The sequence below is a fragment of the Physcomitrium patens genome, chromosome 23, assembly GCF_059467195.1.
Source record: "Physcomitrium patens ecotype Gransden chromosome 23, ASM5946719v1, whole genome shotgun sequence".
NCBI lineage: Eukaryota > Viridiplantae > Streptophyta > Bryopsida > Funariales > Funariaceae > Physcomitrium > Physcomitrium patens.
Window position 1 is genome coordinate 4,686,381 of NC_143432.1, and position 72,089 is coordinate 4,758,469.

General features: G+C 30.9%; 5 protein-coding genes, 1 long non-coding RNA gene and 1 pseudogene across 18 annotated transcripts; 5 read left to right on the forward strand and 2 right to left on the reverse strand.

Moving 5' to 3' along the window:
* The first annotated feature begins 3,019 nt into the window (after positions 1-3,019).
* LOC112275508 (E3 SUMO-protein ligase SIZ1) lies at positions 3,020-10,376 on the forward strand. Of its 4 annotated transcripts, XM_024505911.3 has the most exons (16): positions 3,020-3,370; positions 4,340-4,489; positions 4,670-4,750; positions 5,175-5,232; positions 5,458-5,524; positions 5,793-5,952; positions 6,186-6,319; positions 6,438-6,506; positions 6,794-6,881; positions 7,266-7,341; positions 7,733-7,806; positions 7,958-8,065; positions 8,203-8,373; positions 8,591-8,695; positions 8,865-8,945; positions 9,176-10,376. In XM_024505911.3, the coding sequence occupies exons 2-16, from the start codon at positions 4,463-4,465 to the stop codon at positions 10,346-10,348; spliced, it is 2,472 nt and encodes an 823-aa protein (XP_024361679.1). In that variant the 5' UTR covers positions 3,020-3,370; positions 4,340-4,462; the 3' UTR covers positions 10,349-10,376. The 4 variants fall into 4 exon arrangements, with proteins under 4 accessions (XP_024361679.1, XP_024361680.1, XP_024361683.1 ...); XM_024505912.3 differs by lacking the exon at positions 3,020-3,370 and having other exon boundaries at positions 4,328-4,489; XM_024505915.3 differs by lacking the exon at positions 3,020-3,370 and having other exon boundaries at positions 4,448-4,489; positions 5,082-5,232.
* Positions 10,377-42,202: 31,826 nt separating this feature from the next.
* Positions 42,203-45,082, forward strand: LOC112276125 (uncharacterized). Of its 5 annotated transcripts, none has more exons than XM_090246463.1 (6): positions 42,203-42,750; positions 42,841-42,959; positions 43,235-43,438; positions 43,737-43,819; positions 43,933-44,051; positions 44,275-45,082. In XM_090246463.1, the coding sequence occupies exons 2-6, from the start codon at positions 42,852-42,854 to the stop codon at positions 44,673-44,675; spliced, it is 915 nt and encodes a 304-aa protein (XP_090102589.1). In that variant the 5' UTR covers positions 42,203-42,750; positions 42,841-42,851; the 3' UTR covers positions 44,676-45,082. The 5 variants fall into 5 exon arrangements, with proteins under 5 accessions (XP_090102589.1, XP_073386772.1, XP_024362936.1 ...); XM_073530671.2 differs by having other exon boundaries at positions 42,214-42,750; positions 43,245-43,438; XM_024507168.3 differs by having other exon boundaries at positions 42,216-42,750; positions 43,218-43,438.
* LOC112276123 (putative apyrase 2) lies at positions 44,903-48,219 on the reverse strand. 4 transcript variants are annotated; one of them, XM_024507165.3, is made up of 3 exons: positions 48,063-48,214; positions 47,735-47,826; positions 44,903-46,834 (listed from the first exon to the last, which is right to left on the reverse strand). In XM_024507165.3, the coding sequence occupies exon 3, from the start codon at positions 46,666-46,668 to the stop codon at positions 45,253-45,255; it is 1,416 nt and encodes a 471-aa protein (XP_024362933.1). In that variant the 5' UTR covers positions 46,669-46,834; positions 47,735-47,826; positions 48,063-48,214; the 3' UTR covers positions 44,903-45,252. The 4 variants fall into 4 exon arrangements, with proteins under 4 accessions (XP_024362933.1, XP_024362931.1, XP_024362930.1 ...); XM_024507163.3 differs by having other exon boundaries at positions 47,727-47,826; XM_024507162.2 differs by lacking the exon at positions 47,735-47,826 and having other exon boundaries at positions 48,063-48,219.
* A 171-nt stretch (positions 48,220-48,390) lies between these two features.
* On the forward strand, positions 48,391-49,926 carry LOC112275714 (uncharacterized). The gene is made up of 2 exons (XR_002967826.3): positions 48,391-48,678; positions 49,098-49,926. It is a non-coding gene; the product is annotated as an uncharacterized LOC112275714 (long non-coding RNA).
* A 309-nt stretch (positions 49,927-50,235) lies between these two features.
* Positions 50,236-51,493, reverse strand: LOC112276200 (GDP-mannose 3,5-epimerase 2 pseudogene; annotated as a pseudogene).
* Positions 51,494-56,154: 4,661 nt separating this feature from the next.
* Positions 56,155-58,151, forward strand: LOC112276148 (nascent polypeptide-associated complex subunit alpha-like protein 1). The gene is made up of 4 exons (XM_024507213.3): positions 56,155-56,327; positions 56,928-57,030; positions 57,166-57,299; positions 57,595-58,151. Exons 1-4 carry the CDS (start codon positions 56,271-56,273, stop codon positions 57,931-57,933), a joined length of 633 nt encoding a protein of 210 aa, XP_024362981.1. The 5' UTR covers positions 56,155-56,270; the 3' UTR covers positions 57,934-58,151.
* A 10,410-nt stretch (positions 58,152-68,561) lies between these two features.
* On the forward strand, positions 68,562-71,863 carry LOC112275633 (uncharacterized). 3 transcript variants are annotated; one of them, XM_024506170.3, is made up of 6 exons: positions 68,562-68,789; positions 69,963-70,483; positions 70,656-70,727; positions 70,848-71,003; positions 71,133-71,241; positions 71,382-71,863. In XM_024506170.3, exons 2-6 carry the CDS (start codon positions 69,992-69,994, stop codon positions 71,546-71,548), a joined length of 996 nt encoding a protein of 331 aa, XP_024361938.1. In that variant the 5' UTR covers positions 68,562-68,789; positions 69,963-69,991; the 3' UTR covers positions 71,549-71,863. The 3 variants fall into 3 exon arrangements, with proteins under 3 accessions (XP_024361938.1, XP_024361940.1, XP_024361939.1); XM_024506172.3 differs by having other exon boundaries at positions 68,563-68,789; positions 70,863-71,003; XM_024506171.3 differs by lacking the exon at positions 68,562-68,789 and adding an exon at positions 68,834-69,638.
* The last annotated feature ends 226 nt before the right edge of the window (positions 71,864-72,089 follow it).

Below are 72,089 nucleotides of genomic sequence, written 5' to 3' on the forward strand. Positions count from 1 at the left end.
TTACCAAGATGGCACATTTGGTCTAATATATAAAATCTATCACAAGCAAAAAAATAGGAAATGGTCCAAGTCTATCTTTGGCATTCTATCCTCAAACTAATGGACAAACAGAGCATATTAATCAAGTTTTGGAGTAATATTTAAAATGTACCATCAACTATCAATAAGATGATTGGATAACTCTTTTGCCATTGACAGAATTTGCTTACAATAACATGAAATATTCTTCTACAAAACAAACATATTTTTTTGTCAATTATGGTTATCATCCATGACTTGATACTTTTTACTTTTCAAAAGCTGATAATCTTATGGCCGAAGGTTTGGCATATCATTTATGAGAGCTACATACAACAATGAAGGTGTAGTTAAAAGAAGTTCAAGAACAACAAAAGATCAATGTAGATGTCTATCAAAAGGAACAACCACCATTCCACACAGGTGACAAGATATGGTTACTTCATCATGATATCAAGACTACTCGTTCTTTTGATAAGTTGGACTATCGTAGATTTAGACCATTTCCTATTTTTATACAAATCAATCCAATTGCATATTATTTATACCTATTGAAATCAATAAAAATCCATCCAATATTCCGCATATTTCTTTTTAAAGCATACAAGAAAGTGTACATATCAAGAAGAAGACAAGTTCCACCTCTTCCTATAGAACTGGACAATAATGAAGAATTTGAAGTGGAAGAAGTCATAGATTCAAGGCGGTGCTGAAATAAATTAAAATATCTTTTCCATTGGCGTAGATATGATATTAGTTAATGTACATAGGAGCTAGTAAAGAATCTTACAAATGCAGCAAAGGCGGTGGAGGCTTTTCATCAACAATATCCATCAAAATCAAGATGAAGGTTTTCTTTATAAAAGAAACAAGATCTAAGTAAGATAACATTCTACTTTCAATCATTTTTTGTAGCTTCTTTGTAATTGTGATGCGAAGGAGATGGAGAATCAACAACCAGCAAATTCAACTAAAGAGTCTTTATTTGATGACTTACTGGATGAGGCATTGCAATTGTGACAACCTTCAAAACGATACAATTGAGATGAAGATCCTCAAGAATGACATGTTTTTCCTCGAATAGATGGTAAGATACAGCACGTTTTGTATCACGACCTTGGAAGAGACTCTCGATGTTTGGTAATTTTATTAGAGGTAAGAACAACTCATGACGGTGTTCCAAATATTTTATTTGAAGGAAATTATGAAGGCCTCAACAATGATTAGATAACATGGTATTCTTTTTGCCTTGGTATATGACACTATTGATGGTTGGGAGGCCCTATCAACCATCTTTGAAGAGAACAAAGTTCTAAGTATGTGACAAATACAATTTGTCGTATCATATTTTTTCTCAACATATGATGACTACTCCTAGAAGGAGGGGTAATATCACAAATATACGCATGTAAGCCATAAATTATCTATATAAATAAGTAGAAGTAAGTAGAAGTAGATAAAAGTAAGTTAATTCTATAATATCTTCTATGGAAGTTTTTTAGAAGCTTTATAGGTGTTACTTTGACTTTATAAGTGTCTTTAATTGACTTTTTGGGTTAAAAATATAGTCAACAAGTTGGCCATGTGCCATACATATTGTTAGCTTGAAGACCAAGGTAACTATGTGGCCTACATATAGAAAAACTTGCTTTGTAAGTCAAGACATGTATCCTACAAAGTCAACTTATATTGGAGGTCATATAGAATATCATCACATAGCCCCTAGTTAGATAATATATATAGAGACAAAAGTGAAGCCCTCTTCACTCTTGTCCATTCCTTTCTTACTTCTAATCTAGTTTCAAGAGTCCCAAGTTTTCTTGTCTTTTGGTAATAAGCCATTCCAATTTCTTTTCAATATACGTACTTCCTTAATTTTATTTTGTTATTCTTTCTTTGACATGGATTTTATTGATTTATGCATCATCTTTTAGTTCATGTCCTTGACAGTTACCATATAAAATCAAAATCAAAATACATTAAATTTGATTTATCAATAAATATATAGACATATGATATTTTTATAATTATAGGTTTAATATAAATATGAATAAGTATTTTATGAATAAAATATAAGAATTAACAAGATAATGTTATTGTATAAGATGGAGTGAAAAAATAAACACAAAGATCCCTCTTTAATACCCTTAACAGTTGGTTTATGAACTTGAGCATTTAAATATAAGACAACGTTGTATTTCAAAAAATAGTAATTCTACTAATAATATAATTGGTATAAAAATTATGTTTATTATTATTATTATTATTATTATTTTGATTTTATATTTTGCAAAATTTTTTCTCAACTTTTGATAATTAAAGACAGTGTCAACATAATCCAAAAGATATAAAAGGTAGAAAGTTGGTAATCAACTTTCTTTTTCATTATATAACAAAAATTTGGTTTTATTTTTTCTTACAAAAAAATTAAATTTTATACTCTATGGGCACAAGGTTTTTGAATAGTACATTTTAAATTCAGAGTAACCAATTGTATAGAAAATAAATGAAACTTTATATTGTATTGTTTAAATCAATTTCCTTTTACAACCAATTGCACCTGTAGTAATTGCAAATCACTATAGACTCAATGCTAAAAATAATCCATTTTGAAAAAAATAATGACCATTAACTTAGTTTATGTAGATAACTCAATAAAAAATATTCTGAGATTAGTTTTATCAAACATCCACAAATATTTCATGAGCTCATGTAAGGAGATTGGTCATTATGATTGGAATTGATTATAAACTAGAAAAGATATGTGAGAGCCATTCAATACTTAGCATGAAGTCTATTCAAACTTGATGCCAACATGAGATTTTTTAAATTTTATGCTTGAGACCATAATATTAACTATTTCCAATAAAAAAACCGATTTCCATCCATTCAGCAAGTCTATTAAGGCTCCCGGACGAGTAGGTATAGTGGGTTATGTCCATGGGACCCGATCACCCGGCCCAGCCCATCCTGACATGGGAAGTGGATCGGTTGAAGCTGCAACAGTTGCAGCAGGTCGGCGATCAGTGGTCTCTAGGGTTTCATCATGCCCCTGCAGCCATCTCCATTGTTATGGTGGTGTTAACAATGGACAAGACCACCCGCAAGAGCATTGAAGAGCGTTAATTTTGAATTGTGATCGGAGAACCGTCGATTGATTTGATTTCGCAACGGCTTTTATGAGCCATTTCATATCGATACTCGTTTGAAGCTCCGCGTAGGATGAGATTTGTCCTGGTCCCTCTTCGAAGGCACACTACATTGTCAACTTCTAATGCTGCGAGTCTCGTGTCGAGTGTCGCTGGAACAGCGCAATCAGGCTTCGTGTCAGCACCTGAGCATGAGAGTGGAGGTGCTGAGACTACTCGTATAATCACTGGAGCGTTGATTGTGCTGGAGGAATTAGCTAAAAAGACTTGTTGGCATTTGTATTGGTTCCTTGATGGAGTGAGTGAGGCTTGATCGTGACGAGCATCGGTTGAGGATTCTTTTTTGTCCCGAGTTCTAGACCTGGTGCATTTACGTCCTCCGCACTGTAATGTTGTCCTTGTCATGGGAAATAGGTGATGTCAGTCGCAGCTTGCAATTAGTTGATTGTGGCGTTTGCTAGGATCGGCAGGTGATCTTTTGTTGTCTTAAATTTTTGGGCATTCGTTTATTGTTCCTCGACGTTATTGCTGTTTTGGATCTCATTCGAGGAAATTATGATTTCCTTGCCTGTAATTGTGCTGGTGGGACGTCAGTTTTAGTCTTGTGAGCGTGATTGTGGTGAATACCATCTCTATGCCCAGATTGTTCATTCGAAGAGGCAACTGATCTCCGAAATAATCTACAGTTTTTTTTTTTTTTTTTTTTTTTTTTTTTGTTAATTTTTTTTGGTTTCAATGGATTATCTTGTTGCCTGCGCGGAGAAATTTTCTTGCATCGAAGTTTCAAACTGTGATTCTAGATTGCTCTTTGATCTTGGGTTGATGGATAGATTATTTCCACCTCGCTTCAAGTAAATGTGCACTTGCAGCAGTGCTATAATAAAGTTTCATTTCATGCAGTACCTTTCGAGTGATCTGTATGTACTGTCTTCAGACTCCCGTGAAGTCGCTAGTCCTCGGGAGTATTGGCTTCTCATTATGTGCTAATTTCGTGGGGTTGGAGTCAGTGGATTATGTCCTGTTTTGAGGTGCCAACAGTAAAGTGCTGGCGATCTTGCCAGTGCCTATTTTGCTCCAGTTTCAGTAAGTCAAATATGTGGCTGTAATGCTTGTTGGTTAGCTGATTGGCCGATTTCTGCCTCCATTCCGGGGCTTTATGATTGGTGTAGCAGATTGCTCAAGTTATGAGAATTGCTTTTGAAGCGGCTAGCTACGGAGGGTGTAATTATCTACTTGAAACCGTTGCATCACCAATTTAGAACTAAAACAGAATTGGGACTTCATCGCTGGTAGCAATGGCAGATATTGCTACTCGCTGTCGGGTATGTCTTCTCTTCATACTCAGCTTTCGAAACAATAAAATATGCCTGTGTCTACTGTGTTTCAGTGATGAAATCTAATTACTGTTTATGCCTGAACGTGCTGCGTCCTTGTTGAGTGGGAGTTTAAAGAATGGATTGTCCTCCTAATTATCTAGTAATTTTGGAATGTTGTGGTTGTAGATCCAGTTAAGTTCCTTTCAAATTAAGCATCTCAAGGACACTCTCACACGATTAGGCCTTTCTAAACGAGGGACCAAGCCGGTACGTACCAAATCCGGTGACCAATGTGCTAACAATATGTGATTTATTTCTCCTGAATTTCAATGCGAAGCTTGGCACTGTGAGTAGAGAAAATACTTGATTCTCGTTGTGTTTGAATAGCTCATTATGCCTCATTTCTGCAATGTGAAATGGTTAAAAATTCACGTGGTAGCACTTCGACCTCTGTACTCATCTCTCCACCTTGATGTAAGCAAGTTTGATGGGGTCGTAAGCTGGTGAAAGTCTTTACGTATTCACTAATATTTAATCTTTACTAGTCCATGAACTGTTTACCGGAATTAGAGCTCAAATGAAGGGTAGTTCTGCTCAGATGGAGATTTTTGTAGGATAAATTGCGTGAATGTTTTGTGAGAGGGTTATCATCTCAGAACATCGAATCGCATTATGTTTTCCAATTGTGAAGATGTTGATGGACAAGATCATGGGTTTGATTAACCCTGCAGAGAAGCAACCAACTAAAGGTGGGTAGTTATCTGGACCAGTGATTAGTTTCTGTGCCGCTGTAATGAGTGCGTAATCGACGTTCAGTGAAATTCACAGCATCATTTGATTTTTCATGAAGTCATGATTTTGTTTCTATGAAGTAGGTGATGACGATGACTTGCGAACTTGAGGTAGTGATAGGAATATTGAATTTGGTACGAGATTGTCGGTAACTGAACCCGAATATGATGTTAATTTTACAGGCTTGAAATACAGCAAGCAAATTGTTTCAAGGGAAGAAGCCATTGCTATCATCGAAGAGGAATACAGGTGCGTGCTCCTCTGCCTGTTTATCCCTCTCTACCTATTGGATGGATATCCTTGATTTATAATGGGCCGTTGGGGAGCCTGTCGTGCGTACAAATATTAATAGCGTAGTATTTGAACGAAAAGATGTTACGAATGGAACATGCTGGTACCTATAATCAGGAAACAGATGTCTAGAAACTCCCCGAATCTTTGGAAATAAACCCCATTCATAAGGTTGACTATGATTTTCATATCGTTGTGCTCACGGCTGAGATGTGAGTTCTGACAGGAAGCTTAGACATTCTAGAAGCGAATCTAAGCGTAAAGCTGCTAAGTCTGGCTTCGGCAGCAAGCATCCATCAGCAGGACTTGAAGAGCTTACATGTGTGGAAGAGGCTAAAACTCGGTGTCCTTGTGGGAACAACACAGAGACTGGAACAATGATCCAGGTTTTCCTTCACTTTTTCTTTAAATTGGTCTCTCTATTTCTGATTTGTGTTTTTGCTGAACTTAACTCCTCTGATGTATAGCACTGCAACGTCTTAGTAAAGTTGTAGCATTGGTAGTTGATGAAACTTATTTTGATATCTACTAATGTATTTGTGTCACCATCCTTCTAATTAGATATTTTCTTCTTATTCTGTAGACTTCAGTCTTATTGCATTTAATGCTATTTTTGCAGTGTGTTAATCTTAAATGTCGGGTTTGGCAACACATGAGTTGTGTTGTCATTCCTGAAAAGTCAGGAGATGGAACTCAGACAGGAATTCCTTCAAACTTTTACTGCGAACTGTGCCGCATATCGCGTAGCGATCCGTAAGTTCTGCTTAGATGCGTATTTTTTGGACGTAGAACTCTTCATACTCATGGTCAAATGGCCCTGTATTTTGTTGATAAAGCTGCTATACGTAACTAGGTTTCTTGGTCTGGACAGCTTCTGCGAAGCACAGTTACAGACGCTAATGCCTTCAAAGCTGATTCCTTCTGGAGCCAATACAGAAGGGTATGTTTCACATGTAAATGTATATTTGGGTTTTTCTGTGAAATCTTCAGTTTACTTTGATGCAGGACATCATGCATGTCATAGAGTTTTTATACCATATTTTCATGGTGATTTACTTCCTTATATAGTAGTCATTTTTGTTTCAATGGAACCACTGGTTGTAGTTCTTTGTGTCCTCTGGTTGATTTATAAACGGACCTTTATTAACCATTTTATGTTTGGTTGTTATCTTTCTAGAAATGCATATCCTGAAATGACTTGTTGTGGTTGGTACTTATGATTTGCAGATCTAATATTGTACAGACGTTAGAGAAATCATTTTATTTAAGTCGATCTGACCGAGAACTTCTCCAAAAACCAAATCATGATCTGCAGGTATTTCACTTAGATTTTCTCCTTCAGAGTGCTGGTTTATGGACTGCTATGTGTATTTGACTTCCCCACTTCTGTTCCTTCAAGCACCTACGATTGCTTCGAAGTTAGGAATGCCTTGGGGTTGTTGAGCATTCAAGCATTCCTTTGCTCTTGAGGTCTTAGTTGTCCGATCTCCTAACGTCCTTATAGAATATTGTGTTTTGAATTATTTATACAATAGATGCTAAGCCATTAGAGTACACCAGTCGCATAGTTGTGATCTTTTGTTTTGATTTTAGCAGAAGCATGACCTAAATTTTCAGATGTACTCGTTGACAATCTCGTGAACATTTCATTTCATGTTCAAAATTATGTACCCATCGAGCTTGATCATTTTTCTTTCAGGTCTGGTGTGTACTCTTGAGTGATAATGTCTCCTTTCGCATGCACTGGCCTTCCTTTGCTGATTTACGAGTAAATGGTACCTTACATCCCTTTGCCTTCTTTTGTTCCAATTACCTCCTGTAGCATTCGAAGGCCGAGTATTAGGCCATGCATTCAACAAATCAAATTATTCTTGTATGCACGTCCTCTGTTTACAGTGGCCCTCGGCAATCTAGAGTAAGCAGGTTTACATCTAGCCGATTTGTATCACATGATGAAATAATTATCTCCTTTAAGATCTTGTATTAAATAGTCCAGTCTTCCTTTCAAGCAAGGACGCGTAATAATGATATGCTTCCACCAAGTCGAGAGTTTTGTGAATATTTTTAAGTGCTTGTCCCTCTGGAGCAAATTGCAGAAACTGTGTTTCTTGCATGTCGTGGATTATTTCTATCAATTATTTGGTGACTTATTTTTCGTTATGACAGGAATAGGCGTGCGTGTTACTAATCGCACTGGCCAGCAACTCCTAGGAGCAAATGGTCGGGACGAGGGAACTAGTGTAAGTGATTGAGGATTTATTGAAGTTGTGTTCACTCTGGTTTTCTCACATCTTAACTTTTAGACCTACAGTTTGAGCTTTATCTATGCCAATGTGGATACTGATATTAAGTGAATTATTTCTTACAGGATTTAACTCTTCTGCGTTTCAGGTCACTGTGTGTGCTAGGGAGGGGCTTAACAGGCTGAATATTTCAACTTATGATGCCCGCTCCTTTTGTTTAGGTGTGCGAATTATCCGCCGCCTTTCTCTGGAGCAGGTGTGCGCTGCAAGTATCTTTTATGTTAATACTAATGCACAAACAGAGTATATGATCTAATCACTAGCTGCCTGGCTAAGTTGTATAATTACTAATTTTATTCTCTGATTGTCTTTGTGGGGTTTTCTGGCCTTTAGATTATGGAATCGATTCCGAATGAGAAGGATGGGGAGAAGCTAGAAGAAGCAATGGCTCGAGTTCGGCGTTGCATCAATGGAGGGGGTAGTCAAGGGTTGGGGGCCGATGATGACAGTGACAGTGATTTGGAAGTTGTGGCAGATTTTATTACTGTCAACCTACGATGCCCGGTGAGAGGCGTTTTATTATGTGATCCATCTCTAACGCTACTCTCGTTTGCTACATTATTCTCCCATGATAGTGTTCTCTTGTTCCATCTGTTGACTTTGAGCTTTCGCTGTACTGGTAAACTTCATCTAAAGTCGGAAATCAGCCGGATTGAAGTTTGAGGTAGCATTCAGTTCTGAAACGCAGTAGCACTGCTGTGTTTGGATTTGCGATACACAGATGAGTGGTTCTCGTATTAAGGTTGCCGGCCGTTTTAAACCATGCCTTCACATGGGCTGCTTCGATCTTGATACCTTTGTGGAACTCAACCAGCAAGCACGGAAGGTATTTTCTACGTATCATTATGTATATGCCAATTTAAGGTACTGCTTAGTAGTTTTTTTAATATATCAGATTACTCTGTGTATTTTCTGTGTTTAGTAGCTCGAACTGTGAGGGTGAGTTGAATTACCTGCGTACTAATATTTTCCTGCGGAAATTGTGGCTTTTGCAGTGGCAATGTCCAATTTGTCTGAAGAACTATTGCATAGATAACCTGATAATTGACCCTTTTTTTAATCGGATTACTAATGCGGTATGATTCAAGGTCCACTGTACTGCAAACTGTATATTCCGTATCTTGTGCTCTTTTTCCTGTCTCTGGGAGTTAGAAAATGCAAGTGATATTTGTGTAAATATTTTTGTCCTTATTTACACACCTACTAGAAGGATATTGTTGTTATTTTCTGAGACGAAATCGTGACGTAGGTTGTGTAGTATTACTGTCATCTGCTCTTCCGCTTACGTTTGTAAAAATTCTACCAGGTAAATTGTTTGCATGAGGACATTGCTGCAGTGGAGCTCAAGTCTGATGGTTTTTGGCGGCCCAAACTAGAAGGCAGAGTCAGAAGTAGAGAACCATGGCGTCCGTCTCCAGTCGTAACAAACGTTGTGAATGAAACCACATCTGTACCTGTTTTATTTTCTGAGAATGTCAGAACAGAAGAAAAGTTGTCTTCCCATGACAACGGCTCTTCGTGCTTCAATCGAAATCCTTGTGGCGTTTTGGTGCTGCATTGCACTGAGAATTTGAATGGTGGTCATAGTCAAGAAGTTATCAACGTTTCTAGACTTTCAAGAAGTAATAGTATCACAGACGGCAATCTTAGAGGAGATGAGGATGAACACAGTGCAAACCAAGATCGAGGTGCTGTTTCTACTGTTGACGGTGACAATGTTGGGTTGTCTTCAAGATCTCCGCAGCCAACTAGCAAAACGCTGCAAACTTGTGCTGATCTTGCAAATGGAGCTCAAGTAATTGTACTCAGCGATAGTGAGGATGAAGGAGAAGACGAAGAGACTATTGTTGTGTCATCTTGTGCATCAATTTATGTGGAATCCAACGTTGTTGGCAATTGGAGAATGCGTTCCAGGAAGAGCTATCAAACAAATGGTGATTCATCAGGGCTCGCTGTTGGTCTAGAATATGCCGATGTCACTCCTGCCAGCCACTCAGTTTGTCATCCATCTGATCCTGCGACGAGCAGGAGAATTGACATTGTTATCAATGAACAGATGACTGACGACAGTGGATTAGGCTTGCATTTAGACAGCGGCAGCTTAAGCGCAGTACCCGCAGAGATAGCTAGAAACGGGGAGTGTGGTGTCCATGAAAGTCAAACAGAGGTGGTAAATGTGCTGCAGGGTCAGCCTGTGCGGCAAACACCGGTTCGATTTGTAGCTGGTTGTGGGTCTTCGTTTAGACCTCTTGACAAAGACGATACGACGTCACCATCGGGATGGGAAAGCCTTTGTCTCCCTAATGGAGCCACAGACACAGATGGCGGTAGTATGGATAATGAGGGAACTGGTTTGCCTCTGCAAAAGTTTTTGCCATCCCAACCAGTTCGAGTTGAGGTATTGGTGGCGGAAAAGAACCATGCATTAGAAGAAGCCACGCACAGGACTTTGTTGCTGCAGCTAACCTGTACCTCTTGAAACGGTAAACCAATTCATTTACTCTGCATTGTACAGTGATAGCATTTGTTTGCAAACCTATGCATCCATTTTGTGCATTAATGCGATATCCTCTAGACTTTTATATGTGATTATTAAGGCATTTCACCACATTTTTAATGGCAACCATCATGCATAGAATCAGTGACTAACAGTATTGCAGCATCAAGTAAATTTACAAGAACCTTTCCTCCAAACTGATGAAATTTACCACCTTTGGTGTTCCCTTATCCTGGGCGGAGGAAACTTAGCGGCTTAGGTACTCAGCTGATACTTGGTGCGGGGTGAACAAATAGATCCAAATGGTTCCATGTACAGAATACTCAGACTACAAGCACATCTTCAGTTGATACATGCACACCCCATATTGCTAAATACTGTCCCAAAAAAAAATAGAGCCCTTTGATTTATTTGATTCGTTGGTTGCACACCTTAAGTTGATACATGCTTATCTATAAAAAATCGAGACCTTTGATCTATTTGATTTGTTGGTTGGTTGTTTTTGTGTGGACTTTGACACTTCCTACAATTGAGAGGAGTTAAGAGGGGTGCAATGCCTCCTTGCAGCAGTCTTGTTGCTTTGTTGCTTGTTGAGTGAGTGGTGTTAAGAAAAATTTGAATTTGAACTTTGTTCTGTTCATTGTTATTTGCCAATGTCCTATATCATTGCATGTTGTGCTTGCACCATAGTATTTTTTGCTAGAATGCATGTCTTTTGCACAATGACTGTAAATACGACACATATGCTAGGTGAATTGTATTCTTGCAAGAGAAATTCTTCTAATATATGCATATACATCCACTTTCACATACAATCTCTTCTTCAAATAATTATTTTAGGTGATCTCATGCCACATGACTAATCTCTAAGTTTCTGCTATTGTCCTTTATATTTAGTAGTGTCAAGTTAATCCTCAAGTAGCCTAAAAAATCTCAAAATAAGTAATCATCAATGTTAGCATTGCATTTGAATTTGAATTTTGTTCTCACTTTTGTCTCACTTCTCTTCTTTGCTTTCTTCTTTTCTTTCTTACTTTTGCTCTCTACCTCTCTTTTATAATAAACTTTCTTCTACTAGATTCAAAATAGATACACAATTCATGGAAAGAGTTCATCAAAGACATCTAAACCTATTTAACAAATTGCAACTATGCCATAGTAAGTAAGCACTTAAAATAAGGTTGTTGTGTGTAGTATTCTTGGGACCACAACAGTGGCTATAAAAGTACAATTTTTAAGCCTTTACAAAAGCAGGAGAAATTAACTCAAAAAAATAATTTTTATTTGAGATTGTTACTTAATTGGACAAAAGAGAAGATTGCTAGTACTTAAAGGTTAATAATCTTTAGCACAACCATGAAATATCATCTGTTCCTTCTAAGCATGTTGCGCATAGAAAGCTAACAATAATTGAGAGTGCATGTATCGATAATTTGTCACTTATTAATATTTGTTTGTGTAAGATCTTGATGGTAATATACTAGCATGATAGAAAATTTGCCAATGTGCAAAAAAAACCTTCTACAATATCCTTCAAAGGTTTTTCAAGATATTTCTTCATTGACATACATTACTCAAAGTCTTATTTGATAATTTTACTTACCAAAGATGCCAAATAGCACACAAAATAACGATCATAGAATAAAGACTCATTATTTATTTATTTATTTATTTATTTTTATCTTATTTCAATCAACCTTCTTTACATAAATCAAAAAATGATGTTGATTAAAGCTTCTTATAAGATCAACAAATATTATATGTTGCTCCTATATGTTGCTAGGTGTAAAAATTTTAACAACTCTTTTATGGTGGTGTTTATTTTCATGGCCTTGGAAGAAGTTTGATTTTATCAAATTGTACTTGAATGATTCAAATAATTATTTATTGAGGTACTTTCACCTAACATCTTTGTTGTAGATTGTAAATTTATCTTATTCAATGCAATGAAGGAGATATTTCTATTTGCACCTATTCTTCTACGTTTTTAGCATATTAATATGAATACTATAAAAAATTACAAACAAGACTTTATAAATGAGTAATATCAATATTTTTTTGTAAAATTGACATTTAATAGTATTTATGCCATTCAAAAAAGAATTTAAAGCATAATGGAGTACTTTTGTAGAAATCTAAAAGGTCAAATTTTCCTAAACAATAATATATAATTATATATTGATTGATGCATAGAAAGAAACATTCCTTCTGCCTTTGATAAACAAGATTTTTTACTTTGGCAACTTTGTGACCTCCTCAACAAAGGGCATGTACCACACAATCAAGCAATATCTTAGATCAAGCAAGTTTGTTTTGTTTGGCATATGCCAACACATAGAGCTTTGCATTAAGAACATATACAAAGAGTATGTGGTCTAATTCTTTTGTGAAAAGTTGTATATTTAAATATTTTCTAATTCAGTTCCTTACAATAAGATCTTTTAAGATGCTAAATTTTCATGATGTGTTGAAAAAGATCTAAAAATAAGTTAAACTTGTACATTTCAATGTTGTGAATAATATTAAATCCTATAAAGGAATCTTTACTACAACACTTAAACTACCAAACTTATATCAGATTTGAACCATGCTATGTGAACAATAGTGCTTCAACTTCAACAACTTTGAGTGCCATTTGCATCTATTAAAGCCAACAATAGTTCCTTTTCATATTGAGAATACATTTAGTTTTTATTTTTGGCATATTAAAACAAGAATTTACAATCATTAGTAGTCTTTTATCACATCAACAAATATTTGTGCTTGTAGAACTCCAAATTATATTATAGCAATACCAATAGCTTATTGATAAATTACAAATGGTATAAACAAAGAGGCATTTGCTACAAAAAATTATATCAATGACAAGAATACAATGAAGGTAAATAAATAAGTAAGAAGTTTTTTAAAAAAAGATGACAAAAAATTAAATATATATATATACATTAAAAAAAAATTGAAATAGCTATTGCTAAAAGAGAAAAAAAATTAGAGATCCTTAAAACTAAACCAAAAGTAAGAAAGGAATCGACAAGAGTGAAGAAGGCCTCATTCTTACATTTATATCTATGAAGCCTCTAAGAAGCTTTTCTATAAGATATTATTAATTTTTTTTACTTTAAACTACTTCTATCTACTCATATTATATAGATCATTATTTGAATAAACATATATACATGTAATATTATTCCTCTTTCTAAAGACAAGTTCTATGAGGAGTAGTAATCACATGTTGAAGAAGTCCAAGATGCAACAAGTTGTAGTTACCACATATTTTGATCTTTATTTCTTTTGAAGTTAGTTGATAGGTTTTTTTAGCCATCAATAATGTTTCATTTCACGATAGAAAGACCATCTTGTTGTTTGATCATTTTTGAGGCCTTTATAACTTCTCTCAAACAAAACATTTGTAATACCATCAAGAGTCATTCTTAATTCTAATAAAATCATCAAATGTTAAGAATCTTTTTCAAAGTTATGATATCAAATTTATTATAGCTTGCCATCTGTTCAAAAAAGAATATGTTGTTCTTAAAGGTCTTAATTCCTATTATGTTGCCTTGAAAGTTATAACAATTATAATATCTTGTCTAGTAATTCAACAAGCAATAGCTCTTAAGTTGAATATGTTGGTTGTCAGTTCTCTATTTTGTTAGCACCACAAATACAAAAAAAAATATAATGAAGGATAGATGAAAAAATAAAATCTTCATTGAACATCCTTTCTTTTATAGCAAGGAGTTGTGGGACTCTTCATCTTGATTTTGATGAATACTATTGATAAAAAAGCGTCAACCTTCTCTACTATATTTGTGAAATTCCTTACTAGCTCATATGTGCATTCACTAATATTATATCCATAGTAATAAATAAGATATTTCATGCTAAAATGGCTTTATTTTAAGTCTAAGTCTTTTTCCACCTTAAAATTTTGATTATTATCTACATTAATAGGAAGAAGTGGCATTTATCTTCTTCTTGAAATATTAAATATCTTAAATAATTTAAAAAAAGATATGAAATATAAGATGAAACTTTATAGATTTCAATAGGTGTAATTGATATACAGCTTGATTAATTTATTCACTAATAAAAAATGGTCCAAGTCTACAATAATCCAACTTGTCACAAAAGCAAATAATCTTAATAATGCAAAAAAATAACCACATCTTAGTGCAAACTTAGAATTAAAGGTATTCTTTATAATAGGCATTCAAATTGATTTTTTGTTATTCTTAAGCTTCTTTTAATTATACCTTTATTATTGTATGTAGTTCTAATAAATAATTTATCAAATCTTTTGCGACATAATTTTCAGCTTTTGAAACATCATAAGTATTAAATTATGGATAATAACTATAATTAGTAAAAAATATTAAATAGAAGAATATATTGTATTATTATTGGAAAAATTTATGAATAAAGAAACGTTATTCAATCATCTTATTAGTAATTCATAATAGACCTCAAATACTACTTCAATACTTGATTTATCTATTTTATTTGTATATTGTGACAAGTTTAAAAAAATACGTAATTATGCTTCATTTTATAGAATCAATAAACATCTCTTGAAATAAAATAGATTATTTTTAAATTCAAACTTAAAAGTATCATGAGACTTAAAAGAATTATTTTTAATATTATAAATAAGAAAATCAGAAAAAATATTCAATTGAAATTGGTTAAAAAAGTTTTAATCAACAATCAATGTTGATTTCATTGCTCAAAGATGAAAATGCTTTGGCTTCAAAAAAATTATTTTTTTGTTGATCAAAAGCTATATTTTATTTTATTTTACTATACTTTATTTTTTGATATAAGATAAGAATATTTAAAAAGAGCATTTAAAAAAACCTAATTATTTTTTTGATCAATAAATATTCTTAAAATTAAATCTAGATACAGACATTTTCCAATGGCCTTGGAAATGATTTATAATACATGTTGATATGAAATACTTGACATTCTTATTATTTATATGAATAGTTATTGAATTTAAAAAAATCTCTAAATAATGGTGTCATTTTTTAAATAAATTTATAATTTCAAAAAGTTCTTTATTATGAATCTTGTAATTAATCTTTGCAATTGAAAATTTTCTTAAATAAAAGCAACAAGGTAGACTTTGTCATCTATTCCTATTTTTAACAATACTACATCAAAAGCAAAATTTGATGCTTTTGTATCCATAAAAAAATATCTTAAAAAATCAATGCAATACAAAATTAGTGTAAAAATATTTTTTTTTTAATACTGATTTTTTCCTTAAATAGAGTGGATTATTCCTCTTTGTAGAAATTTATATTTAATATTAGAGGTTGCGGATTACTTTCATCTAATTTGTCTTGTGGATTTATTAAGTTGTTTAAAATAGAAGAAAAAATCATGAATGCTACACTTGGTAGAAGTAAGAATAGATTTGCAACTATTATAGATCTTCACAAACTTTTTAATATTCTTAGAGTAGAAATTTTATGCATCACCAATGCCAACAACAAAAACACTAATCCTATGCCTACAAAAGAAATTCAAAATCTATGTCAAAATATTGTGCAATTGAAAGAAACAAGTAGATCAACCTTATAACCAAATCTAAAAAGTTTTGCTTTTACAAGCTTGATAGAGACATAGATTAGTATGACCAGTAAGTTTGATGGAACATGATCAAAATTTCAAAGATTTTTGTAACAAGTCAAGCTTTATCTAAGGTTGCATTCCATCCAATACCTTGATGAATTTACTCAAGTTGAGTTTATAAGTCCACTATTATTTAGAAGTGCTTTCTCTTAGTTTGTACAATTAATGAAAAAAGATTTGTAACTCTTTTATAATTTGAATTCATTCCTAAAAGTGTTTACGGCTATATTTTGAGATAGTAATCAAGAAAGAATAGTAAAAACTAAGTTCTTATCTTTATAACAAAGATCATAATTAGTTATCATATATGTTGTTGAATTCCAAAACCTTGCTTGTGATATGGATTATAGTGACAAAGCCCTTATCAATCAATTTTGATATGGATTGAAGAATAACATTAAAGTTTTATTAATCACAATACTATAATTAGAATCTTTAAAATAATTTATTATCAAGCCATTGCATGTAATAATTGATTATTTGAAAGGCATCAAGAACAAAGACTTAACTAAAAAAGAACAAGCCAAGGAATGTTGATAGCTCCCAAGTTTTCATAAACTTATTTATCAAGGCCAAAACTAATGTAAATTGATGTAGTATATTTTAAATCCTTTATTAAATAAAAAAAGACTCAATGTCATCAAGAAGATTTATACTTGAATTATAGAGAAGCTAAGCACATTGCTCAATGTTATCTAAAGAAGCAATGTATTCACAAAATGAGGAATATGATTGCTAAAAAAGACAATGTATTAAAAAACAAGTTTCTCTAGCTACAATAGGGACTATGTAGCTTGAATCATATGCAATACCAAGTAAAAGATCTATTCTCTCCTCAAATCCTTCACCTTCTTTTATAATAGATATATATTTAAGACCTAAAAATTATAAAATCTTTATATTATTAGATTCAAGTGCCTCAGTCTATTTTACAGACAAAGTCTTTGTAGAAAAATAAGAAATATTTTAAGTCAAGAAAACCAAATCCGTACATATAGAAGTCATAGATAGTCATTTGTTATCTTTATAAGATATTACTTATGAGACTATTCTTTTAGATGTAGCAATTAAAGATCATAATAGTGCAGTAATATTTAATGTGATAAGATCTTCTTCTAATCTAATTATTTTAGAATTATTATAATTACAAAAATATAACTCTTAGTTAGATTGAATTTTTTATTGTCATATTACGTGAAATCTTGTTTGAGAATGCACTGGGCACTTGGCCGTAGAAGATGAAAATTGCAATAATAAAATCTTAATTCTAATAGAATATTAAATAGTTATAATTAAATCCTTAATAATGTTAAGCAAGTTTTAATCAAATTCAAAAGAAACCTTAAAAAAATTACAAAAGAAATAATAAGAAATATTAAAAGAATTCAAAAAAAATCTACAATAAATCTTAAAAGAATTCTTAAGAAATCCTAAAGAAATATTAGAATAGAAAAAAATATATCTTAAATATATCTCAATCAAGTTCTAATTTAATCCTAATTGAAATTCTAATGGACTTCAATCAAATTCTAAGCCAAATCTTAAATCCTAAATAAATCTTAAATCCTAAATTAAATCCAAAATAAATCCTAAATCAAATCTCAAAAGAATTCTAAATCCTAAAATAAATCCTAGATAAATCCTAAATTCTAAAAAAAATCCTAAAAAAATTCTAAACCTTAGACCAAATCCTAAATAAATCCTAAATCCTAAATCAAATCTTATAGCAAATTTGAATCTTAATATCTATTGATCAAACTATTTATCTTACTTAAAAATTTACACACCTTTCAACCTCTTAATTGAAAAAAAACACAAAAAATTTGAAAATAATTACACTTACCAAATGGAAGAAAAACTCTAAAACCTGTTTGGATATTGGCCAACCTTCCACTCCAATTTGAATGTTGAATTTTTAGCACCAATATCTCATTTTCAAAATATTCAATTATTTTTAAATTATATATATATATATATATATATATATATATATATAGTAAATCAAGTCTATTACCCTCACACATATATTTCACTCCAATATAACTAATAAATTATTGAAGATCTTAGAAATCCTAACTGCCTCTCAGAGTCTAATTTCTAAGACCTCAACCTATTTAAAATTCAATAACCTTCAATTCAACTATTCGATCAAGCTCAAACTTACAATATATACTTCAAAAAACTATTCTCATAAGTTCTCAAAATTTGAATTATAAATCTACTACCAAACTCACAAAATTTTCTAAAATGTAATACCTTTTATATTTTATAAATTCTAGAATCATCTAAAACAACTATGACTTTACAAAGCTCTTACAAAATTATTATATACTCAAATCACTTAAAATCAATGCTTAAAAAAACCTTATGAAGTCTACTTTCAAATCTTAGTCTTTAATCTACAAAAAAAATTCTAAAGTTGCTATTAGTGCCTAATTTTGTGCCTTAGAATCTGATACTATCCAAATTGATAACTAATCATTTCTAGATACCAAATTGTATCCTTTTGAGTTAATTTTTACTAAATTCAACTTCTAATTTCTTCTTACACATGTTCATGTTCTTTATTTTTCTAATCTACCTTGTTTTACTTTATTTATGGCCTTACAAAGTAAGTAGAAGCCTAATTTGTAAAAAGATAGTATTTACACATTTAATTTTATTTTCTTTTGGACTATTGTGTATTTTTTAAGATAATTTGCTATAATATTTGAAGTAAGATTTTTTATAATAAAATTATTTCTTCACCTTTTTTACCTATCAATTGTATTATATTACAACATTATAACCTTAATTTTTCTTGTAGTTTACTCTAAAATTTTGATAGTGAAGTAGAAATTATTAAGCTTAATATATCCAAATCTTTATTGATAGGTATAAGAGCTTTCGTATATGTAGCAAAAGAAGAATCATCTTTTTTCTATATATGCCACATCTATTTTTGATGGTAGAAAGATATTAAATGGTATTCATAGCCAATATCAAGATTTTTAAGATATTTTTGAAAAACAAAATGCAGATATTCTTCTACAATATTGATCCTATGATTGTTCAACTGATCTATAAGAAAGAAATCAACTACCATTTGGACCAATCTATAGCTTATTGCAAAATGAGTTGGCTACATTAAAAGAATATATTGATAAGAATTTTGCTAAGAACTTTGTTGGCCATTCAAAATCTTCAATAAGAACTCTTATCTTATTTGTAAAGAAAAAAGATGAATTTCTACAAATGTGCATAGACTATTGAAGACTTAAGAAGATCACCATCAAAAATAGGTATCTCCTATTTTTGATTTTAGGACTTCTTGACCAACTCAATCAAGTAAAGATCTACACAAAAATAGATCTATAAGGAGTATACAATTTTATCTACATCAAAGAAGAAGATGAATGGAAGATTAATTTTTAAACTAAATATGGATATTTTAAATATAATATTATATCTTTTAGACATATAAATACATCAACTGCTTTTCAATATTTCATGAATGATATCTTTCATGAGTTTCTTGATGATTTTACTATCTATTATTTAGATGACATTCTAATCTATTCTTAGAATATAAAAGAACATAAATTTTATATTCATTGTGTGTTACAAAAACTTAAAGATATATGATTACATACCAAGATAGAAAAATATATATTCTATACTACTTAAGTTATTTTTTTAGGATACAACAATTCCAACAAAGGATTAATAATGGGTACTAAGAAGGTCTAAATTATCATGAATTAAAAGATATAAAAAATAAATAAAAATATGCAATTTTTTTTAAAATTTTCCAATTATTATTAAATCTTTATGAAGAAATTTCTTCAAGTTACGACTTTTATTATACATTTGACATAAAAAGACAAACTTGAATAGAACACAAATTTTGAAACACCTTTTGAAGTCTTAAAGACAATACATTCTCCATATATGTAAATACATTAGACTTTATTATGGGTGCTAATTTATCACAAATGAAAGTAGATGATAAGCTCTATCTAATAGCTTTTTATTCTAAGAAACTTTAAGAGCCAATATTAACTAAAAGATCCACAACAAAGAACTTCTTGTAGTTGTGGATTTATTTCAAGAATGACATCATTAATTAGAAGGCTCTTTTTATCTAATTATTGTATATACAAATCACAAGAACCTTAAGTATTTTATATTGGTATATGTTTCAAATTATTTCTAAGTTTATTAGAATATGTCTTATTAAGATTTGATTTCAAGATTACTTATAGATCCAAAAAACAACAAGGTTTATTAAGTGCCCTTTCTAAATATTCTTATCTTGCACCAAAAGAATGAGATGTAGCTTTTGATCAAAAAAGAAAAACTCACTTGAAATTAAAGAATTTTCATCTTTGAGCAATAAAATCAATATTGATTGTTGAATCAACCTTTTTTAAGTAAATTCAATTAAATATATCTTTTGATTTTTTTTTTCATGATATTAAGAATAATTCTTCTAAGTCTCATGATATTTCCAAGTTTGAGTTTAAGAATAATCTATTCTACTTCAAAGGACAATTATACATTCCAAAAGATAAAGCACAATTATGTATTCTTCAAGCTCATTATAACTTTTTAACAATCAAACATTATGGATACAAAAAGACTTTAGAGATAATATTTAGAGATTTTTAATAGCCTCAAATATAGAAGGTAATCAAAGAATTTTTATAATCATGTGATATTTGTTTAAGATTCAAAATTCTTCAACTTCAATCCTATAGACTTTTTCAGCCATTACTTAATCTGAAACAACTATAGTCATCTATTTTTATGGATTTTATCATGGATCTTCCAATCTTAGATTTGTATGATTCTACATTTGTGATAGTAGATTGTTTTACTAAGTTGGTATATTTTGTATTATGAATAAAATCTATCACAAGTGAAGAAATGACTAAACTTTTTTTTGACAACATCTATTGCTATCATGGATTGTCTAAGGATATTATATGAGATAAAAATATTAAATTTATTTGAAGATTTTAAAAATTATTTTTAAATTTTTAAAGATAGATATAAAGCTCTCTTCAAATTTTCATCTTCAAACTAATCAGCAATCAAAATCGATGAATGAAATTTTAGAATAGTATTTTAGATATATCATCAATTATTATTAAGGTGATTAGACAATTCATTTGCTATTAGAAAATTTTGCATGAAATAATCTAAAATAATATTTTATTAAATAAATATCTTTTTTTTCTAATTATAATTATCATCTACTATCAGAGTAAAGAAAATTTGCTTCAAAAAAGCACAAGGCTCTTAGTTGTCATTAATTACTCAATCAAGTCTTGAAATAAGAAAAACCAAGTTCATATATAAAATTTCCCTTTTTGAGCAATTACACCAAATACATAAGCCTCAAGTAACCAAAAACATCTAAAATATGATGAAATCTTCTAAAACCTTATATATCCTTATAAGGAAATTTTCTTGAACTTCAACACATCATATCTCCTAATCTGATTGTCCAAACAAACTCAAATTTTATATGACTAATTAAAATATCCTTATAAACTTTTATATTAAATTTCAATTATAAATTTGTTGTGAAACTTGAGATATCTTGAAAATCCTAACAGTCATTTTAAACCCTTGTCTTTATATATCCACATGTAATTTTCTTCATATCTCACAAAATATAAGCTCGAATACCATAAAATTTATATATATATATAGCTTTTTAACACAAAATATTACAATCTCCAAAATATTTGAGTCAAAAATTTGTGCAAAAACTCAAGTTATGGCTCCAACCATTACTATAAGTGAAACTATTTATTTACTACCTTTGATTTGGAAGTGCTGCCTTCAACTCCCTATAACTCCTTTATATAAACTTTATTAAGGTCGTAGGTAGCCTCTTCAAAGCCCATTGGGCATGGTATTCGACCAATAGAAATGAAGTTCTCTATTCCTTGCCTTCATCTAACCATGCCTTGCTTTCATCCCTCCCAATTAGCCTCCTACTAGTTTAGATTTTCATCGTTAGGCATCCACCTTCTTCTAAGGCTTCATACTAAACATTTAGATCTTTTATTTTTTTTTAATGCTAAAATCAAAACAAGTAAAAAAAAATAAAGTAAAGTTTCTTATATTAACTCTTTTAAACTAATCTACTAACCACTCTAACACACATCTAGATTTATTAATATATGATATGTTTTAATTCATTTTTATATATTATAAGTATTTATAATATGATAAAACTTGATATTTTGGAATTTTTCAAAATTGATAATTCTATGACAAAAGATTTGGTAATTTTTTTTTTAAAGCTATATACAAAAATGAAGGTTAAGTTAAAAGAAGCTTAAAAATGACAAAATTTTAATGCAGATGCCTATTATAAGGAACAATCATAATTTAATATAGATGAAAAGGTATGATTAGTTTTATGTAATATCAAAATTACTTATTCTTGTCATAAGTTAAACTATTGTAAGCTTGAACCTTTTCTTATTTGTGAACAAGTCAATCCTATTGCTTATCAATTACATTCACTAGAATCTATAAAGATTTATCCTATAGTTTTTTTATCTCTTTTTGAACCATATAAGATAGTGAATATCTTGAAAAGAAAACAAATACTACCACCTCTTATAAAAGTAGATAATAATTAATAATTCAAAATAAAAGAAGTTTTAGATTCAAGGTGGCATTAAAATAAATTAAAATATCTTGTTTATTAGTATAGATATGATATTAGTGAATAATCATGAGAGTCAATAAAGAATCTTATAAATATAGTAAAGAAAGTTGACGCTTTTTATCAATAACATCTATCAAAACCAAGATGAAGAATACAAAATCTTTATTATAAAAGAAACAAGATCCAAGTAAGATAGCATTCTATCTTCTATTTTCATTTATAGCTTTTGTATATTTGTGGCACTAAAGAGATAGCTAATCCATAAATAACTAATTCAATCCAAGAACCATCATTTGCTGACTTACTACATAAGACATTATAATTGTTATAACATGTAAGACAATATAATCGAATTGGAGATTGTCATGAATGACATATCCTTCCTTAAATACATAACGAGATACAATGTGTTTGGTATCACAATCTTAGAAGAGATTCTTGATATTTGGTGATTTTATTAGAAATAAAAATGACTTCTAATATTATTTTAAATATTTTATTTGAAAAAAATTATGAATGCTTCAAAAATGATCAAATAATAGGATCGTCTTCTTAGCTTGATATAAAACACTATCAATGGTTTAGAGGACCTATCAATCATCTTCAAAGAGAGCAAAGATCACAGTATGTAGCAAACATAATTTATTATATCTTAAATTTTCTTAACATATAAAGACCTCTCTTTATAGAAATTGTCTCTACAAGGAAGGATAATGTCACAAACATATGTGGTTATTCCAATAATTATCCATATAATTAGGTAGAAATAGATAAAAATAAATAAATTTCATAATGTCTTCTAGAATACCTTCTTAAAAGCTTTATAAACGTGATTTTGAGGTTAAAAATATTAAAAGATCATTAATAGGTCAAAAACTTAATTATCAAATTAACTACATACTAATAGCTTATGAAAGAAGTTAACTATGTAGTGCACATATAAAAAACTTTCTTTGTAAGTTAAGATAGATGTCCTATAAAGTTAATATGTATTAGAGGTCCTACAAAATATTGCCATGTAGTTTCTAATTAAATAGTATATATAGAAGTAAGAATAAAACCTTTTTTATTCTTGTCAATGCCTTTTTAACCTATAGTCTTGTTTTAAGACTTTTTAATCTTTTTGTCTTTGGCAATAGCCATTCTAGTTCAATATACTATCTTCTTTAGTGATCTCTTAGTCTTTTTGAATTACATAAGAGTGTATTGAGAATTTCTTTCTTTAAGATTCATGTCCTTAATATCTATTAGGTTGTATGCTTCTTGTAAATTTATTTTAATTTAAATCTTAACTTGATTCAATTGATTAAGAAGTCTTGATATCAAAAATAGAAGTTACCTATTTTTGATGGTTATTTTATTGAATCTTTGTTAATCCATACACATTTATAATAATCTATCTTTTTTCTTTACAAATAAGATAAGAACTCATGTTAGAGATTTTGAATGGCATATGAAATTCTTAGCCAAATTTTCTTGATATATTTCTTAAGTTTAGCCAACTCATTTTGTAACAAACTATAGATTGGTTGAAGTAGTGGTTGAGCTTTTTCTTGAAGATGAATTGCACAATCATAGAAATAATATTATAGAAGAATATCTACATTCTTCTTATAAAAAATTTCTTGATAATTTTTATATTAGATTAGAAATTTATTTAAAGTTTTTTTTACTTTTGAAAATAGGTGTGGCATAAATAACATAAGATGATCCTTCTTTTGCAATATGTAAGAAAGTTCTTGCACCTACAAATAAGGATATGATTTTATTAGACTTATGACTTTCTTTTTTATTAAAAAAATTCTTAGTTATACTATAGAAAAAGATAAAACTATAAAAAATCTAATCTATTCAAGGATTATATTTTTTTAGCCACAATAAAATAAAATGATTGGATTAAAAAAAATATTTATATTAAATATTACAAAGCTATTATGACTATTATTTGCTATTTCTATAGAAATAATTCTATAAATAATATCTCTAAAAGTCAATAGACGACTATCTATGCCTTCTACATGTATTAATTTAGTTTTCTTCACTAAAGATATATTATATCTTTTAACAAATTCTTCATTTAAGAAATAAGTTGAGGCTTCTAAATCTAATATGACAAAGGCTTTGTAATTTTTAGATCTTATACAAACATCTTTTGTAAAACAAGGTGAGTATTTTGACAAAAGAATATGACCTTTACTAAATATTATACAAGGTTCTAAGTGCAAAATTTCTATTGTAGCTTAATAAACTTGTTTTTCAACATATTATCTTCTTTGATAGCCACACTCCTCATTTTATAGTTGCATTACTTCTTTCGATAACGTTAAGCATTGTGTTTAGGTTCTCCATAACATAAGTATAATCTTTCTTATCAATGACGAGTCTTTTTTCCTTAATAAGAAGTTTGAAATATATCACATTAATTTTTATATCTTCCACTTTCAAATGTATGTATTAAAAAGATGTTTGTATTGCCATTCACTTATAAAAACATTGATGCTGAGTTATGTGATTCTTAGATCAAAATTCAAATAGAAAATTATCATACTTCATGGAAAAATTGATTATTTAAATCAATGCTTCAGAATCATATATATTGAGCATTAAATTTTTTTTATATTATAATTTGTAGAAAAATTGGCTAATAAATATAATATCATTTGACTTGATATCAATTACAAGTTGTTAAATTTGTAAAGCATATAATATTATTAATTAATTATTTTATTATAAAATATAGATCTTATTAGTTGTAATATAAATTATATCATATTTTCTATACATTGAGTGAAACTCCATCAAAAAAGTTTCTAAATTATTTAAAATTACATTATATAGTTTAAAAAAAGATGACAATCAAGATAAAGTAAAAATTGAAAATATTATTTTAATCAACTTGACTTGTGGTTCTAGAATTGAATAGCTTTGGAATTGAAGTTCTATCACCAATTAAAATTGATTGATGAAGCTTCAAAATTTTGATCTAGTACCATCAATTATTTTAGAAAAGACAAATCTTGATTCTCTAATACTTAAAGAATGAACTACCATGGGAGAATTAACATAATTTAGTGTAGATATTAAATCAACTCTAATGATTTTTTTATCTTCACTTCTTATTAATCTTGTTGCTCTTTGTGGTAGTAAATTGAATTGATATATTGCAAGAATTTAATTCCTCAATTATTCTTAAATTTGTACTATTTTAATCTTCATGTCAACAAGTTCTATTATAATGATACAATAGAAAAGAAGATTTTTAATATTGTTGAAGATAAATAGTTAAAAAGACTTGAGAATAAAAAAAATATTAAATACAATATTAACTAAGAAGTGGATAATATATAGCTTTTAATATGCTTATGTCTTATCAAAATAAAAAAATAATCTAATTTTAATCAAAAAAAGATAAAGCTCTGATATTATAAGTATATTCTTTTCAATCTATTAAGAACATGAATTCAATGAAAGTAAATAAATAAGTAAAAAGCTTCTCAAAAAAAGATAACAAAAAAAAAAATATGTGTATTTAGAAAGAAATTGGAATGGCTATTGCCAAATGACAAGAAAACTAGAGACCCTTGAAACTACACTAAAAGCAAAAAAAGAATTGACAAGAATGAAGGTCTTATTCTTCTTTTTATATGTATTATTTAATTAGGAGCTATATAGCAATACTTTATAGAACCTCCAACATATGTCTAACTTACTTGACATATATCTAACTTATAAGAGAATTTTTTTTACATGTGTGCTACATGATTAGCTTGTACCATAAGCTATCGATACATGCAACACATATCCAAGTTGTTAGCCAAGTTTTCAACCTATTAATCACATATAGACACATATAAAGGCAAAGTCATATTTATAAAACTTCTACAAAGTATTTGATGATTTTTTTAATATTTGGTGGTATTATTGGAGGTAAAAATTATTCCTAATGGTATTTCAAATATTTTGTATAAAATTATGAAGGTCTTAATAATAATCAAATATTATGATATAATCTTCTTGTGTTGATATGAAATACTATTGATGGTTGTGAAAACCTATTAATTACTTTTAAAAAGAACAAAGATTAGAATATGTATTACTAAAGCTTTAAGAATTATAAGCAAGTACAAGATAGAACTTGGTGATAACCATGATCAATAACATGCATTGATTTATAAATAAATTATTTGATTACGAAGATTTAAAATTATATGGCATTTGGCCAAGTACTACTTTATTTTGAGATTCTATTGTTCAATAATAATATATTCTATTCCATTAATTTTTAACTACTATTATAGTACTATTCCAATTCTTTAATATTTGGCTTCTTTGATATATGGCTTCTTTAATATGTATTTGAAAGATATCTCTGCATTTTGTGGTAGTATTATCAAAACTATTCTTATTTTCTTGTTGGTTTTTTTGACCACATATCAAGGACATGAATTAGAAGAAGATGCATAAACTTGGAAAATTTTTATAAAAAGAAAAGTGGCAAAATAAAAATAAAGTAGTATATATATTAAAAAGAAATTGGAATAGCTATTGCCAAATGACAAGAAAACTAGAAACTCTTGAATCTACATTAGAAGCAAGAAAGGAGTTGACAAGAGTAAAGAGGGCTTCACTCTTGCCTCTATATATACTATCTAATTAAGAGCTATGTGGCAATGTTCAATAGGACCTCTAATATGTATTGACTTTGTAGGACACATACCTTAGCTTACAAGGTAAGTTTCCTATCTATGGGCCATATAGTTAACTTGTTTTTCAAGCTATCAACATGTGTGGTACATGGCTAACTTTTTGACCATGTTTTTAACCTAAAAAATCAATTATAAATAACTATAAAATCAAAACAACATCTATAAAGCTTTTAAGAAGCTACTATAGAAGATATTATAGAATTAACTTATTTTTATCTACTTTTATCTAATAATATAGGTAATTATTGGTTTACATGTGTATGTCTATGACATTATCTTTCTCTCTAGTGATGAGTTCTACAAAGAGCGATTTTTATATCTTGAAAAAATTGAAGATGTGATGAATTATATTTGCCACATACTCCTATCTTTATTCTCTTTGAAGATAGTTGATAGGCCCTCTCAACTATCAATAGTTTCCTATACTAGGATAAGAAGACCACCTTGTTATTTGGTCATTGTTGAGGCCTTCGTAACTTCCATCAAATAAAACATTGGAAACACCTTCAGGACTTATTCCTACATCTAATAAAATCACCAAACATTGGGAGTTTCTTCCAAGGTTGTGATACCAAACATGTTGTATCTTGCCATCTATTCCAGGAAAGACATGTCGTTCTTCAAGATCTACATCTCAATATTATCGTCTTGAAGGTTATGACAATCACAATATCTTATCTAATAAATCTGTAAATAAAAGCTCTTGAATTAAATCTTCTAGTTGTTGGTTTTTTATCTCTTTAGGGTCATAAATATGCAAAAGCAACAAAAAATAAAATAAAAGGTAGAATGTAATCTTCTCTAGACCTTATTTCTTTTATAGCAAAGACATACTAATCTTCATCTTGGTTTGGATGGATGTTTTCAATGAAAAGCACCTTTGCTACATTTACAAGATTCTTTACTAGCTCCCATGTGCATTCATTAATATTATATCCACTATCGTATTATATGAAGTTTGGCTTGAGAATGCATTAGGCACTTGGTTATAGAAGATAAAACGAAAATTGCAACAATAAGTCCTAACCACTCTAATAAAATTATATATAAATTACTATAGAAGCTTAACAACTATAATCAAGCATCAATTAATTCTAATTATTATTATTATTATTATTATTATTATTTTGAAATAAATTATAAAAGAAACACAAAAAAATCTTAAAAAAATTTAAAGAAATTCTAAAGAAATATTGAAGAAATCCAAATCAAATTCTAAACCAAATCATATCCTAATCTTAATCAAATCTTAATCCTAATCAAACCTTAATCTTAATTAAAATCTATAATCTAACCAAATCCTAATCCTAATCAAATCCTAAATAAGTTCTAACCAAAATTTAGTCAAATCTTAGTCAAATTCTAATCAAAATCTAATGAAACCTTAAACAAATTCTAATCCTAATAAAACCTTAAATCAACTCAAAATCCTAATCTTATCTCTAAACCAAATCCTAAACCAAATCCTAACTAATTCCAAGTAATTCCTACAATAGATTTAAAACTTAATAACTAATGAATAAACCATTGATTTTAATTCAAATTTTGCATATTTCTTAAAAATTAAATTGAAAATAAGCACAAAAAAATTGAAAAAGATCTAAATTATCAAGTAGACAATAACCTAAAAATTTACTTGATTGTTGGCTAACCTCCTTCTCTATCCTTGATACCAATCAACTATAGCAAATTATTCTTCATTCAACCGTTACTTTGCTTCCAAACTTTAAATACTTCTTAGAAATCAAGTTAACTTCCTCTGTGAAAATAATTTGCTTCAAACTAACTGGCAAATAGACAAATATCTAACAAAACCTCATTAGTCTTTAAAATCCTAAATTTCAACACCATAATCCATAAAAACCTTTATGCTTTTCAATCTAATTGTTTAAAAAAATTCAAATTCAGAGCACATATGAAGCACAATTACATCCACAAACATAAAAAAATTCACTAATAGCTCTATTATCAAACTTACAAAATTTTTCAAAATATTTCGCCCATTTTATTTCACAAATTTAGAGTCACCCAAAAAAAACTCTAACTTTGTAAAGCTCTTACAAAGTCAATATATATTCAAATCATCCAAAATTAATGCTTATAGAAACCCTATTATGTCTCTTTCTAAACCATATTTTCTAATCTCACAAAGAACTCCAAAATCATTGTCAAGGCTTGATTTTGTATCTCAGGGTCTGATTTCGATCCTACTTGGTAACCAATCTTCTCCAGGTATCAATTTTTGTCCCATTTGAGATAAATTCTACTAAAAAAAACTCTTAATTCTCTCTTATATATGCCAATATCTTTTATTTTTCTAATTTACTTTTTTTTTCTTTATTTATGATCTTACAAAGTAAATAGAAGCTACTTTTTTTAAAAGGCAGTATTACTACTAAAAGTTTTACTATCTTCCTATCTTTTATTCATATTTTTTTTACTTTATCTTTTAACTCAACTCTTCTATAATAAAATCCATATTATTATCTTTCACTATATAGTCGTATTACAACATGATACTGCACCTATACACAAGATATTCTAATTTATTTTGGCATCACCTTCAGTCTAGAACTTCTTCCACTTTGAACTCTTCATTATTGTCTACTTTTATAGGAGGAAGTAAAACTTGTCTTCTTCTTAGTATGTTCATAGTCTTATATGATTCAAAAAGAGACATGTAAAAGACATGATAGATCTTCATTGCCACTGATAGATGTAATCAATAAGCAACTCAATTGATTTGTCCATAAATAAAAAAATATTTAAGCTTGCAATAGTCCAACTTATCACAACGACAAATAGTCTTGATATTACAATGAAGCAACCATACCTTGTCACTTACATTGAATTATAATTATTCTTTTTGATAGGCATCTGCATTGAACTTTTATTGTTCTTCAGCTTTCTTTAATTGCACCTTCATTATTGCATATAGCTTTGACAAATGATTTTTCAATCTTTTTGCTGCAAAATTATCAACTTTTGAAAAGTTAAAAATATCAAGTCATGGATGGTAACCATAATTGGCAAAAAAAAATATTTATTGTATAGAAGAATGCATTGTATTACTATAAGCATATTCTACCAATGGCAACAGGATTCTTTAATTATATTATTGATAATTGATGGTATACCTTAAGTATTTTTTTAAAATTTGATTTATGTACTTTCTTTGTCTATCAGTTTAAGGATGAAAGGCCAAAAAAAGATTTATTTTTACTTTTTAAATCTTAAAAAGATTTTTCTAAAATCTTGATATAAATTGAGACCTCCTATTTGATATAATATCTTTTGACAATCCATGATATTGATAGATATTGTCAAAGAAAAGCTTTGCAGTTTCTTCACCTATGATAGATTTTGTGTATTATACAAAATGTACCATTTTGGTAAAATAATCTACTATTAAAAATATAAAATCATGTAATCTTGAGACTAAAAGTTTTATAATAAAATCCATAGAAATAGAAGACCATAATTGTTTTGAAATAAATAATGGTTGAAAAAATCCATAAGGTCAATGTTGAGGAGTTTTTGATCTTGAAGAAATGTCACACAATTGAACAAAGACTTTTATAGCCTTTCATATTTGTGACAACCAAAAATCTTTAGATATTAGCTCTAAAGTCTTGTTGTATCCAAAATGTCCTTCTGCTTGAAAGTCGTGACAGGCTTGAAGAATACGTAAATATGCTTCTTCTTTTAGCACATATAGTCATCCTTAAAAATAAAATAGGTTGTTCTTGAACTCAAACTTAGAAGTATCATGAGACTTAGAAGAAGTATTCTTGATATCATGAACAAGAAGATCAGAGGATATACTTGATTGAATTTGTTTGAGAAAAGTTGAATCAATAATCAATGTTGATTTCATTGCTCAAAGATGAAATTATTTTGGCTTCAATAAAATTATCCTTTGTTGATCAAAAGCTATATTTTCTTCTTTAGGTATAAAATAAGAATGTTTGGAAAGGACATGAGATAAATCTTATTATTTTTTCAACCAATAAGTGATATTGAAGTCAAATCTTGACAAAAACATACTCCAACGAGCCTGGCGACAATTTAAAACACGAGCTGACATGAAATATTCAAGGTTCTTATGATCCATACATATAATAATTGGATTGGAAGCGCCTTCTAGATAATGATGCCATTTTTGGAAAGAATCCATAATTACAAGAAGCTCTTTATCATAGATCTCATAATTAATCTTGACTATTGAAAATTTCCTAGAATAAAAAGCTATTATGTGAAGTTTATCAACTATTCCTATTTGTGATAATATAGCAGGTAAAGCAAAGTCCGATGCATCTATTTCCATAAAAAATGCCTTAAAAAAGTCAATGAGATACAAGATTGGTGCAAAAACAAAGGCTATCTTTAAAGCTTCAAATGTTGCTTCCACTTCTTAATTCTATTGAAATTTGTCTTTACAAGTCAAATATGTAAGTGGAGCTATAATTTAAGAGAAGTCCTTGATAAAGATCCAATAGTAATTGAAAAATCTCAAAAAACATTGGATATCTTAGATCATTTATGAAATCTTCCAATTCATAATAGTTTGAATTTTCTTAAGATCCATCATAAGTCCATCGTTTGAAATGATGTAACCTAAAAAATCAACTTGAGTAGTGTAAAATACAAACTTTTCTATCTTGGCATAGAGTCCTGTATCTCTTAATTTTTATAACACATAATAAACATGAAGTTCATATTCTTCTGTATTCTTAGAATAGATCAAGATGTTGTCTAGATAATAGACAACAAAATTGTCTAAAAACTCTCAAAAAACATCATTCATAAAATGTTAAAAAGCTGCTGGTGCATTTGTAAGTTCAAAAGGTATGACATTATATTCAAAATATCCATACTTGGTTTGAAATACAGTCCTCTATTCATCTCCTTTTTTGATACATATCAGATTGTATGTTCCTCGTAGATCTATTTTATATAGATCTTAGCTTCATTCAACTAATCAAGAAGTCCAGATATTAAATGTAGTGGATACTTGTTCTTGATGGCGATCTTGTTGAATCTTCAATAATGAATATACATCCACAATGATCTATCTTTTTTCTTCACAAATAGAATTGAAGCTCTTACTAGACATTTGGAATGGTGTATGAAGTTCTTGGGTAGATTCTCTTCAATATAATTCTTGAGTTTGGCTAATTCATTTTGTGATAAATTATAGATTGGTCCAAATAGCAATTGTACTTCTTCTTAAAGGTCAATTGAGAAGTCATAGAGATGATGTTCTAGAAGAGTATCCGCATTCTTTTTCTCAAATATATCTTGAAAATCTTGATATTGGCTTAAAATGCTACTTGAAGTCTTTGCATCCTTAAAAACAAGTGTGGCATAAATGACATAAAGTGATCCTTATTTTACAACATGTAAGAAAGCTCTTACACCTACAAACATAGGTTTAATTATACTAGACTTATGATTTTCTACTTCATTAATTATACTTTTAGTTGTACTTTTAGAAAATTCAAGAATAAGAAAAATCCAATCTACTTGAGGGTTGTATTTTTTAACCACAATAAACCTAAAATAATTAGATTACAAGGAAATCTAATAATATTAAATACCAAAAAGCTATTATGATCATTAATTATTACTTCTATAGAAAGAATTTTGTGAGTAATATTTATAGAAGACAATAGACGACCATCTTTCATTTCTATGTGAACAGATTTAGTTTTCTTTACTAAAGATGTGTTAAATCTTTTAGTTAATTCTTCATCTAAGAAACACGTTGAGGCTCTTAAATCTAACAAGGCAAAGGCTTTGTAATATATAGGTCCTAAAATAATATTTAATATAAAATAAGAAGAAGATTCTAACGAGAAAATAGGACCTTCATTAGGTATTGTACAAGATTTTAATTGCACAGTCTCTATTATAGTTGGAAAAACTTATTTTCTAATATATTTTCTTCTTTGATATTTGTATTCTTTATTTTATAATTCTATCACTTCTTTGGACAATGTTGAGCAGTGCGCTTAGGTTTTCCACAATATAAGAACAATCCTTCCTAATAGCAATGAATCTTTTTCTACTGAGTAAGAGATTTGAAATGTATCACATCAATTTGCATATCCTCTAATTTTGAATGTACGTATTTAGAAGGCATTAGTGTTGCCATTAAATTTTAATAACATTGAGGCCTACTTGTATGATTCTTAAATCAAAATTTGAAAATTCAATCGTCATACTTTACAACAAAGTCAATTGCTTAACTCAATGTTTAAGGATTAGGTAAGTTAAGCATCAATTTCTTTACATCATATTATAATCCATAAAAAAATTAGCTAATTAGTGTAATATCATTCCACTTGATATTAGTTATAAGTTGTCAAAATTATAAAGCATATAATGTTATGAATTGATTGCCTTGTCATAAAATATAAATCTTGTTGGTTTTAACACAAGTTGCATCATGTTTTCTATAATTATTATATGGATCAAAACTCTACTAAAAAAGCCTCTAAATTATCCAATATTGAATCTTTTCGTTCAAAAAAAGATGAAAATCATGATAATATTAAACCTAAAAGAAATATACCAATGAATCTAACTTTTGATCTTATAGTTAGATAGCTTTGGGATTGAAGTTCAATCACAAGTTGTACTTGATTAATAAATCTTCAAAATTTCAATCTTGTATCATCAAACTTTTTACACAAGGCAACTTTTAGTTCTCTAGTATCAAAAAGTTGTTCTACCATAAGAGAAGGAATATGATTGGATACAGATATTGAAGCAGCTTCAATCATATCTATATCTTCACTTCCTGCCATTTTTATTGCTCCTTGTAGTAGTAAATTGAATTGATACATTGTAAGCATTAACTCCCCAAATTGCTTTTACATTTGTGCCATTGCACTCTTCATTTCAAGAAGCTTTACCATGATAATACTTAGAAAATAAATGTCTAATATTGCTCAAGATAAATAGAAGAGGGGACTTGAGAACGAAGAAGATACTAAGAATAATATTAGTTTAGAAGAGGGTAATCTACAACTTCTAATATACTTATGTCTTATCAAAAAAAAAGCTAATCCACTCTTAATCAAAAGAAAAAAAAAAACTCTAATATTGTAGATGTACTCTTGTCAATCTATTAAAGACATGAACTAGAAGAAGATGCATAAACTTAGAAAATCCGTATTAAAATAAAAGTGATAAAATAAAAATAAAGTAATATGTATATTAAAAAAAAATTAGAATGGCTATTGTCAAATGATAAGGAAACTAGAGAATCTTGGATCTACACTAGAAGCAAGAAAAAAGTTGATAAGAGTGAAGAGAGCTTCACTCTTGCCTCTATATATACTATTTAACTAAGAGCTATGTGGCAATGTTCTATAGGACCTCTAATATATATTGAATTTATAGGAGATATGGCTTAGCTTATAAGGCAAATTTTCTATAAATGGACTACATAATAAGCTTGTTCTTTAAGCTACCAATATGTGTAGCACATGGCCAACTTGTTGACCATATTTTTGACCTAAAAAGTCAATTATAGAGACCTATAAAGTCAAAGCAATGTCTATGGAGCTTCTAAGAAGCTTTTATAGAAGATATTATGGAAATAACCTTCTTTTACTTACTTTTATTTAATCATATAGATAATTATTGATTTACATGTGTATATCCATGACACTATGTGTTGTTTAATTATTCTAGCAAATATTAAATTACTTTGATAGGTTCCATTTCACTCTTTGAAATATCTCATATCATATTCTTAAAATATAGATAAGATGAAGATGTTTTTGGCATGCTTTTACAATAAACAATTTATTGCCATAAGGTGATCCTTTACCATTATATACCTATTGAATCTCACTGGCTAAGTCCTAATACATGTAATAATGTTTTGTCTATGTGTACAATATATAGGTGTATACATAAAAAAATTGGCCAATTCATTAACTTATCATAGAATAAATAAAATATCATATTTGTAGCCATAGTATATAATTCTTTGAGTTGAGAATGTTTGATAAAAATTTTCAAAATTAGTTTTTTGTAAGCTTCACATCCTCAATTTCATTGTCAAAGTCTATGTAATGGTCTTCTTTGTTGAACATATATTAGATTGATTCTTTCACAAGTTGTTGCTTATACTAATCCATTGGAAGATGATTATGATTTTTTTTTGTTGCAATATTTAGTTTATAAAAATCCATGTAAATATGTAATATACATGCAATGAAAATCATCAATAATAATTATATGATAGAATCTACCAATAAGATGAGGTTGGCTGATATAAGCTTGTCTAATTTTTTTTTTATAATATTCATGTAATTTGATTTCATTTTATATTATAGTTTTTGAATAAATATGGCATTTGGAATTAAATCAATCCAATGCTCAACAATCTTGACAAGTAATCTCTTTAGATCCTTGTGCAATTGTTGTTGTGTAGTAATAGGACTATATGATGAAAAATAAAAATAAAATGGATTTTATTATAGAAAAACCTAGTAAAAAGATGTAGTAAAAAAATAATGATAAATTATAGAAAGGTAGTAAAAAGTTTGGTCTTAATACTGTAATTTATAGAATGAACTTCTATTTATTTTATAGAAGCATAAATGAGCTAAATCAAAGTAAAAGAAATTAGGAATTCATATAGAAATATTTAGAAAAGAGTTGAAAATAGATTAAAGTAAAATTTATCTCAAATTACCAAAAATTAATATCCTAAGAGGACTAGTTGTCAAATTAGGTCAAAATTAGATCTTGAGACATAAAACTATATACCTATGGTGATTTTAGGATTTTTTGGTAAATTGGAGAAAGGGATTTGATAGGAGACTATATAAGATTTCTTGAAGCATTGATTTTGAGTGATTTAAGTTTTTAAAGACTTTGTAAGAATTTTGCAAAGTTAGGGTTATATTAGGTGACTCTAGATTTTGTGAAATAAAATAGGATTTATAATTTGGACAATTTCATGAATTTTGTAACAAATCTATAGGTAAAATTTGTAAGATTGTGAATACAATTGTATTAAATATATGTTATAAATTTGAGCTTAATTAAATAAATGGATTAGAGGTTATTGAAGTTCAAGTGGTTATGGATCTCAAAAATTGAATTCTTAGATCTAGTAAGGTTATTTAAGATTTGCAATAATTTGCTAGTTGGATTGAAATGATTTTTATAGGAATTAATAGTTGACTTGACTTTCAATACTTGTGCAAAATTTGAAAGTAAGTTAAAAATTAAATTAGAAGTTATTTTTACTAGAAGATTAATATAAAGATTAAAGATAGAGGGTGGTTGACACCCAAGTGGGTTATGATGTTTTTTTCTTATTTTGTAAGGTCAATTCTCTTAAAATTTATGGTGCTTATTTTTAACTAAGAAATTGAGAGGTATATAAAATTTTAAGCAAGAAAAATAATTTAGTCAATAGATATTGAGGTTCCAAAATTGCCTTAAGATTGGTTTGAATTGGTAAGGTTTCAATCAAGATTTGTTTAGAAATTGATTAGGATTTGGTTTAAGATTTAGGATTTGATTAGGATTTGGTTTAGGATTAAGAATCTGATTATGGTTGATTTAGGATTTAAGATTTTTTAAGGATTTGTTTAAAGTTCTTATGGATTTCTTTTAAATTTTTTTAGGATTTCTTTAAGGTTTCTTTAGGATTTTCTTAAGTTTTTATTAGAGTTTCATAAGGATTTCTTTAGAATTTCATAAAGATTTCTTTAAGATTCTTTTGGATTTTTTTCTGATTTCTTTAGGATTTCTTTTGGATTTCTTTCAGATTTCTTTAAGAGTTGTTTTTTATTTCTTTTATATTTCTTTAGGTTTCTTCAAGATTTCTTTAGGATTTTATTGTGTTTCTTTTATAATTTATTTAAAAAATTAATTAGATTTGATTAATATTTGATTATGTTTATTAAGCTTTAATTGTAATTTATATATGATTCTATTAGAGTAATTAGAATTATTGTTGTAAGTTTTTTTTACCTTTTATAGCAAAGTGCCTAGTGCATTTTCAAGCAAGACTTCATGTAATATGATACTATGCAAAAATATTTCAATATTTGTAGAAGAATAAGATTGCTGTAATTTTTATTTTGCTAGATGTATAGGCATTTATCTTGATGTGTTTGGATTCATTGAATATTTTGAGGTGAATTAGTTTTATTTTTACCTTTGATTTACGTCACTATTCAGTAATAAAAATTTTCTAAAGTTTGGTATGTATCAATTATTTGTTAATATCAAGGCTATCTTAGAGCTCAAGAATGAATTTAATATATACATATAAGTAGTCAATATTGATTATTTCTATAAAGTTGATTTTTTCTATAGAGACCAAATTTAATTCAAGTATAAATACTAGTACTTTTTGATCAGTATTTAGTCTTGTGGACTAGTTATTATTTGTAAATTGATAAGATGCATAAGTCTTTTAATAAGTTACGCAATTATTTCTATTAATACGATTTTTTAGTATTAATGATGAATAGTCATTTTATTATTTAATCAATTATGAAACACATTCATGTCTTATAACTAAGGTCTTTTTAGAATGATTATAAAATAATTCTCAATTGGCATTTTAATTATGAAAAATATAACAAACAATCAAATCTCTTGTATTGTAATGGCTATATTTTGTAATATGTCCAATAACTTAACTTAAGCAACATCAACTATACGGAGTATGAACAAAGTTGTTTAAGATTGAGGTAGTCCAAGAAATTTGCAAATATGTTTTGCCATCAGATTGACTCCAAATCATGTACCTATAAGTACATTAGTTAACTAGTATTTGTTGACATTTTATTAACTAGTTTTTGTTGGTATTGGTTAACTGAGGTAATTATTATGGCATCATTGGATTGTACCACGCTGTCATGTTGTAATATGACTATATGATAAAAGATAATAATATGGATCTTATTATAGAAGAGTCAAGTTAAAAGATAAAATAAAAATATATATATATAAAAGATAGGAAGGTAGTAAAACTTTTAGTAGTAGTATTGTCTTTTTGAAATAGTAGCTTCTACTTATTTTGTAGGACCATAAATAAAGTAAAATAAAATAGATTAAAAAAATTAAAGATATAATCATATGTAGAAGGAAGTTAGGAGTTGATTTTAGCAGAATTTACCTCAAAAAAGACAAAAATTGATACTTGGAAAAGACCAATTATCAACCAAGGTCGAAATCAGACCCTAAGGCACAAAACTAAGCCTCGATGAGGATTTTGGAGTTCTTTGGTTGAATAGAGAATGGAATTGGAGAGCACACTTAATAGGGTTTCTATAAACATTAATTTTGAGGATTTTGGGTGGATAATGACTTTGTAAGAGCTTTACAAAGTTGAGGTTGTTTTTAGTGACTCTAGTTTTTGGAAATTAAAATAAGGTTGACATTTTAGACAATTTTAAGAATTTGGTAATAGATCTACATATAAAAAAAATTAGGTTTGTAGATATAGTTGTGCTTGATGTGCGCTATGAATTTGGATTTGATTGAACAATTAGATTGAAAAGCATAAAGATTTTTGTGGATTATAGTCTTAGAATTTAGGATTTTGAAGACTAGTGAGGTTTTCTTGGATATTTGTCAATCCTCCAATTAGATTGAAGCAAATCTTTTCTATAGAGATTGCATTATGGCATCATTGAATTATTATTATGGCATCATTGAATTATTATTTTGCTTCCAAACTTTACATCATTTGATTTCTAACAAGTGTGTAAAGTTTGGAAGCAAAATAATAATTCAATCATGAATAATTGATTCTAGGAGATTAATATCAAGGTCGAAGAAAAATAGTGGCTGATATCCAAGCACATTTTTGAGATTATCATCTATTTGGTAATTTTGATATATTTCAATTTTTTATGCTTATTATTTACTTAATTATTAAATAATGTGAAAATTTTGAGTTGAAATCAATAGTTCAAACATTAATTATTAAATTTCAAAATCTATTGTAAAGTTGTTAGAAATATGTTTGAGATTTTAAAAAATTGATTAAGATTTGGTTAGAGTTAGGATTTGGTTTGATTTAAGGTTTAGTTTAAGGTTCGGTTTTGATTTCTTTAGGATTTTTTTAGGATTTCTTTTAGGTTTTTTTAGGATTTTTTTATATTTTTTTATAATTTATTTTAAATATAAATATAAATATAAAATAAAATAAAATAATAATAATTTGACTTAATTGATGCTTGATTACATTTATTAAGCTTCTGTAGAAATTTCTATATAATTTTATTTGAGTGATTAGGACTTGTTTTTGCAAATTCTTTTTATCTTCTTTAGCCAAGTACCGAGTGTATTCTCAAGGAAGATTTCATGTAATACGACAATAAATTCTATAAATAAATAGGATTCTTTTAAGCTTATAATGGTCACTTTTTCTTAATATTATTTTTTTTTATTTTGGTATTTTATCCATTTTTTTCGTTTATAAATACAATCATTAATTTAGTGATTACCTCCAAATTCAAAACATGCACTTATTTGTATTGATTGTGTATTTAATCAATCATTTTATTTTAGCTAAAATAAGTCATATTTAATTTTTTCTACTACTTTTATAGTTTTTATAGTTTTTTTGCCTCAAATATATGTTAGGTGGTTGTGCAGATTATATGGATTCCACCAACATTCTCTTGAGTATATTTTGTGACAATATTTTCAAGTCAATATAGTATCACTATTGAAAAGTTTGTTATTGGTCATATTTTAAATGTAGAGATCTTTATTACTTATATATATCTTAGTTAGTTTCTATTCTTCCCTTTGCGCTTGTTTTTACTAAGTTATTACTCAATTTCTATATTCACACCTAATTTGATCTCTTTTACTTTAAACTTATATAACTCAATGTAAAATTAATAGAATTATTTGAAACTTATTGTAATAGATTAAATATTACATCTATTCTTTATATTCTAATTTTTAAATTGATTGATATTTTGAATCATTTATACCAAGAAAATCTCCCTAAGCTAACTTTCTAATTAATACTTTTCTTCACAATCTTATATCCGGTTATTATTTTGTACATATTTCTTAAATCAAATCTCAAGATACTTTAAAACTTTTTGATTGTAATTTTGTCTTAACTAAAAAACTATACTCTAAGTCTCATAATCCTAGTTCTCATAGACACCAAGTTTAATCCCTTAAAGTTGATGCCTTTGACTTACAAACTTATTGGATCCTATTTAATTTAGCCCTTTGTTTCTCCTTAACTTGATTATTTTTTATCTTCAAACTTTGCACACATGTGAATAAACTTGCCTTAAATACTATCCCAAAAGCTTACTCTAATCAAAGACTCTAATCAATCATGATAGATTCAAAACTAAGATAAAAATATAAAAATATAAAAATATGCCTTTTTTATTGACCAAAACAAAAGAGACAATAACAATGCCTTTTGTGCCTCTTCTTCCTCCCTCAAGTTACGTTAAGACTTCTAAATATCACCAAGATATTTCTAAGATGAGAATCCACCACATACAATCTACTCTATTCTTATCCTAATCCTTACTACTAATCTTCCTAGTTATTGATTTAATAGCCAATTTTCTACTAACAAACAAATAAGTACATGAATTAAAATAAGTACATGACTTAAAACAATACCATACTAATTCTAATATAATTTTATACTTTAAATAGATATAATACACATGAATGCTTATCATTTAACTATTAAACATCTCACATCGCAACGTTGCCATGATTCCTTGGTTTTGATTTTTGGTTGCAAGTTAATATGTCTCCAATCTCAAGAGCAACTTCTATTGTTCCTTCTATATTCTTTGGTTGCATATATATCATGTCTTGCCGGATATTGAATAGTAGCCCTTATTTAAACCATGGCATTTTAATGAAATCCGCAAGAATATTATTAAGATTTTCTATTAGATTTATAAACTAATCAAGATAATGTTCTATGAATTTGTAGTTGATTTTTTTGATTTTGGATAATCCAAGCCCAACATTGTTGTTAATTTTCACATGCCAAATAAAAGCCTGTCTATCTTTTTATCTAAAGATTAATTAAATTTCTAAAATATAATTTAAATTATAAATATACAAAATAAATATCTTTTAAACTTTTAAATTATATATTTATTTATGAAAATTTAAGATTAATGGTCTTTAAATCATTTTTATATAATTTTATGTAATATTTTAGTTTTTGTGGCTTTTTTTTAGTTATAATTGCTTGTAATTTATTAAGATTTTATTATAAATATTTAAGATATGTCATTTTGTAGTTTTTAGTAGAAATTTTAAGCATTGAGATTCATGTATCTATAAAAAATTTGATATTATTTGGAACAATGCAACACTTATTGTATTTCTTAATGTTAATTTTTATACAATAACTTTTTATATTATCTTTTAAATTTGCAAGTAAATACTATCTGATTTTGTCAGCAATTACTACAAAATGATGATGATCTTTATGTCAAAATTTAAAATATCTATTATGAATATATCTTTATTGGATAATTTATAAAATAAAATAAAAATAAAAATAAAAAAATCAATCAATTATATAGATGTGGCCAATACAAGATTTATAAAACAAATTGCTTGTACAATCAAAAGTATCTATTTAACATGTAAAACAATACTTTTTAAATCAATGGCATATTGTATAAAAACTAAAGATAAATAAAAATTTATTTAAATTTTTAATTTTAAAATCACTTCTCTTTTTATTCTTAAAAAATAATACATAAATATGAGTGATGTTGGTGTCAATTATTATTCCACCCATTGCTTTATCTTCTTCTTTTTATTTCTTTATATCATTATTATAACTATTTTTTTTCCTCTCTTGTTAGTCTTGTCCTTCTCTTTGTTTTATAGTTGTTTTCTCAATCATACCACTTTTTATTCAATCATCTTTTGTGGTTATGCTCCTTTGGGACTTTCCATTCAAAAAGCATAAAAAACAATGACATTCAAAAGAAATTAATCTTAGTTAAAATCTCAAAACCAAAATTCAAACAGCCAATCTATTTAATGCTATTGTACAATCATTGTATATAAACTACCATAGTTTGGTAGTTTAGTTTAAATCATTCAAAACCAATATTATATAATGTTATTATGTTGCCATAAGAACCAATAAAGACTATTACCATCACTATTTCACAGTATCCACAATAAGAGCTCCGGTTTAGAAACCTCTAAGCATGCACAATCCTGCACATGTTTCATCGGGGAATTCCATTGAATAAAACTTCAAACTTCAAAGCCCTGATTGCAGGTTTCTGATTCCAAAGTGCAATGCTCGCAATTGTGCCGCATTTCTGATCAACCCACACAAGGTTTGACGCTGCAACTATTTTTTTTATTTTTTGTTTTCATTTTTTTTCAGAATTGTCCAAGTTTGTGCTCGTATTGCAATCCTTTTGCAGGGTAAAGGCAGATGAGTTGCTCGAGGATTGGCATGCTGAAGTGCAACGACATGATTTCGGTATCTGGACATGGTTCGTGCGTGGATGCGCAAACCAAACATGGGGCCCACTCTAAACTTGTAAGAAGAGGCTACGCATGAATTTCTGGGAGTTGAGAAAGCATGAATTGGTGAAAGCTTGTGTCAATAATCTTCCGTCAGTTTGGTAACTTTGTTGTTCACAACTTTAGGTTAAATTCTTAATGTTTGTAAGTTTCTAAGTGGGTTTCGGAACAGCTTTCTGTGGTGGTTTACAAAAATCCTGATCTTAAAATTACTTGTGGAGATCTGCAATGTTGTTATGCGTAAATGTCATGACGATTTTCCCAAAATATTCAGAACTCGGTTCATGGAAGAATAATTTAGGTCAAAAAGCCTCAGTGCGAAGAGCTGAGAAGGGATGGTGGGGCCAGACAGAGATGTACAATAAGATGGTTGTAAGTGAAGGCATTGAGGCAGTTGAAGTTCTGCGAAAGAAGTGCGAGAGATGGCAGCCGACCAGCATTATGAATTGCACCATGGTGCCACCACAACTAATGTCTTCCGTCTTGGCCGAAAGGGTGAAAAGCCTCAAAGCCTGACTATTCGTCTTTACAATTTCCCATCGTTGCTCGAGGGCATGATCTTTGAAACTACATCTAGGTTATGAATCCTGGACATCAGATACAAACTCATGCAAGAGTTCAGTTCTTGATCGGCACAAGAGATGAATCAGGGAGACAAGGATAAGGGTAATTTGAGTTCAGGATTCGTGAGGCCAAAAGAGATTAATTCCCTCTCGAGGTTTATGTCTAGGATTTCCAAGCATGCACTTTAGGTTTATCCCTCGAACTACTTACAAATGCCTGGTACAATCAGGTAAACACTATCGTAAGCAGCATGACGAAAGAGATGGGAGTCATGGACTCCAGATTCAGCAATGAGCTACAAGGCATAAAGAGGTACCACGATCTGTGTTTTATTACAAGCTACATGTAGGAGGAGAGTTACCTTGTAAACGCATGCGGCCCCTTCTTCCCCACCTCATGCTATAGTTTGGATGAATTGAGTGCAGTGCTCATGATGACGCTGCAAGCACCAAGAGAGACATTGTTCCAGTTGATGCATTTCCTATTGACACAAAAACAGCTGCAAAACTAAATGCGGCCACAGAAAAAATGGATAACATCAAGGGTATAATTTTCTTCACTAACCCGAACTTTCTCAAAGCCATCAGCCCGTCTTTTGTTGAGGCAAGAACGTTGCACACCTGGTAATACAGAAAACTTCCACAGTCGTATCTATGTTTTACAATTATGATTTTTAGTGCCATAATCATATTAAGCTTCTGACGTTATACAGAATGATATTTTGTATCCAAAATCAGTGACAATCTTTTCGCATTCCGTGTCATCAGAGATTAAATCTACTATTAGCTATCCCCCAAAGGCTGGATCTACAATTGAGGGTACCATTACAAACCTAGCCCCTCGAGACAAGACCCCAATTAGGCCAGCTTCTCGTAACAAGTCTAATGCTAAACCAGCTGCTCCAGCCAAGACCTCCATGAGGTCAGCTTCCCAAGACAAGAACCTTGCCAAACCAGCTACTCGAAGTAAGATCGCCAAATCAGTTCCTCAGGACAAAACCATTAAAGGACCAGCTTCTCATGGCAAGACCACCACTAAACCACTCATTCAAGACGTCAAAACCACCACCGGATTAGCATATCGCGACAAACTCAAGGTACAGCCTAAACCAAATCCAGTGCAACGGTCTGTGAACCTGGGTAAGCAGACAAAGCAGACCTCCAAATGACAATTGAACTGGTTCTTTCTGGAGATTTAGAAGCAATTTACCAGGTTTAACAGGATTTTTCCGGCGGCATCTACAAATTGTTGACTTGATCGACTGTCTGATACTACTTAGCGAATCACATGAAGAGCACATAAATTGTCACTCTTCATCTTGATATCAGCGGCAAATGCTCGTGGACGGTTTAAAGCAAGGAACTTGGCATCCAATATGTTAAGAACTCGAGTAAATTGAGTAGGAAAGAATTTTTTTATTTTTAAAATAATGTCAGGACAAAAGAAAAACTGGTGATACGGAAGATTTCAAGGTTACGCGGACTAAGAATACAATTAGAGCGCAAGCTTTGCTGAATCAGCAGCCAAAATGCAACGCTTCCTAAAGTACACCCCTGCAAAGTGTCATTCAAAATCTCTGCATCTTCTGCAGGAAACTACAACCTCGTAATGAGCTCGATTTAAAGATGCTTCTTGCCTAAAATAATCTAAGAGCTAGAAGTACGACCTTTGTAGGGTAAAATAGGAAGGTCGTTTAAAGCGAGTAAATTTCAGAAAACACTGCACATGTCAAGCGACTGATGAAACTAAACTTTATTGAGAGATACTAGTTCAATTGCACTACCTAGAGGCCAAGCAGTTTCTACGTAGGATCCACTATATTTCACCTTTTTAACCAGCGTGATCTTCGTATCTGGTTTCACCTGAAATCCAGTCACGATGAGGGTGTACTGATAAGTCAAATCCATGCATAAGAATTTTCTAGTATCCTCTTGCACCTTGGGATACGATTGAGCAAGCTCGTCAAGGCTAAGCCTGCAAATCTTCTTGGCAGCTGCTTCGAAGTCTGCGGGCGTGATCACTGCCTCTGCGGCATCAGGATCCGTTACAATCCCTGACTCAAGAGCCCGATCAAAAAAGAAAGAAGCTACAAATAGCGACTTCATCCCAACACCACCACCTCCACCCCAAACTCCTGCAAATGTGCACTGGAGACTTTCACAGGTTTGATCTGCTTTAAGAGCCTTTATGACAAGCTTCTTACATTTCTCATACTCTCCGCCATCCACGCTGGCACTTGCTCTGTATTCTTGACTACCATATGTGTATGTTCCTTGAAAACCCTTAGGAAGACAAGAGCAGGATTCAGTGTCATCCAGAAGCTTCAGAATTTCCGCCCTAGAAGCCAACAATCCATAGTTAAGATAGCTGTGCACATATAGATTGTACGAAGCTCCCATAAGACTCATTTTCCTCACGTACGATTGCTGACCATCACGGGCTTTGGGAGCTTTCGCAAAATCTTCATCAGAAATTGCATACCCCATTTGCACAGAACCTCCACCAAGATCCACAATGCCAACTGTTTCATCAAAGGATTTCCCGAGGCGCTTCAGAAGATAATTGACTGTAACCCACTGATAGGAGCCTTCTTGCGTTCCGTCTATGATACTCACCCATTCGGGCTTGAATTTAAATGAACTTTCTCTCAATAATACATCGACCTCTTTCAACAGATTGCTGGATTGGTCTCCAGGAAGTAGTCTAAGACCCGCGGTTGCACCAAGAAGTACAGGCGTAGTGCTTCGCTGTTCAGTAGGGACAACTTCCAAAGCCTTGTCTAGCAAAGGCTGTAAAGACGCTGCTCCCTTCTTAGGATTAAGTGCATAAGAACTCAATCCAGGTTTAAGTTGATCGAACACTTCAAACCCATCGCCAACTTTGACAAGCTGTAAATCCTTGTCAAATGAAAATACATGCACTCTGCTGCCAGAGCTTCCTGCATCGAATACGACTGCATAACGCTTCTGTTCGGAAAGTCTCACATTGTTGCTGGGAAGCTCGAAACTAGAATCGAACGCGGCAATGCTATGGGGATCGACAATGCGGGGCATTAACACCAAGACTACAGATATGAGAGCGAGAGGCACACAAACAACAAAAATCACTCCCCTGTACCGGTGGCATTTTTCGGAAAACGTCTCCCTACGGAGTCTCCTCATTTTCTCTTCAATAAATTCTCCTGTCTCAGCAGCTCCCACTTCTTGTGCGTGTAGCTCCAGACTTGAACTCGAACAGCACCTGACGTTGCCTTTCTCCAAATCCAGATCGTCAGGAAACGCACTCTAAAGAACTGATTCCTCCAGTTCTTATTGAATGGTCATTTTTCTGTTAGCATAAGAAAAAGAAATTAGGCGTGTACATATGCACTCTTGCATCATACTTGAACTCAAAGTGGGGGGTGATTGCTTTCATAAGTATTAACTTGACCATAGCCAGCTCTTTAATCACTAGATAGATTATTGACTTTGAACTTTTAGATAGAGGATTCTATCGAGCAACAACAAACGATGCTTGGCAAAATACAACACCAATTCCCGTTCATACAAACAGGAAATTCAAAGGCCTTGGAGTGGCGTCAAAGAGGAATCATCACACAATTTAAATGCTACTGAGCTCTACAACACAGGCACCTTGCATTGAGCACAGCTGACTAGGTCAAACAGTTACTCGCGCATATTTTTCACTAACTAGAGCACTTATGTAAATTAAAATAATAACTGCATCAACTCAACCACTTTCTAAGAACGAAAAGGAAAAGAAGGAAAAGAAGGGGGAAAAAATTAAAGAAAAATAGAAACCCTCCCTATGATAAGTCCACGCATTGTACACAGCTACTGCATCGGCACAACAATCAAGACAAAATTAAAGCTAACAATACCGCCAATCTTCCTACCTACTTCTTATTTCGGTTCCCGAAGATTTGCTCTATTAGCTAATGTAAAAGCATTAGAATGGGCAAGGCATGACTGTTGACACGGGATCGAACCTTGACACTGCCCATCGCATCAATTCGATCATAAAAAGAAAAACACTCGTCAAATTAAATAAATAAATAAATAACGCTTTGTCCGTGGTGCTAAGTTCTGTAAGCAAAGTGTCGGGAAATCCCCATCAACAGCGCGGCCACACCCAAAACACCTCAAAAACTTCAAATGAGGAGAGAAATCAGCATTGCAAACTAGAAAAAGGTTTGCAAAGAGTTGGATCGTGATCTTACTAACGCACACTCAAAACTAACTCGTGAAACTAGGCACCACAATCCACAGAACGCCCTCCTTCATCGAAACCGACGGCACGCGAATCGAGACAAGATTGGTCTGAAGAAAAACCTCGGTGTCAACAAACCACCGAAAAAGCAGCAACTCATTCACACTAAATGTCTCCTTCACAACTCAAATAAAGACCCGATCTGAACACCGCTCCATCAGCCACGTCAAAAAAACGCCCTCATCTGCCCTCGAAGACCCGCTAACACCAGAAAAAAAATTACTCTGAAAACTATACTTGCCCGAGAAGAAACACGAATCCAGCTCGTCGGCGTCGAAAAGCTCACCAAAAATCCAGTCGGAAGGCCTTTCTGTCGACTGCCTCCACTCCACAGCGCAGCCCGCGCACCGAAATCGCTTCAAATTTCACCGAATTTTGCTGCTCCGAGCGCCCTCCAACGATTGACAAGCCCCGTAAATCCGCGTCGCTGTCCGTCTTCACTGATTTTCGCTTTAGACCTCCTTACATCGCTTGGACGGCCCGATGCAATTCGTTTCAATCCAACGGCGAGTGGTTTTCGGCAGAGAGAACGTGGGCACGGAGAACATATTCACCGGTAATAATACATCATATACGGGTGTCAACATAATGAAGGTATTGGAGGGTATCAGCATACTCGTGAACATGGTAGGGAACAAGTTTAGTGTTAAGATAACGTGAGAACGGGAAGGGAACTTGGAATTTGCGACTGTCGGTAGCTGCAGTAATTGTTTGCTTTAGGGTTTTGTAGTGTTGTGTGTGGTTCGTGGAAGCCCGGAGTATTTTCGATGTGGCGGTGTGAGTAATTCGTGGGAGATGGAACTACTCTGCAATTTGGAGTGTGCACAGTGCCATTGTGGGTGGTTTTTAGAGCTACGTTTGAGATCGTAACCAGTGACAGTGATGTGCAGCACTAGCTGAAGGTGCAGAAATTGTGCGCGATTTCGTTTCAACCTGATGAGGATGATGATTTACCGTTCATAGGATATATTGCATTGTTGGAATGCGTTACAAAGATTGTTCGGGTTAGGTGTGATTAATATTCAGTAGAGTGGCCATCGAGAACATTGTTACTCATCTCCGTGTTATTACAATTTCTTTCGTAGAGATCTGAAATTCCAGACTTGTCTGCTATGATTTCAACCGTCTAGGTGTCTGCGCTATGCCCTCAGATATTCTGAAGATGAGTACTCTTTTGTAATTTCATGATTATTCTCTAATTATGTCAAGTACGAGGAAAGGTCAAAGGGTTATTGGATAAAGGCCTCCCGATTATTCGTCCGTGTCTGTTCACGGTCTTAAAATTTTCACAGATTTGAAGTACATATTGTGGAAGAGACAGGTTTTGGGAAGAGACGGATTTTGGAAGAGATGAGGAGATACCGCAAGAGCTCTTGGCCGCCAAAAGACCTGCAGTTACGTGTTGTCAAAGTGCAACAGTTACCTACTTCGATCCTTTGTACCGACATACCATGCTGTTGATCCCATTGATTGTTTCTTCTAAGACGTCTTTTCCATACAGATGAGCTGACGATTGTGTAAGCATCAGATGGCGCAGCAATGAAGGCATTGCTAGGAAATGAAGATGAATTTGCAATGGTTGTTGAGGGTCTATTTGAGAAGTTGGGTCACTGATGAGAATGGCAAGTCTAACAGTAACGAGCTCTGACCAGCCATTTTGCAGCTGGAGGTTGAACAGGGCGTCTCTTGTCGCCTGTGTTTTGACTCTGCTTGATCCACGACTATTCTACATGAACTGATTAGATGGGTTGACGAGCTCCCCTGTTGCAAGATGTGCTTCAAGACATGGGTGAGTCCCTTTACGAGAAACCTATGACCGCTGTACTGAATGTGAAAATTCCAAATGGATCGTAAGTGTGAAGGGATTTCCTGTTTGTCACCTTTTGCTTACCATTTACAGGTCTTTTCGTGTTACTTAAGGCGTCCTTGGTTCTTCACCTTCTTGTTTATAGCTATTTATCCTTCATTTCCAACCTGTTATTCTAAGTCTTAATATTAACAAATTTTATGCTTAGTTCTTATTTCTACTTCCACAAATATTACAATTCAATCTGAGTTATTCCAGGATTTGTTTTGTACTTTTAAGGACCAATATCTATGCGAAGCAATTGTGCAACAATAAATTTGTACCTATTCAATTTGTGAAGAAATGTGGGATGTTTTACAAGTACAATCATTAGAAGCAACTTCTTTTACTTATAATAGGTTTTAAATGACCCAATCTCATTTTGTTGTTGGTTTTTTTTCTATGTTCTATGTATTTAAATTTTTTAAATATATTTATAATTACTTAGCTTGTAAATTTGAAAATAAGTGTATAGCAAAGACAAGTCTAATACATAGAAATTGTTTCATAAGAAATATTCTACACATTATAGATTCTACTTGTTGATATTGTGATGTCTAGTTATAAGATCTTCTAGTAGGAGAAAAGCAAAGATAGTATAGTATTGATGCAATATTGTTTTTTTATTGAATAAACAATTGAAACATATGCAAACTTAAACTAAGGGATTTATATATGAAGCACATAAACCACGCTAAGACCATTATAATAAATGTTCAATTAAACAAAGAGCTTGTATTCTACTATTAGGATTCTCACAAAAAGAAATAAAAAAAATAAAAAAAATAGAGATTTCTATCAAGTAAATAAATGGAAAATTTCATTTGTATCCCTGAAATATGTGGTAATATCAATAATACGCTGTATTCTTGATAATTACACATGTACTCGAGTTTTCTCATAATTTCAATTATACCCCTAGACTTGATAGAGTATGAGATTAACCCTGTTTGAGCTAATTTTGGGGCCCAAACCGCATGCCGCGCACATTTAGGTGGCCCCCACGAACCAGATCCCGTCGCTGCCGCCGCCACTAAGACAGAAAGCCTCTTCATTTTGTGGAGTCTCACCGTCGGCCTCAACTGACTGACACATCTAATTCACACGGAGAAAAAAACCCAACAATTACAATTACATCACTTTGAACCAACCTGTGGAATTGGTCTGAATTGGTTTACTCCTTGCCATCAGCGGCTCTCAAAGAGTCTGGCTGCACACGAGCCTGGGTGCCGACCAGCTTGGAGGATCCATACTTTCATGCAAGGTCTGCATTGGATTCATTCTCCTTCCCAATCTCCTCCTTGATCCACTTGTAGGTGATGGCAAGCTCATCTTTGAGTCGCATGGATAGAGCCAAGCCGAGCTTCTCCTTAATCAGAGTGTTAACCGAGTTTTCCCCCGCACTCCCTAGGGTCCAGAAAAGTGCTTGATCGGGAGCTGCTTGTTATCGAAGCTGAGCACAATCTCGGCCATCTCGTTCATCCTCATCATCTCATCACTACCGATATTTACAGGCTCTTGGAAGTTGGACTTCGTCAAGCGCATGACGCCCTCAACACACTTGTCGATGAAGGTGAAGGAGCGAGTTTGCTTGCCATCGCCCCACATCTCGAAATGCTCGGTGCCTGTCAAGGTCTTTCTGCTGAAAGCGGAGGGTGCCTTCTCACGCCTACCTATACAACCAAGATCAACAATGGGTACTTAGAATCCTTGAGACAGAATCAAGGCAAAACACAAGTATATCAACTCGTCTTTCCCGTTCCACACCAAAACCCACACTATGCAAGTCCTCCATCGACAAGGAATTGTTGCTCAAACTGCTTGCCGGACGCAGCAAGGTGTGAATACGGTGTCGGTAACGTGTGACCCATTTCGTTGTGCTCCTCCGAAACTTTGCCCTGGACCTAAAGCTAGGAGTTTGCGAGGACCATGTGAGCGATTTGTCGGGGGAGGGATCGACTCAAGCTAAAGAGATCTTATAGCATGTTCAGAGCCATGAAATGACTAGTGGCTAGACTCAGCAGTCAGCAGAAAGCGTTTGCCTCAGACTGAAGGTGTGAAGGAAAAAGCTTCATGATATTTTTGTTTAAGAACTAAACTACATACCATTACAAGCATAAGTATGTACAGATATTTTTATTTAAGATCTAAATTATGATTTCTATAGACCCAACCTTTAAAACCAAACACAATAAGATTTTGGTTTTATTTAATATAAAATTATCAATCATTCTATGCATTTAAATTCTTTTGAATGATTTTATTTTTATTTTTTTTCTATTATATACCATGATGATTGTTAACAATTGAAAGAGTAAGATCCAAATAGCCTTTGTTATTATAACTTGATCTTAAGGAATATACATTAATTAGTAGATAATTTGTTTTAAACTAAGGATGTAAAAAATAAATCTTTATTAATGTTCAAGTTCTCTATTTTTTTAATATATCAATTCTAATGATAAAATTTATTAAATATGCACCTTCCAATATTAAGAAGTATGAATTTTGATGGATGTAGTTCATGTATGCAATTGTATTGCCAAATAATACTTATATCATTGATGTATTGTTTTTCTAGTACTTAAAAAAAATTAATCAAAAATGAAAATATGTTTGTATATTTGGTACAAAAGATAACCTTGGTAATAATAATATTAATGATATTCAAACAAGGACAAAAAAAATTCAAAATTATTAGCCAATTAATATGTATTAGATGGTTTTCTATCTATTTAATGTTTTTTTTATAATAATTTCAACATACCAACACTATGGATCCTATCAAATTAAATAATGCGTCAATACAATCTAATAAGACAATCTATTAAAATCATATCTAGTTCTTGTACATTTTTTAAGAAAAAATAATTTTTCAAACTTGGTGTATAAATGATAAGTAAAAAAACATCATGTGTATTAAAGTAGATATTACAAAAACTATTAAAGCTTCTAATATTAACTTTTAACTTGCATTTAAGTAATATCTATAGAACATATAGAAAAAATACATGAATTGATTTATTGGTTGGTTGTTTGATATTGATTTTTACAAATATAACTATTATGAGATAGTTAAACAATATAAATCAATAATAAACAAGAAAGCTAAGACCTCCATTTTGAGGTTAGTAGTATATGCCCAAAAGACTTTTAAGATACAAATATATATATATATATATATATATATAGAGAGAGAGAGAGAGAGAGAGAGAGAGAGAGATAGATATATATATATATATATATATACATATCTTATGATCTTACATATGTTCAATTCAAAAAGAGGTTGCATCTCAAATATATTATGTATAACTTGTATATCTACCAAGCTATATATATATATATATATATATATATATACATATAATAAAATTTAAAAATAAAAATATCTAAAAAAAATTAAATTTCTTTAAATAATAAGATATAATCTTATTTAAAGAAATATATAGGACAAAATAAATAATCTTCTTGAGGATACTATACATTGATTATAAATAGATAAGATAAACTAGAAGTTTTTTTTATAATTTTTTGTCAAGTATTATGGCAATTAGTACTTCATAATATTTAAAAGATACCAGTAATTACATTTATCAAATTTTTATTATACTAATATAATGAGCTTAATGACACTAATTGTTTAAAAGATATTTTATTGGGATATGTTGCATTGTAAATGTATACCATACAACAATAGAATTATTGATAGAAAATAATGTTGTATATCATTATTAAAGAAAGATACATCTATGTTAGTCCTAAGATAATGATCTTTATATAAAACTATAATGTATACAAGACTTTCTTCAAATTTATGTGTATAAGTTTTATAAAGTTCTACAAGAATCACTGATTTTTTTAATATAGTAAAATAGATAATAGATAAATATGAAAACTAATATTTGATATTTAATACTTAATAACATGAATAAATTAGATATTATCTTCGAAATATAAGGTGCTTATAATATAATAAAATAAGAATCAATCCAAGTATTCATTCATATTATACACCAAATAATAATTGTGAGAGTTGCAAAATGAAGTAATGTATAATTTACCAAAACAATTGATGTACAAAAATAGTATAATAAAATTTTAATTTTAATTTATATACTATAGTTTTTGCTTCTTGGTTATTTTTTTAAATTCTATACTTTTGTTCTTTATATCCTCTTATTTAGACTTGTCATTGTTTAGACTCCTTTGAAGTGTTGTCCATTTTATTATGTTCCACCTTCAAAGACAATGTCTTGCAATACTCACTTCTCTAGTATAATGACATTATAAATGAAAATATCCATCTTTCACTTAAATACCAAATTGTCTTATAAATTTTTCACATATTAAAAATTGGTCAAAGATCTTTGTACTTATTGTAAAACTTCTACTACTTTTATTTCTTAAAATGGATATTAAGAAATAAGATAGTGGAAATAAATCTTAAAGAACAATTTTTAGAAGAACTAATGGTATTACTCCTTTTCATCCTATTTAGTCTTCTTGAACTCATTGAAATTGTTAATACAAAATCAATATTTGCTTCAATCTATGTATTTATTAGATCCATCACCAACTAATATATATATATATATATATATATATATATATACTTCTTTATTATTTCTTGTTGTTTTTATAGCTTAATTTAAAGACACTTTAATAATAAGTTGCATACAAAGTAACATCAGAAGTAGAACTTTGGATGAAATTATGTTATAACATGTTTTTTTATGAAATCAATGAACATTTTTTATATGTCATTTTATTTAACATATCCCAACTTCCAAATTTGAGGTTTAAAATAAAGTCTAACAGATTATATTTTTAGAACTTAATAATTAAAAAATAGATAAAAAGATAGACTTGAGGCAACCTAAATTGTGCAAGTCTAATGACAAGTTATATACTTGTGACCAAATCAAGAGTTATTTAAAGACCTTGCTTCAATACTACCTATGGTTCTTAAGACCAATTTTGTATCTAAGAAATGTCATGAGAGTATGTTAAGAAATTCACAAATTGAATATCTATTCCTAAACCTTCTTTTTTATTTGGAAAAACAATCATCTATGACATTGTTGATACTTTATATGACTAAAATTCATGCTTTTGATTTTAAGGCCTCCAAAAAGAACTATATGTCTACATTAGTTATGAATATCAAAATGTAGTAGTAATCTTAAGAATAATATATTATAAGAAATTATAAATAGACTTTTAACATAGTTTTTGATTGACTTACTTTTGACAAGGTGCAATATTGATTCTTGGTCTTACTTGGTCTTTATTAAAACCTTTATTATTATTATTTTTCGAATAAAGTACTTCATTTATACTTAATTTTAAAATATTGTTGAAATAATGGCACATTTATACTTGGTATTTTTTTTATAAGACATCTTTTAAACTATATAAATCTTAAACGAATCTATGATGAAAGTACACTTATTAAGATATTTTTCTTAAAAACTGGCTTCTTAAATGTGTTAATAATAACTTATTCAAAAACAATTGCTCTCATAGCAATCTTTTTGGTTAATTTTTGTGGTATCTCTAAGTAGACTTTTCTATAAGTTTTTTAGTTGAGTGTATAAAAGAAGTTCTTGATAGTAACATGTTTGGAACAAGTTCAATTACTAGTTTAAAAACAAATTATGAGATAAGACTATACAATTTGAAAGTATGATTTAGTGTCAACTATATTTGACTATTAATATTGTCCAACCAAAATTGGATGTTTGTAATATCTTCCATTATATTTTTCAAAATATTTTGAGATGTTATTGCCAAAATATTCTTTAGTCTATTAAAATAAAAATAAAAATATCTAATTCTTTGTTACTTAAAAAATATATTTTTTAATTAAGGTTGTATCTAATATTTATCAATTTCTTTAATTTTTTTCTATATTACATTTATTATCTTTCATATTGTAAAAATATGTTATTTCATATATTATTATTCCATAATGCTTCTTTTATTTCATTCTTATATCTTTCCTTTCCATATCATTCCACTACTAGAAGCAGAATATATAGATATATAGATATATAGATATATATATATATATATAACAATTTTTTTTCACATATTGAGAGCATCACTTCTATGAAGTTAGGATGAAAAGTCAATTCCAATGCCTTAAAAAAAAATTCACCGTCTCCTAAACCATCATTTCATCGACTAAATTCACCCAATTCAAAAAGAAAATAAACCCACTAAATTTAGCAACACATGGCCACACTTCAAAAATTTTCTCTCACATCCACGCAAGGAAACGAAGCCGAGGGTTCGACTCGGCGCGTTCACACTGAAGCCAGGCACAGAGCAGTGCTATACTAAATAAATGGCCTCTATTGGACGTCGATCGCCGTGTGAACAACTTGGGGATAGGACCGGGATCTGACAGTGGGTATCACGCGGGGTGGAGGATCTGACGGCGTACTAGGGCCTTGGGGCCGTGAAGAGCAGCCACCCTGAGGGGTTTTGTGCTTCTTCATTGTTCTAGCATTCCCTCTTTGTTGTTGCTGCTGCTGCTATTGCTGCTGTAGCCGCTGCTCCCAAGCCAGGCCAGTGCTTGACTCAGCCAGACTTCGTCACTAGGTCACTCTTCTTCGTCACTCATTTACTCACTCCTCCACCATGACGGCGCAGGCCGCAGAAGATTTGGCCACCGAGCTGGAGCAGCAGAAGATTCACGTGAGGACTCATTCCTCACTCGATAGAGCGTCGAACCGGGTCTTCTTGTTCACCTTTGTTTGCCGAATTAGCTGAGATTTTGAAGTTTGGCCTGAACCCTAGTTTTTTGGGTTGTCGTACCTGGACGTCTATTTTTAATTTTTAATTTTATTTATTTTCTTAATTTTTTTGTTTACACTTGAAGTTGGTGCTGTGTTGTTGAAGCTTGACATAGGTTTTTGAGTGTGTATGTTGTGTGCGGTAGTTTTTTTTGTTTGGGTTTCTTTGGGTTGGTGTGACTTGGTTTAGGCATGGTCTGTGCGCAGCGGAGTTGCTTGAGGATCCTGGGTTTTTCTTTTGCTTATTTTTATTTTTATTTTATTTTTTATGCGGGTGTATGATAGGGAATGAGACTGATGATGGGTCTATGTTTCCTTTACTGCTTCGTAGATGAGGGGTCACCAAGGAGGGATTACATGGGATAATTGTTCATGTCAGTCACTTTATGTGCTTAAATTTTGATAGTTGGTAGGTTAGATGTTCGCTTTTAGGTTTTGAGAAAATGTGGTTCCTGTTGACCACCTGTGATTGAATTCTGCCTGTGGAACTGTCCATGCACAGTCAGATGAGCCCACTATTGAGGACGCGAAGGACGATGATGATGACGACGACGACGACGAGGATGAGGATGATGTCCTTGATGGAGCTGACGGCCAAGGTGAAGGTCTGTTGTCAACGACCCTTGCCAACGTCTATTGACCCAAGCCTCTGTTCAGAATTAGTGAGTGATGCTTTCTAAAATTGTAAGCTAGAGGCATTACTCTGTTTGATCGAGTTTCTAAATTTTCTTTTCTTGCAGGTGAAGATGGTTCAGGTGCGGGTGGAAAGTCCAAGCAGAGCCGTGGTGAGAAGAAAAGCAGGAAGGCCATGCAAAAGCTTGGCATGAAGCCCGTGACCGATGTCACCCGAGTTACCATCAAGAAGAGCAAAAATGTATGCCTCGTCATAGCTTCTTTTAACACGCTATCTAATCTGAACATTTATATAACCGGGAATAAGAGTGTAATGTTATTTTCCATAGTTAATATGGCCAGTGTCTCCTAAGAAAGGGACTTCGTTTTAATTAGATATATTTCAAGTGTTTTAAAACAAATAGATGCCATTCCTGTAACGATGCTTTAACGCACTAAATATCTCCGAACTGTATTTTTCAGTGTGCTTATCTGTGTCTGGTCTCTGAAAAGCAATGTATTCTGTTGGCTTACGACCAATGTTGTAAAATTTGCAGATCCTCTTCGTGATCTCCGCTCCTGATGTGTTCAAGAGCCCTGCATCAGACACGTACATTATCTTTGGCGAAGCCAAGATTGAGGACTTGAGTTCTCAACTACAGAGTCAAGCTGCTGAGCAGTTCAAGGTACCAGAAGCTGCCAATGTGGAGGCTAAGGCTGCTCCCTCTGCTGCTGTTGAAGCTGAAGATGAGGGAGACGTTGATGAAACAGGCGTAGAGCCCAAGGATATTGAGTTGGTCATGACTCAAGCCGGAGTTTCACGTGCCAAAGCTGTTAAAGCCCTAAAGACAACTGGTGGGGATATTGTTAGTGCCATCATGGATCTCACAGGTTAGGGCAGTGAAACCAATCCTGAGCTTTGCAGTAAGAAACAGAGTGTGCACCGTTTTTTGCTCCCCCACGTGGTTCCGGAAGTTCCGTGCTGGGTGACATGTTGGTGTTCATAGTTGAAACTAAAATGATTTTTTCTTTTTTTAGTTTGAACATCTTACTGTGCCATTGTCATTTAATGACTCCTCTATTAACCGCTCGCGTATCCCGTATTTCCCGCTCACATGTCATCAAGAGTCCAACCAGCATGAATCTTGAAAGTTTTGCTCGGACCTAGCCATTTAATTCCAGTCAATTCAGAGTCGGTTCACGTGGTATCGAACATCATATTGCAGGACGCATTAGTGTGATGCTGGGATTATGTTCTACAGAACATGTATGTTTGACTAAAAATAATCAGATGAAATTAATTTAAGGCATCGTCGAATGTGAAACAAAATCCGCTTTCAGGAGAAACTGTTTCTTCTCTGGTGAGTGGCTAACCAAGGAAGGAGAGCTTGAGAACGATGTAAGCTATATCACTCTACAGCTCCAGTGGTGTGGTGTCGAATTACTCAATTTTCACTGTTCCATTTCAAATTGCTGAACTGAATATTTAGGATTATTGCTAATTAGGTGTTATGGAAATTCAAGTAGGTTTTGAATTGGAGGTAGTACAATTAGTGGAAGTTGCAAATCTTTCCAGAGAAAATACCCCTTCACTACTCATCATATAAGGATCAATTATTGAATCATCAAAATTTACTCAAAATGTATGGAATTGAAGACATTCCATTAATTGAACAGGAACTATTACTTCGAAAAAGGTGACTAGAAATGTAAGGAAAATTGAGTAGCCCATTTTAGAAAATGAAAGCTGTAGAATCTGTTTAGTATCTTTAGTTTTTTGAACATATTAAAGCAATCGAATAAGATTGTTAGTTTCTACTTAGGAAATTGTGAAAAAGTTTTATTCTTCTTCTACTCTTGTGGTAAATTGGTTTCATGCATATCTTTGAATATGTTTTGAGATGAAATCAGTCCTTGGTTAGTGTCTCTACAAAATAGAAGGTAGATGTTGGTGATGCATGTAAAATCCTGAGTAAACTAGATCTTCTCACTTGTTTTATAAAAACTTTAATCTGAAATCTTGTTTTAAAAAAATAATTTAAAAATTATGTTTTATGCTACTTCTTAGCAATCCACAAAAAACTCAGTACAATTTCATGGAAATTTTGTAGCAAGTTCAAGGATAGCCTCTTAAGTTTTTTGAATTATATTTTACAATGTTTTCAAAACATCTTGAGGGTGTTAAGGATATTTTCAATTTTGCTTCATACACCAACATAAGCAAATTTTTGACATTACACAAAAGATCTTGATTGGGAAAAAAATTAATGGATTTTTTATTTGTTTGTTTGGTCCTTCTATTGAAATTAGTTATTTAATTGAGATTGTTATTCAATTAATAAATTTTTTTAAAAAAACCTAAAAAAAAATCTACAAAATCAACAAGTTTATGTTGATATCAAAATAGATAATATATATATATATATATATATATATATATAAGGAGTTGTTAAAGCCACACTCTTTGTTGCCACCTCATGATTCATTCTATACATGTCCCTTGTCCCCAACCTCATTCCAAGCCTTTGTCCCTTGTTCCCAGCCCTTGTTCCTAGCCACCATTTCTACCCGCCTCCATCTCTTGTCTTGACCCTGCCATCTCCACCCTACCTATCTTAAGTAAGCATTTCACAAATTCATCCCATTTTTAATGTAATTAAAAAAATTAATTTCTGAAGTTAAGTTCTTTGTAATTTTTTTCATCTAATAAGATAACATGCTATAATTTTTATTTTTTCATTTTTTATATATAACATTATTAATGATGTAATGAATATTATTAAACTACTGTATCAAAGTATCATGCTTTTAGTGGATTTTATGAAAAATTCATTAAGTTTCAAAGATGATCCTCAAAATAAATTTGTTTCACATATTATATGTAAAAGAAGATATTTACTTTTATGTTTGATTTAATGAAGATTAAAGACTTTAGATTATCAAATATTATTCAAATTATTACATAAATTATGTATTTTAGTTCTTGTAGAATTATGTTTTTTTTATCCATATAAAAAAATTCAAAAATACTTAAATTTATTTACATATCTTATTTGAGAATATCACAAGGTTTTGGATAGTATTTGATAATCATTGATAATTATATTTGAATATCACAAGGTTTTGGATAGTATTTGATAATCATTGATAATTATATTTGAGCATCACAAGTTTTTGGATAATATTTGATAATCATTGATAATTGTATTTGAATATCACAAGTTTTTTAATAATATCATAAGTTTTTGAAACTTGAGAAAAATTCAAATATAATTATTCAAATATAATTATAAAATTATTTTTAAAATCTTTAATTGAATTGTTTTTGAAACCATCCTCAATTCCATCTAATATTTATATTAATGAAATCAAACAACCTTATTTCAATGAAATGTTATATAACAATTGTAATTTTTTAAGATTATTTGAATTATAAACCACAACTTTGAGAATTAATCTTTACATACCAAACAAAAAATAATCTTCAAATTTGTGTTTTAAAAATAAGATAACTATAACAATAAATTTAATTTTAATTATAGAAAAATAAATCTTTAAAGATATTGAATTTACTAGCTTACTAATATTTTACTTTTATTCTATAAATTATTTGATTCTACAAATAGAAATTATAATTAATTTTTTTATAATTTAAATTTTGTATATATATATATATATATATATATATATATATCTATACATATATACATATATCAAATTTATATTTTTGACAAATATTCTGAGTTGAAATACTAGAAGATTATTTTGTTACAATTATATCAAAAGAGTACACAATGCAATGTAACATTGATTATATTTGAAAGAAAACATTCAAATGAAATTAGTAAATATCACCTTACGGCTATGTAACATATGGCTTTTATGTTTGTTATGTTATTTTCTAAAGTGATATTTATAATAGAATTTATTTTTATTCTTCTGAATAAATACAAATTAACATTCTAATATATCAAAATATTATTTTACAGATATGTATGTATAATGTATGTATAATCACATTTAAAAATGCACTTACATTTTTTTAAATCAATATTTTTTAATTTGAGTAATTTTTATTAGATTCCTTTGCTTAGGATATATTCTACCTAATTCATGACTTTTGCTTCATTCTAATTAGTTTGACTTAAGCTCACATTTATTATGATGAGAATGGGATAAGGATAGGGGTGGAGGAGAGAAGAGGTTGTAGGAGACAATGGTTGGAAATGGGATTGGGGACAAGAGATGGGTTCAAAAAGAGTCATGAGGTGGCAAAGGAGGGTGTGACTTTAACAACTTCATAGATATATATATATATATATATATATTACTTACTTTAAATTATTATTATTATTAATATTATTATTATTTTAATCTATTACAACAAACTTGAAATAAAATTATCATGTCATGAATACCTTGTTGAGATTCTTCTAAGGATTTATTAAAAATTTTATTAAGAATATTTTTGATATTAAAGAAATAAATATATAAAGACTTGTTAGAATGTATGACTCATGTAAGAAGAAAGATGATTAGAAATTTTAAATTTTAAGAACAAAGAAATAGTAGAATATTTAATACCATATACAATGAAACTAAAGAATCCTAACTTAATGTTGGAATATGAAAAATATATTGACATAACTAAAAATGGCTCTAGTTGTGCCTACATATTACAAGTAAACAAAAAGACCATGTGGAAGCTTTCTACAGACTATAATGGTTGTAGATTGGATATTCAAGTTATAGAATTCTACTAGAATAGCTTTTTAAATGTTTAAAACTTCTAAGAAAAATTTGTACAACTATGTGGCACATGTAAAGCTTCTTGCAAAGCCAACCAATATCTAGGATATTTTTAAAATATTTTACAAAGAAGATATAATCTATTGTCATGGATATATATATTTATCTTGATAATTATCTAGATAATAAGAATAGATAGAAGTAAGTCAAAGTAAATAAATATGATAATAGCTTGTGAAAAGCTTCCCAGAAGCTTCATAGACGCTGCTTTGCCTTTATACATATCTATAGGTGATTGATAGGTTGAAAACTTGGCCAACAAAGAGGCCACATCTCAACATGTTGACCACTTGTAGTACAAGTTGGACATATGGTGCACACCTAGGAAACTTGTCTTACAAATTAGACATGTGTCTTGCAAATTGGATGCGTATTAGAGGTTGTATAGTATGTCGCCATGTATTTCTTAGTTAAGTAGTATATTTAGAGGGAAGACTGAGGCCTTCCTCACTCTTGTCAACTCTTTTCTTGCTTTTAGTCTAGTTTCAAGAGTCTCATGTTTTCTAGTCTTTGGCAATAGCCATTCCAATTCTTCCTTGAATATACATACTTTCTTCTATTTTGCCATTTTCTTTTTGATATAGATTCTATGAGTTTATGTATCTTCTTCCAGTTTGTATCCTTGACAGATTGAAAAGAGTGTACATACAATATCAGAGCTTTGTCCTTTCTTGATCAAGAATGGATTACCCCTTTCTCATGATAAGATATAACCATCTTAGAAGTTGCGGATTACCCTCTTTTAAATTGATATTATTTCTAGATTTTTTTTTCTTAATTTTTGAATATTGTATTAAGTGAAAATAGACACCTTTCTTTTTATTGTACTAGCATGACAAAGCGTACTCAAATAAAGAATGCAATGGCTCAAATACAAGACCAAATGAGAGAGTTAATACTTACAATGCATCAACTCAATCTACCACCACAAAGACTAACAAGATTATTAGACAATGAAGATATAGAGATGATTGGAGTTGCTTCAACATCTACACCAAGCTATATTACTGCTCCTATAATAGAATATCATTCAAATTTTAAGGAATCAAAAATTAGATTACTTGAGAAGTTTGATGGCACAAGATCTAAATTTCAAAGATTCATCAATCAGGTACAATTGGTAACCTCAAAGTTATCCAAGTCAGGGATCACAAGTCAAGTTTATTGGAACACTACTTTCAAGTTCCGGTTTAATATAATTTTCATCATTTCTTGAATGATGTGATTCAATATTGGATAATTTAGAAACATTTTTAGTGGAGTTTTCATCTATATATGGAGAATATGATGCAATCCATATTGCAACCAAAAAGATTCATATCTTGTAATAAGGCAATCGATCAATGACATTATATGCTTCATGATTTTGACAATTAGTGACAAATATTAAGTGGGATGATGCAGCACTCATCAGCTAATTTCTCTATAAATTACAATATAAAATAAAGAAATTGATGCTCAATTAATATGATCCTTAGACATTAAGTCAAGCAATTGACATTGCTATGAAATGTGATAATCTTATTTTTGAATTTCGATTTGAGAATTGTACAAGAAAACCTCAATGTTATGATAATTCAATGGCAACACCAATGACTTCTCAATCTATACATTTGAAAGTAGAAAACATGCAAATTAATGTAATATGTTTTAAACTTCTTACCAAACAAAAAAAGACTCGTCATTGTCAAAAAAGACTATATTTATATTGTGGAGAAGCTTATCACACTACTTAATATTGTCCAAAGAAATGACGCAACTACAAAATGAGGAGTATTGCTATCAAAGATGAAAACATGTCAAAAAATAAATTTGTCTAGCTACAATAGGAACCATGAGGTTAGAATCTTGTATAATTTTTAATAAAGGTCCTATTCTCTCCTCAGAATCCTCTCTTTATTTTACAATAAATGTGCGTTTAGGATCTAATAATCATAAAGCCTCTACTTTAATAGATCTAGGAGCTTCAATTTGTTTTTTAGATAAAAAATTCGTTAAAAGTCATAATCTACAGTTAGTACAAAAAATTAAATATATACAAGTAGAAGTCATAGACATTCATCTATTATCTTTTGGAGATGTTACTCATAAAATACTTCATATAGATATAATAATAAATGGTCATAATAGTTGCATAATTTTTAATATAATTAGATCCCTTTTTAATTAAGTCATTTTAGGTTTATCATGGCTAAAAAACTATAATCCTGTCATAGATTGGATTTCTCGTAAACTTGAATTTTCTTCAAACATCATTAAGAGTTTTTTTAATCTTGTAAAAAGCCATGAGTCTAGTATAGCCAAACTTGTACATATAGATGCAAAAGCTTTTTTGCATGTTGCAAAAGAAAGATCATCTTTTGATATTTACGCAACATCCATTTTAAATAATGGAAAGATTTCAAGTAAAGTTCCAAATCAATATCAAGATTTTTAAGATATTTTTGATAAAAAGAATGTAGATATTTTTCCAGAGCATCATCCATATGATTGATCAATCGATCTTAAAGAAAGAACTCAACCGCCATTTGGTCCAATCTATAATTTATCACAAAATCAGTTGGCTCAATTCAAGAAATACATTGATGAGAACTTGGTCAAGAATTTCATATGCCATTCCAAATCTCCTATAGAAGCTCCTATCTTAATTGTGAAGAAAAAAGATGGATCATTGCAAAAGTGTGTGGATTATCAAGGACTCAACAAGATTACCATCAAGAATAAATATCCTCTGCCTTTGAAATTTGGACTTCTTGATAAATTAATTCAAGTTAAGATCTATACAAAAATAGATTTATAAAGAGTATACAATATGGTCCGCATTAAAGAAGGAGATAAATGGAAGACTACATTTTGAACAAAGTATGGATACTTTGAATATAATGTCATGCTTTTTGGACTCACCAATGCACCAACTTTTTTTTAATATCTTATGAATGATATTTTTTGTGAGTTTCTAGATGATTTTGTTGTTTGTTACTTAGATGATATTTTAATCTACTCTATGAACATAGAAGAATATGAAGTTCATGTTCGTCGTGTGTTACAAAAACTTAGAGATACAAGATTGTATGCCAAGATGGAAAAGTGTGTATTCTACACTACTCAAGTTGACTTCTTAGGATACATCATTTTAAACAATGGTCTAATGATGGATCCTTAAAAAATTCATACAATCATACATTGGAAGATTCCAAAAACAATAAGAGATGTACAATATTTTTGGGGATTTGCCAATCACTATCGGATCTTCATCAAGAATTTTTCTCAAGCTACAGTGACACTTACATGCTTAATTTGTAAAGACAAGCTTGAGTAGAGTAAAGAAGTAGAAGCATCATTTGAAGCTTTGAAGAAAGCTTTTATTTTTGCACCAATCATGCATCGCATTGACTTTTTGAAAGCATTTTTTATAGAGACAGATGCATGTAACTTTACCTTAGGTGTAGTCTTGTTACAAATAGGAACAGATGACAAACTTCATGTAGTAGTTTTTTATTTAAATTTTTTTCAGTAGTTAAGATTAATTATGAGATCCACAAGAAAGAACTTCTTACAATTGTGGATTTTTTTTAAAGAATGGTATTACTATTTAGAAGGTGCTTTAAGTCCACTCACCATATATGTAAATTACAAGAACCTCAAGTATTTTATGTTAGCACGTATTTTGAATTGTTGTTAAGTTCATTAGAGCATGTCTTTGTTAAGATTTGAGTTCAATATCACTTATCGGCCAAAAAAAAAATAATATTTGTCTGATGCCTTTTTTAAATGTTTTTATCTTATATCAAAAGAAGAAGAAGCAACTTTTGACTAACAAAAGATAAGTTTACAAAAGCCAAAACAATTTCATCTTCAAGCAATGAAATCAACATTGAGTGTTGATTTGATTTTTTTCTAGCATATCCAAATAAATATGTGTTCAAATCTTCTTTTTCATGATATTAAAAATAATTCTTCTAAATCTCAAGATACTTCTAAGTTTGAGTTTAAGGAGAATCTATTTTCAAGGCAGTGCCAAAATAGGTTACAATATCTAATATATTGGCATGGATATGACATAAATGAATATACATGGGAGCCATCTAGAAATCTAAAAAATGCATCAGCCAAAATTAAAACATTTCAGCAACGACATTCATCAAAACCAAGATAAAGAGTTAAGAAATTCTTTGCTATAAAGCAAAAGAAGTCCAATGGAGATTTCATTCTATCTTGTGTTATTGTTTCTTTGGATTTTTTAGTGCTTAGGAGATGGAGAATCAACAACTAGCAGATTCAACTCAAAAACTATCATTTGCTAAGCTACCAAATGAGACATTACAACTATCACAACCTTCAAGATGATGAAATTGAGATGAAGATCCTCAAGAATAAAATATTCTTCTTTAAATACATGGCAAGATACAATGTGCTTGATACCACAACCTTGGAAGGAACTCTTGATGTTTAGTGTTACTTTTGGAGGTAGGAACCACTTTTGATGGTATTACTAATGCTTTATTTGAAAGAAGTTATGAAGGCCTCGATAGTGATTAAATATCAAGGTAAACTTCTTGCCTTGATATAGGACATTATCAATGGTTGAAGGAACCTATAAACTACCTTCAAAGGAAATAAAGATTTGAGTATGAGGCAAATACAGTTTCATGCATCTTGGACTTCTTTAACATGTAATCAATGCTCCTCGTGGAACTCTTTCCTAGAAGAGGGAGTAATGTCACGGATATACATATTTATCTTGATAATTATTTAGATAATAAGAATAGATAGAAATAAGTCAAAGTAGATAAATATGATAATATCTTGTGGAAAGTTTCATAGAAGCTTCATAGATGCTCCTTTGCCTTTATACATGTCTATAGGTGATTGGTAGGTTAAAAACTTGGCTAACAAGGAGGCCACATGTTGACATGTTGACGACTTATAGTATAAGTTGGACATATGGCGCACACTTAGGAAACTTGCCTTATAAGTTAGACATGTGTCCTACAAGTTGGATGCATATTAGAGATCCTATAGCATGTTGCCGCATATTTCTTAATTAAATAGTATATATAGAGGCAAGAGTGAGGCCTTCCTCACTCCTGTCAACTCTTTTCTTGCTTTTAGTCTTATTTCAAGAGTCTCATGTTTTCTACTCTTTAGCAATAGCCATTCCAATTCTTTTGTGAATATAAATACTTTCTTCTATTTTGCCATTTTCTTTTTGATATAGATTCCACGAATTTATATGTCTTCATCCCATTTGTGTCCTTGACATCTATCTAATCTATTTCTATCTTTATTTTGATTAAAAAATATAATTGTACTTATACTTATGATACTTAAAGGTGTTTTGATTCAAATTTGTCATATTTATTTTATTTTATTTTATTATTTATCAAAGATTATTTTTTTCATAAGAAATTTCTTTGATAATCCAAAATTTCTTTTAAATGTAAATAGATTGATAAGTGTATACAATTCTTTTTTGCATAAAAGTAAAATTTCTACTTTTAAGCAATTTGAAGTTAAAATATTACCTAGAATGATTTTAGAATTAATAAAATAATATTGTTTTTTTAATTTTTATGAAAGAAGAAAATTGTATTATTTAAAAAATATATATATTTCTAAATATTCTTTATTTACATAAATAAATAAATAAATAAATAATTATTAACATCTAGTAAAAATGATACATGCATTATATGTGCAATTTTAGTAAAATGATATATACAATATATGTAATTTTAATAAAATAGAATTTTAGTAAAATAATACATGTAATATATATGCATTACATGTAATTCACATGTAGTGGTCTGTGCTAGAACATGTGAATGTTACAATAAGATTTAGAACAATTCTTCTAAATATAGATTATATTTTATCTAAATTTTTTTGTGTTTATTTTTTCACTTTTTTTTCCTTAGAATTTTATACTATATATATATATATATATATATGTATATATTATGAAGCATAGTATATATATATTACCAAAATATGATTGAATTCCAAAAAAATTATTTAAAAAATTATTCACATAGTTAATAATATCAATAGCTAAAATTGTTTTATATATTTTAAATAATTGATATTATTGGTTTTAAAATAATTTTATCTATATTTAAGTATAATATGGTCATTATAGATTTATATTACAATATAATTTGTAATAAAATTTGTTACTAATTATAGTATTTGAATAGTTATATATATATATATATATATTCAAATAGTTCGAATAGTTGAACTATATATTACAACTTAGTTATTCAATTTGTGACATTACTATTTTCATGAAGTTGAAATGTTAAAAGTCTTTGGATTATTCTGTTTTTTACAAGTTATTCTACATAGTTGTTTCATGTGAAACTTGTCAATCTAACGAATAATAATATGCATAGTATTGTTTTACATATTTAATATATTATTTATTTCATAATAAACATCCATCTAAACTGAGGAACTTCTATCGTCGATCTCCGTCGTGACTACAAGAATTCGTCGCCGACAGGGACGAAACTTCGGAAATGCGCGACCATCGGTGGGAGTGCACACAACGCCGTCCCTTCACTCCCCCGCCAAACAACGAACTGAATCGTTCGTCTACTCCACCGACTTCGTCAGCGAATGGTGCCATATCGTCGACTTTCGAACACAAAATTGTGAACGACGACGAACGTCGACGAGAAATAGTGGACGGTCCTCAGGGGTTGTCTTTCGCAGCACACCAGTTGGAGCGGCGCAGCCTTCTGGACTTCCTTCGATCGGTCGATCAATCGATCGAATTTGGGTCCCGCTTTGGTAGCGATCATCGTTCGTGTAAGCTTCCGATCAAGCTCAACAACCTGTCGATAGCGAGAACAATTCCTCTTCAGTCAGCGATTCGTATTTTGCATGTAATTCGTGAGAGAGGAGCAACGTGGAATCTCCTTCTGCGGCGTCACGTGAGGTGGGTTCCTGCTTCTCTCCCGAAATTTGCTGCATTCTGTTGTTGTCTTGTAGGTCGTCGTGTCGATTGTGCAGCAGGCCTTCTTCTTTTGGCTTTGAACGCGTCAAACCGCGAACATTCTCACGGTTTCAGTTCCAGTTTTGAATCAGGAGTTGTGTGGGGTGTTTGTCGTGGGGTGCAATTGAGCAGGAAGTTTATTCAACCTTTGCAGTTTAAATAAGACGTGCTCTTTTTAGATAATTTTTGCGTTGTTTTGTGTTGTTCATTTTGAAAGATTGGAGCGGGGTGCCATGGCTTGCTTGTGCTGTTGCGATCGCGTGGTTCTGTTTTGTGGCGAAGGGTTTTTGGGAGGTCAATTGTTTGGATGTGTCTTGTTTCTTTTGGGGACATTTGCTTGTGCGTGAAGTTCTGTGGTTGTGTCTCATGGAATTTCAGCGACCGTTTTTGTTCGAGGGTTGTGTTCTGCGAGGGTGCGGAAGATGATGGAAAAGTAAAGAATATCCTCATTTTCCTGAATAGCTAGAGCCTTTGGGCATGATCGTTTTGGTTTTAGTGCTTTTTGGCCTGTGAAGTGAATCACTGCCTTGGTTTTGTGCACACAGCTACATGATTAGTCGCAGATTGATCGTCTTGCATTTATAGTATTGACGTTGATTCCTAGGCCTGCACCTAGTGTTGCCTTTTATGTTGGTAGCGAAAGCACGCCATTTGCTTCCTCTTTCAAAGTTTCGAACATTTGAGTTTTTGTTACCATGTCACATCTGGTGCATTGAGATTGTCCAGCTGGGGAAACCATGATTTTTTATTTTTTATTTTTCCCGCATCCCGTGAGCAGATCTCAATGAATCGGTCAGTGTTTCGAACCTTGTCGCTATAACTGAGCAAGCCCCTTGCTTCCAGCAGACTGTGTTTTCCGTTTCGTGATTGTAAGTAGTTTGGAAGTAAAGAGATTTGACTGCACGTTTTACTCAATTGAGTCCACGAATGCTACTGTCTAACTTTCAGTTGCTCTCTAGCCACACCTTGGCATGTTCAGACACATTTTTTGAATCGGTATGATAATGTTTTGAAAGCTATGCTGTATCTTTAACAAGTAGATCAGGTTTGTTGACACAAGGTTCTGAATTGAAATGTGGAGGATACTCGACTCACCATGTGCTTTGCTGTTGGTAGGTCATTGAAGTTAGAATCTAATAAACTAGATGGCGCTGCTCTCTTATTCTTCAACAGTGTGCCAGAGAGCCTCAAATCGCACCTCTCAAGACTTGACATCACGCAAGTCTAGTCATGTAATGATTACCTTCAGATCCTTGAGTTCTGGAAGCCTTCGAGGTGCTTCAAAGAGTTGTGTTCACTTAAATATTTGTCGATTTTCCAAGGGCCTAAGCAATGCCTCAAAGTTAGGGTTCTCTCTAGAATCTAGGTCACGGCACAGGAAGTTCAATGGATCACGGGAAGTGCGGAAGTTGATCACAGGGTGTGCGAGAGGCGACAGTAATGACAATGTCGGGGGAGATCCACAGGTGCAGCAAATGCTGGTGGAGATGCTGCAGATTCAGATTGGCAAGTCTCGTGTGTCGGATTTCGTTGATGAAAGGTCGCGGCATATGCGCACCATTGCGCGAGACACATATGACCAGTATGATCGTATCGCTTACAGGACCATGAAAGGTTTAGATGCGTCCGGCAGCAGAGTGAGTAGCAGACATTTCTTTGCAGCCTAGTTGGCATTAAAATTGTCAATGGAACAAACGAAGTGTGTGTGCACGTGCGTGCATGTGGTGGGGGTAACATAGCCATGGCTATGGTTATTGTTACTGGAAGTGCGCTTGCGTTTGGACTTATGTATCTAATTGGGCGTTGCAGGTGCTCAGGCAGCTCGATGCACGTGCTCATGCGATTGATCGGGAGCTTAGGCTGGCAAGGGCTGAACTTGAGGTATATTTTTTTCATTTAATTGTATGTTCAAAGATGGCTGTTGGGTTCTCTAAACGTTGATCGGGATTCTGCAGACGACTTCTGTTCGTAATTGTTTTCAATTAGATCATTGTAAACCAGTGGTCAACTGTTCAGGCTCAGGAGCTTGATTTTGAAGAATATCAGCAGGTGGTTGCGTACTCTAGGAATGAAGGGTTGTTCTTCAAGAATCTATACCCTGCACCAAGACTCCGCCGTCTGCGGTCGGCTTCTACCACTAAATCATCTGTTGAGAAGGTGTGCAAGTTTATCACGGGATTTTCCCTGCTTTTTTGAGAATACCCGAACATGGTTTGAGATTTGTATTTTTGAACTATTACTCGTCACAGTTCCCGACTTCAGAATCTATTTCATTGTCTGCTGCAGAAAGTGGCTGTTGCAAGGCCGACACGGGTTTTGAGTGGGAGCTACAGTCAGGTGCTTTATGGAGGCCTATCCTTGGTTATAGTTTCCTTCATGTGGAGCTCCAGTTCAGGTGTGGATTATTTCGCTTAAGTCCTGCTTTATTCTCATCGAAGCGAACTCCTTCATTCGTAAACCACTCTTAATGCAAGGACGTAGACTATTGGAAATTCAGCTGAGTGATGGCTAATCCTACGGTATATGCATCTGCAGCACTCTTGACAGGCACTTGGATGCGAGCTTCAAAGTTAGCCAGCTATGGTATGATCCTTTCAGCTCTTCTGACCCAATTAGCCTGCGTCAAAGTTTTAGAAGGAGAACCCGAGGTCTCTGAGGACAAATATTCAGTTGATATCAGCAACGACGCTGATCAACCTTGAAGCAATGCTGCTGCTGCTCTCCTGCAATTAATTGGACCCGTCCTTTTCTATAAATCAGAGTTCACCCACGTAGCGTTATTTCACCAAGATATATCAGTCACGTTCATTGTAATGCATCTTAGCTTCAGAATCATGTACTAATTCGACAGGTTACTTAGCACGTGTAAATATATGCGTATTTTTATCCGGTTTATTACTCTGCAGGCTCCATCGTCTTGAGTCCTTAGATTCATAGAGATAGAAATATTATTTTGCCCTTAATGGGATTCTTGTCGATAAAATTACAGGTGATTATCTGACAAACCACTTTCCAATCATCTTTTGTAAATGATAAGAAAGATAATTAGTCTGCATCTCAAAAAAAGAAAGAGGGAAAAAGAAAATCATAAGATGAAGCATTGAGTTGTGTAAGTGTTTTTGGACAATTCAGGAAGTTCAAAACAACATATTTGTGTCTGAATAGATTAAAAGTGTATATAGATGATATGTCAAAATGAAAATTATTTTTGCAAAATGTTAAAAGCATGAAGACTGCCGTAGG

What these genes read in the sequence shown, in the direction of transcription:
- LOC112275508 (XM_024505911.3), top strand. Translation starts at nt 4,463, where the DNA reads ATGGCAGATATTGCTACTCGCTGTCGG. An exon ending in AGAGAAGCAACCAACTAAAG is followed by an intron (nt 5,233 to 5,457) that starts GTGGGTAGTTAT and finishes TTAATTTTACAG; the next exon opens with GCTTGAAATACAGCAAGCAA. An exon ending in GTCGGGACGAGGGAACTAGT is followed by an intron (nt 7,807 to 7,957) that starts GTAAGTGATTGA and finishes TCTGCGTTTCAG; the next exon opens with GTCACTGTGTGTGCTAGGGA.
- LOC112276125 (XM_090246463.1), top strand. Translation starts at nt 42,852, where the DNA reads ATGAGTTGCTCGAGGATTGGCATGCTGAAGTGCAACGACATGATTTCG. An exon ending in ATGGGGCCCACTCTAAACTT is followed by an intron (nt 42,960 to 43,234) that starts GTAAGAAGAGGC and finishes GGTTCATGGAAG; the next exon opens with AATAATTTAGGTCAAAAAGC. An exon ending in AAAAATGGATAACATCAAGG is followed by an intron (nt 44,052 to 44,274) that starts GTATAATTTTCT and finishes CCGTGTCATCAG; the next exon opens with AGATTAAATCTACTATTAGC.
- LOC112276123 (XM_024507162.2), bottom strand. Translation starts at nt 46,668, where the DNA reads ATGAGGAGACTCCGTAGGGAGACGTTTTCCGAAAAATGCCACCGGTAC.
- LOC112276148 (XM_024507213.3), top strand. Translation starts at nt 56,271, where the DNA reads ATGACGGCGCAGGCCGCAGAAGATTTGGCCACCGAGCTGGAGCAGCAG. An exon ending in TGGAGCAGCAGAAGATTCAC is followed by an intron (nt 56,328 to 56,927) that starts GTGAGGACTCAT and finishes GTCCATGCACAG; the next exon opens with TCAGATGAGCCCACTATTGA. An exon ending in CCATCAAGAAGAGCAAAAAT is followed by an intron (nt 57,300 to 57,594) that starts GTATGCCTCGTC and finishes TAAAATTTGCAG; the next exon opens with ATCCTCTTCGTGATCTCCGC.
- LOC112275633 (XM_024506170.3), top strand. Translation starts at nt 69,992, where the DNA reads ATGGCGCTGCTCTCTTATTCTTCAACAGTGTGCCAGAGAGCCTCAAAT. An exon ending in CTAAATCATCTGTTGAGAAG is followed by an intron (nt 71,004 to 71,132) that starts GTGTGCAAGTTT and finishes TGTCTGCTGCAG; the next exon opens with AAAGTGGCTGTTGCAAGGCC. An exon ending in CATGTGGAGCTCCAGTTCAG is followed by an intron (nt 71,242 to 71,381) that starts GTGTGGATTATT and finishes ATGCATCTGCAG; the next exon opens with CACTCTTGACAGGCACTTGG.